The sequence below is a fragment of the Manihot esculenta genome, chromosome 9 (genome assembly GCF_001659605.2).
Source record: "Manihot esculenta cultivar AM560-2 chromosome 9, M.esculenta_v8, whole genome shotgun sequence".
Lineage (NCBI taxonomy): Eukaryota > Viridiplantae > Streptophyta > Magnoliopsida > Malpighiales > Euphorbiaceae > Manihot > Manihot esculenta.
In genome coordinates, this window is record NC_035169.2 from 6,862,172 (window position 1) to 6,933,415 (window position 71,244).

General features: G+C 33.7%; 6 protein-coding genes across 12 annotated transcripts; all 6 read left to right on the forward strand.

Annotated features, from left to right (window-relative positions):
* The first annotated feature begins 24,355 nt into the window (after nt 1-24,355).
* LOC110622269 lies at nt 24,356-32,168 on the forward strand. Of its 2 annotated transcripts, none has more exons than XM_021766732.2 (6): nt 24,356-24,640; nt 28,137-28,229; nt 29,945-30,074; nt 30,600-30,882; nt 30,979-31,033; nt 31,818-32,168. In XM_021766732.2, exons 1-6 carry the CDS (start codon nt 24,521-24,523, stop codon nt 31,893-31,895), a joined length of 759 nt encoding a protein of 252 aa, XP_021622424.1. In that variant the 5' UTR covers nt 24,356-24,520; the 3' UTR covers nt 31,896-32,168. The 2 variants fall into 2 exon arrangements, with proteins under 2 accessions (XP_021622424.1, XP_021622423.1); XM_021766731.2 differs by having other exon boundaries at nt 24,357-24,640; nt 30,597-30,882.
* Nucleotides 32,169-33,496: 1,328 nt separating this feature from the next.
* Nucleotides 33,497-38,046, forward strand: LOC110623804 (metal tolerance protein C2). Of its 3 annotated transcripts, none has more exons than XM_021768833.2 (10): nt 33,497-34,257; nt 34,409-34,517; nt 34,657-34,696; nt 35,540-35,616; nt 35,795-35,883; nt 36,150-36,219; nt 36,735-36,773; nt 36,890-37,051; nt 37,424-37,513; nt 37,767-38,046. In XM_021768833.2, exons 1-10 carry the CDS (start codon nt 33,813-33,815, stop codon nt 37,768-37,770), a joined length of 1,125 nt encoding a protein of 374 aa, XP_021624525.1. In that variant the 5' UTR covers nt 33,497-33,812; the 3' UTR covers nt 37,771-38,046. The 3 variants fall into 3 exon arrangements, with proteins under 3 accessions (XP_021624525.1, XP_021624524.1, XP_021624523.1); XM_021768832.2 differs by having other exon boundaries at nt 33,501-34,257; nt 36,150-36,215; nt 36,740-36,773; nt 36,890-37,040; XM_021768831.2 differs by having other exon boundaries at nt 33,505-34,257; nt 36,890-37,040.
* A 3,727-nt stretch (nt 38,047-41,773) lies between these two features.
* On the forward strand, nt 41,774-44,200 carry LOC110622417 (probable L-type lectin-domain containing receptor kinase S.5). The gene has a single exon (XM_021766910.2). The coding sequence runs from the start codon at nt 41,994-41,996 to the stop codon at nt 43,938-43,940; it is 1,947 nt and encodes a 648-aa protein (XP_021622602.1). The 5' UTR covers nt 41,774-41,993; the 3' UTR covers nt 43,941-44,200.
* An 8,543-nt stretch (nt 44,201-52,743) lies between these two features.
* Nucleotides 52,744-54,579, forward strand: LOC110622722. The gene is made up of 2 exons (XM_043960523.1): nt 52,744-54,061; nt 54,239-54,579. Exons 1-2 carry the CDS (start codon nt 52,865-52,867, stop codon nt 54,311-54,313), a joined length of 1,272 nt encoding a protein of 423 aa, XP_043816458.1. The 5' UTR covers nt 52,744-52,864; the 3' UTR covers nt 54,314-54,579.
* Nucleotides 54,580-60,977: 6,398 nt separating this feature from the next.
* On the forward strand, nt 60,978-62,381 carry LOC110622303 (ribosomal protein S10, mitochondrial). Its single transcript, XM_021766771.2, has 2 exons — nt 60,978-61,148; nt 61,722-62,381. Exons 1-2 carry the CDS (start codon nt 61,114-61,116, stop codon nt 62,107-62,109), a joined length of 423 nt encoding a protein of 140 aa, XP_021622463.1. The 5' UTR covers nt 60,978-61,113; the 3' UTR covers nt 62,110-62,381.
* A 4,729-nt stretch (nt 62,382-67,110) lies between these two features.
* LOC110622723 lies at nt 67,111-69,376 on the forward strand. 4 transcript variants are annotated; one of them, XM_043959582.1, is made up of 4 exons: nt 67,111-67,619; nt 67,826-67,893; nt 68,311-68,378; nt 68,476-69,376. In XM_043959582.1, the coding sequence occupies exons 1-4, from the start codon at nt 67,359-67,361 to the stop codon at nt 69,129-69,131; spliced, it is 1,053 nt and encodes a 350-aa protein (XP_043815517.1). In that variant the 5' UTR covers nt 67,111-67,358; the 3' UTR covers nt 69,132-69,376. The 4 variants fall into 4 exon arrangements, with proteins under 4 accessions (XP_043815517.1, XP_043815516.1, XP_021623017.2 ...); XM_043959581.1 differs by having other exon boundaries at nt 67,112-67,619; nt 68,473-69,376; XM_021767325.2 differs by having other exon boundaries at nt 67,113-67,619; nt 67,838-67,893; nt 68,473-69,376.
* The last annotated feature ends 1,868 nt before the right edge of the window (nt 69,377-71,244 follow it).

The window sequence follows — 71,244 nt, forward strand, 5'->3', positions numbered from 1 at the left end:
AATTCTTCATTAATTATTTTTGTTAATTTTTTAAAAAATTTTCTTTTAATATTTGAATCTTGTACTTGTTCTATTTGTTCTAAAATTTGATTATATTCTGTTAGAACATTTATTTTGTTGTTACAATTGCATATATTTCCCTTGCAACTATGGTCACTGTCTGTACTAATAATTGTGCCTGAAGAATCTTCACTATTGTAATCATCATCTAGTTCTGAACTGGATAAATTAATTTGATCTATTTTACTTATTAATTGATCTATATTTTCTATTTTTAATTCTAGTCCTAGTTCATGAATTTTCTTTCTTGCTGGGCATTCTCTAGAATAATGTCCTTTTTGTTTACATAAATAACAAGTTATTCTTTATTTATTATTTATTTTCTTGAAATTGTTCTTTCTATTATTATAATTATTTCTTTTAAATTGTCTTCTTTTATCTATAAATTTATAATTCTTATTATATATTTTCCGTTGGTAATTGGCTTTTTTATAAATTTTCTCTGGATCAAAAATTTTATATTTTCTTTGTTTAGGTTTCTTTGTTGTTTTAAAGCCAAATTGCTCACACCAATTTCCTAATTCTTTTCTGGATTGTTTATTTTCTAACTTTAATTTATTTTGTAGTTTCATGTCTCTACATAATCTAATTCCTGTTAAATTTACACATGTTATTAAGTCACCGTATGTTAAATCATCATAAGATATATGTCCATATTTTTGTTCAATAGTTTCTTTTACTTTGGTAGAAAATAATCTTGGTAGACCAGTTAAAAATTTCTCTTTCCAATGGTAAGCATTTGGATCAGCTAAGACATAAACTCTTTTTAAGAAATTATCTTTGTACCATCTGAAATTTTCTAATTTTCTACATTTTAAATTTTGTAAAATTTCACTATTTTCTTTCAGTATAAAGATCTAAATCTCCAATGAAATGAAATATAATATTATAAACTAAATATGCTAATGTAAAAGATTGTGGTTGTCCTGTGGATGGATCAATAACTAATTCTCCTGTAGTACTATCAATTCTTCTAGCAGACAATATACTTTCTTTTATTTCATTGCTAAGTAATTTGTCCCACCAGGTTCTTAATTCTCCTGTAAATCCTAATATTATATTCTCCGCTGCTTCCTTTTCAGTTATTCCTACTCTTTGTTTATATATGTTTCCTACTATTACCATTTCTTTTGTAATTTGTATAATTTCTACTTCTGACCTATCATCTATATTCCATTCATATATATTTTTTGCATTGTATTGTCTTTGTTTTCTATCTAAGATTTTTAAATCATCTGGTTGCTTATTATATTGTCTTTCTATATTATTTAAAGGAATGATACTTTCTTGGTCAGAATCAGAATCTGATGCTTCTAAAGGATTTTCTATGGTTTCTTCTTCTGAAGAAGAAGTCTCATTGTATTCAGTTAAAATGGTAATTTTTCCCTTATCTTTTTTGGTATTTTCTTCTTTAGTAGTTTGCTGTAAAGATTCTTCTATCTTAATACCTCCTGAGGTACTGGTTTTTGAAGAATTGTTTTGGTCATTAATTATTTTTTTTAATAATTTTGACATATCACTTAATTCTATTTTTGGATTGATATTGACTATATCTATGGGGTTTTGTGAAGGTGGTATCATTTTGGTAAAAAGTTTGTTTAATGTCTTTTTAGTAGGATCTATTGCATATGGTTTTGCACTAGTATACGTCTGAGATGTATAAGTCGTATTTGTTTTTTCTATAGTAGGGGATGGTGCTTTTAGTATTTCTATATGATCTATGTCTGTTATAGCTTCATAATTTTTCTCTATTTTTTCTTCCATTCTATCTAATTGTTTTTCTAATAAATGTAAGGTTACGTTAGTCCAATTGTTTTGTAAACATATATCTCTTGTTTCATTATTTTGTATATTCTGTGTATGTATGATTGGTTGTATACCATTGTATATATGATCCTTTTTAAAAAATGTTTTTTCCATTGGTGGTTTTTCTGATTCATAATACTGATCACTTGGTTGTCCTATATCATTTATCTTGTTCCATTTATGAATTTTCTTTTCTAAAACATTTAATTTATCTTCATTAAAATACTTTGGGAAAATTACTTTGTAGTCCCTGAGGTTTAACGTAATTAACACTTCTGTCCCTCTATTTTGGCGACCCAACACCTAAGTCCCTCACTTTCTTTTCTGTCCAAATTCGTAGTCCTTCCGTCCAAAATAGCCGTTTGGGACACGTGAATTGACAAAATTAACCCTCTTCTTCTTCTTCTTCTTCTTCTTCCTACCCAGCAACTTTTTCTTCTTCTTCTTCTTCTTCTTCTTCTTCTTCTTCTTCTTCTTCTTTCTTCTTCTTCTTCTTCTTCTTCTTCTTTCTTCTTCTTCTTCTTCTTTCTTCTTCTTCTTCTTCTTCTTCATCTTCTTCTTCTTCTTCTTCTTCCTATCCAGCAACTTTTTCTTCTTCTTCTTCTTACCCAGCAACTTCTTCTTCTTCTTCTTCTTCTTCCTCTTCTTCTTCTTCTTCCTCTTCTTCCTCTTCTTCTTCCTTTTCTTCCTCTTCTTCTTCTTCTTCCTCTTCTTCCTCTTCTTCTTCTTCTTCTTCTGGAATTTTACATTGAAAGAAGGGTATTTTTGGAAAAAATCATCACATCTCACTTTTGACTCTTTGACCAAACGGTTTAAATGGACGGAAGGACTACGAATTTGGACGGAAGAGAAAGTGAGGGACTTAAGTGTTAGGTCGCCAAAATAGAGGGACAGAAGTGTTAATTACGTTAAACCTCAGGGACTAAAAAGTAATTTTCCCAAATACTTTAAATATGTGAAGAATGGTATATTTGTTTCTACCTGTTCTAAAAATTTAAAATATTTTTTCTTAATTAAACTCTGTTCTTTTCTGGAATAAGTTTATAAAAATATATCCATTTTCCCCCGGTTTTGATCTGAGATATAATCATTTTGAATTTGGTCTTTATCTATTGTAAAATTATGTACTAAAGTATTTATAGTAAAATCGCTATCTTCATATGGTTGGCTAAACTGTCCTTGTCTAAAAATTTCTTCCTGTATTTTTATACCTTTTGTTGTATCTTATGGATCTTTATTTATATTTATTCATAATATCTTAATGTAAATGTTTTTAATATGATCATATATATTCTAAGCGAAATATATCAATGATTTTATATTTTATGTATATTTTTTAAATTTTATTTATTTTATAAAAATATTTTTGATATTTTTAATATTTAAAATATTTAAAAATTTTAATTAATATAAAAATATTTTTTTATTAAAAAAATTAAGTTATTCATACACTTTAAGATTTTATTAAAATCTTTTTATATAAATTTTTTAATATAATTTATTTTTTAAATTAAAATTAAATAATAAAAAATAAATTATTTTATTAAAAATATTTTTCATAATACAAAATATTTTTTAAATATAAATTATTTTCTATAAATAAATAAAATTTTATTTATATTATTAAAATATTTCATGTACCTTACATGATAATTTTTAAAAGATTTATTTAATAAAAAAAATCAAAATGTTTATCTTTTTTATATTTATATTCTAACATTCGAATATTAAATAATAAAATCAATTTTTCACGTTTATTTCAACTTTAGGTATTTATTATAATTAATTTTGATAAAAAAATTTTTAATTCACGTATTATATTATATAGAATTATTTTTTAAAAAATCTATTAAATAAAAAATTTTAAATATTGACTATAATTTATATTTATATCCAAAAATTTTAAATTTTAAATAATAAAACTTTTTTTTATTTGGTTTTAAGAGAACTAAATTGAATTTAAAAAGTTATCAATAAATTATAATATAATCTCTAAAATTTTATTTGACTAATAAAATAGTCCTTCGAATAAATATTTTTATTTTATCGATACTTTTCTTTAATATTATTATTTACTTTTTAATTTCATTATTTACTTTTCATTCTTATTTATATATAGTTTAATAAAAAATTTAAAATATAAAAAATTTATAATATAAAGTATACGATATTTAATTTTATTTAATATTATTAATATAAAATATAGTTTTTTATTGAATTAATTTTTTATATGTGAAAAATATGTATTTCATTTTATTTAATATCATTAATATAAAATATAATTTTTTATATGTTAAAAATATGTATATGAATATAAACTGCCGGACTTCACCACTTCAGGATGAGGTTAGACCGATAAGGTGTATTGGCCCAAAATCCATTAAACTTCTACGACAGATCCGTCCATCGCCTTCAGCCCTGATTTGGACACGCGAAGCGGACCGGGTCACTCACAAATCCAGGTCTAGTAGGAGAAAGGACAGCAGGCCAGTCACTTTGGAGCTCTGCCTCATGCGCGCTAAGAAAATTAAATGGTCGTTTGGCATGGAGAGATCGTCTGACAATTTTGTACGTACAGACCTGCATAACATAACAAAGACAGATTGTATTATAACAGATAGGTTGTTAGGCATCACTAACAGACAAAAAAGAATTAATAAAAGGAGATGATGACCCTCCTTTCCGGACAAGCTTACACAACTACTGTAAACATATTTTCTGAATATCAGAATATCATTAATATTTTAATATATAATATTTTCTAAAATTAAAAATATTTTAATCTATAATATTTATATGTGATGTTTTATATTGAGAAAATTTTATTTACAATAAATGTTTGTTTCATATTACATAGGATAAACGTAAAATAAATACACTTTCAATATAAAATTTAAATTAAAATATTATATATTTATTAATATAAAATTTTAGAGATTATATTATAATTTGCTATTAATTTTTTCAGATTTAATTTAATTTTCTTAATTATAATCTTGACAAATTAAAAAAAATTAATTTTATTATTCAAAATTTAAAATTTTGAATATAAATATTAATTAAAATAAAAGTTTGAATTTTTTATCTAATAAGTTTTTTAAGGAATAATCCTACCAAACATAACATGTGAAATAAAATTTTTTTATCAAAATTGATTAAGATAAATAGTTAAAATTGAAGTAAATGTGAAAAAAAATTGATTTTATTATTTAAAATTTTAAGGTTATAATATAAATATGAAAAATAGAAAACGATTTCTATACTTTTTAAAAACTAAACACTAAAGTTTTTTCTCAATTTCTATATGCACCAATTTAAGTAACTTATACTCATTCACATTAGCGAGTCATAGCAACTTAAACTTTAGAATATACCATTTGTTTGAAATTAAAAAAAAAATCATAAAATTTAAATTTTTTCTATTAATTTTTTATTTGAAATAGTAAAATTTATTTATATTTTTAACTTATAAAATTTTATTTTTAAATAAAATAAAATTATACATTATTTTATAAAAATTTATTATTTTTTTTTATGGAAGAATATTAGATTTCAAGAGTTACATCCAAAAGAAGTAATCCTCCATATTTAGTCTAAAATATATCTCTTGATAAAAATATATTTTTAATAAAATTAAATTAGTGGTTGGTTCCAATTTCCAATAAAACCAAATCAGTTGAGCAAAGTATATGAGATTTTTAAGTCTTATGCTTCTTTAGAATCCTTTTCAAATCTACTATTGAAACATATTATCACTTACCTTTATTCCAAAAATCACTCTGTACTAATTTAGCATTTTATTTTATTTTTGATTTTTAATTTAGAATTTTATTTTTAAATATTTCATTTGAAATACCTTTAATATTGTCGAAATTAAATTGATGATGTATCGAAATAGAACTGTGTTGTGACTAGGGCTGAGCGTAAATCGGTTTAAACCGAAAAACCGAACCGAACCGATCGATTTCGGTTTAATGGTTCGGTTAATCAAAAAGTTCGGTTCGGTTCGGTTAATATTTTTCAACTTATTTGGTTTTCGGTTCGGTTCGGTTTAAATATATTAAATAACCGAAAAACCGAAAAATTGATTTTTAATATATTTTTATTATTTAAAACACTGATTTGATTTATATTTTTAAATTTTATATAGATTTATATGAATTTTTTAAATATTATCCTTATATATTCAGACAATTTTTATTGATAAATTTATGTGAAATATTTATTGAATTATTTTACTGAAATTAGAAGAAAAAAATTTAAAAAAATACAGATTTCGGTTTGAATCGAATCAAACCGAACCGAACCGATTTTTATCGGTTCGATTCTGTTCGATTATATTTTTATAATCAGTTTTTTAATTTTTAATATTTTTACAATTCGATTTTCGATTTTTTCGATTCGGTTTGATTCGAAACCAAACCGACCGATTGCACATCCCTGATTGTGACTGATTCGATGAAACTTTACTGTTATTAGTTCACTTGCAAAATAGAAATGTGAAGTGGTTGACCTTACAACAATTACTCTAATATTAAAAAAAATAAATTGAAGAGAAGTATAAATATAATAGGGAAATTTACTTTTTAGTCCCTGAGGTTTAACGTAATTAACACTTCTGTCCCTCTATTTTGGCGACCCAACACTTAAGTCCCTCACTTTCTCTTCCGTCCAAATTCGTAGTCCTTCCGTCCATTTAAACCGTTTGGTCAAAGAGTCAAAAGTGAGAGGTGATAATTTTTTCCAGAAATACCCTTCTCTTAATGTGAAATTCCTTTTTTTTTTTTCTCTTTCATGCTTTCTCTCTCCAGTTGCAGAAGAAGAAGAAGAAGAAGAAGAAGAAGAAGAAGAAGAAGAAGAAGAAGAAGAAGAAGAAGAAGAAGAAGAAGAAAGAAGAAGAAGAAGCTGCTGCAGAAAGAGTAGGAAGAAGAAGAAGAAGAAGAAGAAGAAGAAAGAAGAAGAAGAAGAAGAAGAAGAAGAAGAAAAAGAAGAAGAAGAAGAAGCTGCTGTAGAAAGAGTAGGAAGAAGAAGAAGAAGAAGAAGAAGAAAGAAGAAGAAGAAGAAGGAAGAAGAAAGAAGAAGAAGGAAGAAGAAAGAAGAAGAAGAAGAAGGAAGAAGAAAGAAGAAGAAGAAGAAGAAAGAAGAAGAAGAAGTTACAGAAAAAGGAGGAAGAAGAAGAAGAAGAAGGTTAATTTTGTCAATTCACGTGTCCCAAACGGCTATTTTGGACGGAAGGACTACGAAGTTGGACAGAAAAGAAAGTGAGGGACTTAAGTGTTGGGTCGCCAAAATAGAGGGACAGAAGTGTTAATTACGTTAAACCTCAGGGACTACAAAGTAATTTTTCTAATATAATATTTAGAATTCAAGAATAATAACGTGAGAGAATTTTATATTTTATATTTTTTATATTTTAAGGATTTTATTAAAATTTTTATATAAAATTTATTAATATATTTTATTTTTTAAATTAAAATTAAATAAGAGTAAAAAAATTATTTTGTTGAAAAATATTTCTCATGAAAAATACTTCTTAAATATAAATTATTTTTTGCAAATAAATAAAATTTTAAAAGAACTTTTTTTTATTAAACATAATTCAATTTTCTATTAGACAAAAATATAGAAAATATCAAAACATTATATTGAAAAATATTATCAAGCAAATGAATGCTAAATAATTAAGTTTTATAAAATGTATGAGCCAAATGAGATAAATTCAAAATAATGCTGTACTTTTAAATATGGAATGTACCGTTAAAATGTAAACTGGTTTTCAAATTTATCAATATTCTGGAAATATAAGACGTGTTTGTTTGGTTCAGTGACAACTTTTAAAATAAATATAATTGTATTCACAAGTTTAGTCTTGCTGATAAATACATTTAATAAATTTGAGAGATATATTTAAAAAGTTAATAAAATATTATTTTTTTAAATATGTATAAAAAAGTAAAATAGATAATAATTATAAAATAAAAAAAATATATATTTTTAAAAATATAAAATTAATTAATTAGTTTTGCTAATATATTTTGTTGTGTTTAGTGTTTGAATTATTAACTTCAAATCCTATCGGTGCTCTTCAACTGTTATTTGATTTTTTTTTTTATCAAAATTTGAATTAAAAATTTTATATTTTTTTATTAAATTAAAATTAACTCGGTTATTTTTACCACGTGAAAAAATTATAGTTAATTTAGATAAATAAATATAATGTGTAAAAAAAATTAATGGATGAGATGGTCTAACGATAATTAAATTATTAAAAGATATATAATATTATTAAAAGATTTTATTTTCTTAGTTCACAAACAATATTATTATTTTTTTTAATCTTAACAAACAATATTAATTTACTGCTACGTTAATTTCAACTTTGCATTTTAACGTTCTAACTTTATTTTGGCATTTATATTTTTTATAATTTGATGACCGCTGGATTTCTTCACCACAGTCCTGGGCCTCGGTCACAGCTAAAAGCCCCTCAAGCGGAGGCCCACACACCTGATACACAAGATAAGCCTGGCCCGTTCAACCCTCAAGGCCGGGCTCCCTCCAGCTCCTCCACTCAGGCCGGCCCGGCCCGCGCCAAGCAAGCTTTCTCCTCTTGGGCCCAGCGTCCGGCCCAACTCTCTGCCCAGCCCGGCATGCAGATTCCCATTCAGACAGCCTGGCTGATCCGCTTGAACGTACGCACAGGGAGAATCAGAGGCCGTTACGCATGGAGCAGGCGGCTGATACCCTCGTACGCCCGAATCTGTATGTCAGAGACGCGTGTCCCAATCATGGAGAGGCCTTTACACGTCACCAGTAAGCAAGGAAAAAAAAGGATATAAGGGGAGCCCCCTCCCCAGAAAAACTAAGTTTTGGATAATTTCTAAGATTGTATTACTAAGCATTGCCTTTCAATACAAAACCTTTGTAAAACCCTATTTTATTGAATCTCAGATCATCAATTGGCGCCGTCTGTGGGAAACGAAGAAGATCTTTTCATCACCGGAGTTTCCACTATTCAAAACCCACTGAGATCCACGATGGCAAACCACCAGGAAAGTAACCTTAACATTCCAAATGACCTGAGCTCTGTCCAGGAAGGGCAGCAGTTCTCCTTTTCTAGCCCTACAACGATGAATAACCAAACGCCTGTTCCCCTTAATCCCTCGCCAAGTTTGGCAGGGAATACTCCCGCTATGACCCTGTCTAACCAGGATATTCAAACCATGGCTCTTCAGTTACAGAGCACCGCCCACTGGTTAGGGCAAATAATGCAGCAGAGGGGCCTAAGCACCCCAGTGAATGCACTCCCAGTGGTGGAGGAACCCAGAACCAATGAGCCCCGACCTACCCCTGACCGCCTCCAAACAAACAGCCATGGTGCCGAGGAAGAGGAAGAACCACAGGCCCGAATCCATGCGAGGAGGGCGAGAGAGATGATAGAAAATGAGGAGGCGGATAACTGTTCCGCTGAAACAACCAAAGAGACGGGAACGGAGGCAGAGGAGGAGGAATGCAGCTCGGGAGACGAGAAGATGACTCAAAAGTTGAAAAAGTTGAAAGAACAGCTCTTAGCCGAGCTAGGTAAGAAAGACCAGAGCCTAACCTCCTTGCCTACTTCTTCTCCTTTCTCAAAGGTGGTGCATCAAGAGACTGTCCCCAAGAAGTTCATGATGCCGTCAACGGCAGCCTATGACGGAGCTGGCAACCCGAGGGAGCACGTCATGAACTATAAGACGTTCATGGAGTTGCAAACTCTATCAGATGCCTTAATGTGTAAGGTGTTCCCAACAACGCTCTCGGGACCAGCACGAGCATGGTTCAATAGTCTGGAGGCCAGAAGTATTAAAAGCTTCGGAGATCTTGCCACCCGCTTCATTAGTCGGTTCATAGCCGGGGTACCAGCAGATAGGAAGACGAGCTATCTGGAAACAGTGAGGCAGAAAGCGGGAGAATCACTCAGAGAATATGTCGCCCGTTTCAACACGGAGGCCTTGCAGATCCCCGAGCTCGACGAAGGGAGAGCGGTAGAGGCCATGCAAAAGGGGACCACCTCTGCCGAGTTCTTTGGCTCCTTGAGCAGGAAGCCCCCGACCTCATTGGCCGAGTTGATGAAGAGGGCGGAGAAGTACATAAGGCAGGATGATGCCTTGGTAACAAGTAGATTTGCCAAAGGGATGGCAGCAAAAGAAAAAGCTCCGGAGGAGAGAAGGCCCGAGCGACACGAGAAGAAACATGGGAAGAGGCCCGAGCCGTATAAGCAGAGCTGGGAGAGAAGGGATCGAAGGCCTCCTCCCCCTCCACGAGTTCTTGAACCAAGAACGCTCCCTCCTTGGGTTCCTGAAAAGCCAACTCCCCTCAACGCCTCCAGAGCCGAAGTGCTCATGGCTGTCCAGGATAAGGAGTTTCTCCAGTGGCCAAAACCCCTGAGGTCAGAGGCAGACCAAAGGAACCCTGACAAGTACTGTCAGTATCACCGGACACATGGCCATGATACAAACAACTGTTTTCAGTTGATTGCAGAGATTGAGAGGTTGATAAAAAGGGGGCATCTCAAAATTTTGTGAAGAAATCGGAGGGACAGAGACCTCAGACCGGTCCGGCAACTCAGATGCCAAGGAGAACAGGAGCCGGGCCAGTGAATGATGGATCTAGTGGGACCATCAACATGATTGTTGGAGGAACAGGAGGACGAATGAGCCGTCGAGGTAAGAAAAGAAACCGGGAAGGGGAGACCAGCAATGGTGAAGTCATGCAGATCATGGAACATTCTCCCATGACCATCGCTTTCTCCCCAGAAGATGCACAGGGCATTCAGATGCCCCATGATGACGCGCTAGTCATTGAGGCTGTCATTAATAATTTTCGGGTGAAGAAGGTTCTGATAGATGATGGGAGTAAAGTTAACTTACTGCCATACCGGGTTTTCCAGCAGATGGGGATTCCAGAAGAACAGCTGGTTCGAGACCAGTCACCAATTAAAGGAATCGGAGGTGCGCCGGTACTTGTTGAGGGAAAGGTGAAGCTGGCTGTCACCTTGGGAGAAGCGCCTAGAGCTCGCACTCATCACGAGGTATTTGTGGTAGTCAAACTCCCATTATGTTACAATGTGATTTTGGGGAGGCCGGCGCTGTTCGATTTTGAAGCTGTCACTAGCATCCGATATTTGGCACTCAAGTTCCCAACAGAAGAAGGAGTGGGAATAGTCCGGGGCAGCCAGGAGGAGGCTAGAGCAGTATATTTGGCCACAGTGTCAGAACCAAACCCGGCCGGAGAAGCGCTTGACTCGGAGGTTTTGGAGGTCAGGGATGAGACAAAAGAAGCTCGGACAGAGCCAGTGGGAGAACTGGAGACCTTCTCCTTGTCAGAAGCAGAGGCAAGCAAAGTCTTTAGTCTCAATGCCGGCCTCACCAAAGAACAGAAGGTTGAAGTAATGACCCTGATCTGAAGTCACGCGCCGACCTTCGCATGGAAGCCCTCAGATATGCCGGGAATTGACCCTAAGGTGATGATGCACAAACTAAATGTCCTTCCCGAGGCCAAGCCAGTGAAGCAGAAGAAGAGAGTAATGGGAAGAGAGAAGCAGCAGGCCACCCGGGAAGAAGTGCAGAAGTTAGAAGAGGCAGGCTTCATTAGGGAGGTTATGTACCCACAGTGGTTGGCAAATCCTGTGTTAGTCAAAAAAGCCAATGGCAAGTACAGGATGTGCATAGATTTTACCGACCTAAACAAGGCCTGTCCTAAAGATTGTTACCCCCTCCCCGATATTAATAAAATGGTCGACTCAACGGCCGGCTTTGATTACATGTCTTCTTTGGATGCTATGTCTGGTTATCACCAAATCCCAATGGAGAGGTCGGATGAGGAAAAGACCTCGTTTATAACCGAAGATGGGACTTATTGCTATAGAGCCATGCCCTTTGGATTGAGAAATGCCGGGGCAACTTACCAAAGGTTGATGAATAAAATCTTTAAAAACCAGATTGGCAGGAATGTAGAAGTGTACGTGGATGATATGGTGGTCAAGAGTTCAACTTTCCAACAACACATAGCAGATTTGAGGGAGGTATTCGGGGTGTTGGATCAATACAGAATGAAATTGAATCCAGCAAAATGTGCCTTCTTCATCAGGGGAGGAAAGTTCTTGGGGTACATGGTGAGTGGAAAAGGCATCGAGCCCAATCCATAAAAGGTAGAAGCCATACTGAATATGCCGGAGCCGACCTGCGTAAGGGATGTCCAGAGATTAATCGGGCGAGTAGTGGCTCTCAATCGATTCATGTCGAGGTCGGCGGAAAAGTGCTTGCCATTCTTCAAGAAGCTAAGGAAGGTGCCGAACTTTGAATGGACAGAAGACTGTCAAAAAGCCTTCACAGAACTTAAGAAGTATCTCAGCTCACCCCACGTGCTTAGCAGCCCTATAAAAGGAGAAGAACTTCTGATATACTTGGCGGCCTCAGAACAAGCAGTCAGCGCAGTGTTAGTAAGAGTGAAAGAAGGGGAGCAGAAACCTGTTTTCTACGTCAGCAAAGTACTTAGAGATGCTGAGGTCAGATACTCGAACATTGAGAAGATAGCCTATGCCTTGTTGCTAGCAGTTCGGAAGTTCAAAGTTTATCTGGAAGGTCATCAAGGAGTCGTGATGACAGATCAACCCTTGAAGAAGATTCTACGCAGGCTGGAAACTTCAGGGCGAATGTTGGCATGGTCTGTGGAAATCAGCCCTTACTGTCTAGAGTACCGACCTCGGACGGCTATAAAATCTCAAGCGCTGGCTGACTTCATAGGAGAGTGCGCATTCAACAAGGAAAAGGAGGGATCATTCTTAGAGATACCAAGAAAGGAAGGAGAAGAAGAGCCTTTCCAAGAATTTAGCTGGAAGCTGTATGTAGATGGAGCATCAGGCTCTGAGGGCAGTGGCACCGGGATAATGCTTAAAGGTCCGGAGGGCTTTAAAGTATGTTATGCCTTACGGCTAGAGTTTAAGGCCTCGAACAATATGGCCGAATATGAAGCCTTGGTGAATGAAATGTTGGTAGCTCTGGAAGTAGGAGTAACCGACCTCGAGGTGAACAGTGACTCTCAGCTGGTGATCAACCAGGTAACAGGAGTATATCAGGCCAGAGACCCCATCATGCAGAGCTATCTTGATAAAGTAAAAGCCTTGGAAGCCGAACTCACGAGTTGAGGAGTTATTATCAGATTTCAGAGGATACCTCGAGATGAAAACGAGGAGGCAGACCTGCTCAGTCGGTTGTCCAAAAAAGAGCTAGAGCAGCTCCCCGATGAAGTATATATACAGCATGTCCATACACCTGCTTTCAAAAAGACAAGCACAGTACTGCAGGTGGAACAGAGCCCGACGTGGATGACTCCTTATCTAAAATACTTGGAAAAGGGCGAGCTTCCCGAAGATAAAGATGAAGCCAGGAAGATAGTAGCTTGGGCAGCTAACTACCAGGTAATAAGGGGAACCTTGTACAGAAAAGGGAAGTCCAGCCCATGGCTCCGATGTGTGAGCCCGGAAGAAGCTATAAAGGTAATGGAAGAGATACATAGAGGCCTGTGTGGAGCACACGAGGGAGCAGGGACATTGGCCAACAAAATATTCAGGCAAGGATATTATTGGCCTACTGTTAAAAAAGAAGCAGAAGAGTTTGTCCGAAGGTGTGACGTATGCCAGAGATTCGCTAATGCCATTAGAACCCCTGCCACTCCTCAGGCAAGCATATCCAGTCCATGGCCTTTCTCTCAATGGGGAATTGACATCCTGGGACCTTTCCCCAAGACTACGGGGCAAAGGAAATTTGTAGTGGTAGCTGTGGAGTACTTCTCAAAATGGCTAGAGGCAGAAGCAATAGCCACCATCACAGCTCGCAAGATGATAGATTTCATGTGGGGGCATATCATCTGCAGATTTGGCATACCTAGAGTGCTTATCTCAGACAATGGTAGGCAGTTTGACTGCAACACCTTCAAAGCCTTCACGACGAACATGGGCATATGGCATAAGTTTTCATCTGTAGCTCACCCTCAGACTAACGGTCAAACTGAAGTCACTAACAGAGCTATCCTCCAAGGGTTAAAGAAACGGTTGGATGGCGCAAAGGAGAGTTGGGCAGAAGAACTCAATAGTATCCTATGGGCACTTCGGACCACTCCCAGAGCGCCCACTAAAGAAACGCCGTTTGCACTTGCGTATGGCACAGAGGCTGTAGTTCCAGTTGAGTTGCAGATCCCTACTCATCGGGTCCAGTTCGTTAGTGAGAATACTAATGAAGACAAGTTAAGAAACAACCTAGATGCTCTTGAAGAAATCAGAGAAGAAGCCCAAGTCCAAACTGCCGCTTATCAACAGCGAGCAGCGAGATATTACAATCAAAAGGTTAGAGAAAGAAGCTTGAAGGTAGGCGACCTGGCCTTAAGAAACCTAGAAGCTACGGGAAAAAGAGCAGCCGCGGGCAAATTAGCACCGACCTGGGAAGGTCCTTTCAAGGTGACAAAAGTGGTCAAACCAGGGGTATACCGAATAGAAGATATGCAAGGAAACCCTGAGCCCCACGCTTGGAACATCCAACACCTAAAGAGGTATTTCCCTTGAAATATTTGTGAAGAAAAACATTGTATTCTTACAAATACGAGTAAATAAATTTGTTTACACCATGTGATTATCTTTATGAATAATATTCTTTAATGAGAAAGGAAGAACAGGGCTCGGAACAAAGAAGACCGGGATCCCCAAGATCTCCCGGATAAACAAAAAGACCGGGATCCCCAAGATCTCCCGGGTAAATAAAAAAGATCGGGATCCCCTAGATCTCCCGGATAAACAAAAAGACCGGGATCCCCAAGATCTCCCGGGTAAATAAAAAGACCGAGATCCCCAAGATCTCCCGGATAAACAAAAAGACCGGGATCCCCAAGATCTCCCGGATAAACAAAAAAGACCGGGATCCCCAAGATCTCCCGGATAAACAAAAAAGACCGGGATCCCCAAGATCTCCCGGGTAAATAAAAAGACCGGGATCCCCAAGATCTCCCGGATAAACAAAAAGACCGGGATCCCCAAGATCTTCCGAATAAACAAAAAGACCGGGATCCCCAAGATCTCCCGGGAAAACAAAAAGAGACCGGGACCCCCAAGATCTCCCGGGTAAACAAAGAAGACCGGGATCCCTAAGATCTCCCGGGGAAACAAAAAAGACCGGGATCCCAAAGATCTCCCGGGTAAACAAAAAGACCAGGAGCCCTTAGAGCTCCCGGGAAAATAAAACAAGAACGGAAGGTGAAGGCCCTAAGAGCTTCCCAAAAATTTTCCCATGCAGGGACAACTTATAACATACCGTTCCGACTTCATAAAAGAACGAAGAGCTTGTAGCCACTAGTAAAAATCAAGTTCCGATCTCATAAAGAGGTTCGGGGCACAATAACTAAGGAGCGCCGACCTCAAAACAGATGCTAATCCAAAGCGAGAAGCTCGGAGCTACCGTTGAAAACAGGTTCCGACCTCCTGAAACATTTCGGGGCACGGTAGCTAAGAAATGCTGACCTTGAAATAGATGCTAGTGCTAAAAAGCTTGAGGCCGAGCTCCCAGCTCAGATAGACATATTTTCCAAAGCTCAAAGATAAAAAGGCTAAAGGAAAGGCCGAGCTCACTACATAGAAAGACTCATGAACGAACAAACCTTCAGAAGGATGAAGGAGAAAAAGGCTATACTTAAAGCCCGAGTCAGTTTGACTGGGATAAAACATCCAAATTCACAATCATGAAGAAAAGGCTAAAAGCAAAAAGCGGAAATGATAGTTGCCATAAAAAGGTACGAGATTTGATCTCTCAGACTATTGGCTAAGAGCTAAGCTTACAACTTAAGGTCAATTCAGAGCTTATGAATGAAAATACAAATTCCAAGACATATGGAAAACCAGAGTAGTTTGCGAAAAAGAAAAACTAATGTTTCATTAAAACAATTATTACAATTTATTCCTCTGGCGAGGTAGGAGGATAAATAGTCCTTAAAGGACTTACATCAGTAACACCTTCGCCTACATTATCTCTATTTACAGCCGTATTTGAAGGAAGCTCGGGGTCCTTCGGATCAGAGCTCTCAACATTAACAGCAGGAGCAACCTCTGACTCAAGGTGGAGGTCTTCCTCCTCAGAATCAGAGTCATCTTCCTCCGACCCGAGGACTATCACGTCCTCCCCTAGCTCGGATTCCCCTGTGGGAGATCTAGCATCCCTTGTAACACGGCAATCTCCCCGGGGCATGGGAAAATCATCCTCCCCATATAATACAGGCTCGCCGTCTGAGTCCACTTCCAGTTTGCGAAGCTCGGCCAAAGGAGTATCAGGAGCCTGTCTGGCTTCTCTCAAACCGCGATTATAGCCGCTCACATACATGCGGAAGGCTTTCTTCATAGTAGCCCATCTCAGTTCATTAGAAGCCTTATATTCCTTGAGGTGTGCTTCGCAGGCCTCAGCTATAAATTCCTTAAACTCAGGAGAGTCTTTGTAGTCCTGGAGATGAGCCTCACAGGCCCGCTCAATTTTCCCCTTCAGCTCCTCAGACTCCTGATACTCAGCAATACATTGCTCGCGCACTAGCCGAGCCTTATCTTCAGCGTGCTTTACTACCTTAAGAAGGGCTGAACACTTGCGCTCCAAGGTCCTGACTTCGTGATTAAGCTGTTGATGGCGAAGGTGGGACTCTTCAGCCGATGAAGTCAGGTCTCTGATGCGGTCAGAGCTTGTGCCCAACTCCTGCTCAAGGACCTGCACCCGAGCTAGGGCCATCTCTCTCTGAGCTTTTGCCTCCTCCAGATGAATCTGAAGTCCTTCAAGATCAGCCTTTAAGGCATCAAATTGGCGCTGGACCTCAGCTTTTTGGCTAACGGCTTCATCTCTCTCTTGAAAGGCCTCTGTCATAGAGGACAGCTGCTTTAAAACTTCCTCGCAGCGAACCTCCAAGGTAGCTGCCCTCTCATCAGACACTTTGAGGACCTCACGAGTCCGAGACAGCTCTGCTTCTAAGGACGAGGTATGTTTTGCTGTCTCAACTGCTTTCTCCTCAGCCTTTTTTAAAGCTTCCAGTGCAGAGTGCAACTCCACCTGGAGGGACTGGATCTGCTCCCGAGCAGCTACCAGATTGCCCCTCGCATCACTGGTTGCAGATATGTTCTCCTCCAGACGCGCCTCTTCAATCCGGCGGTCTACAGACTCTCGGAGGGAGTGATCACGAACTTCCACCTCCATAAAGAGGCCCGTCACCTAGTACGGAAGAACAACTGTCAAAGAAAAGAAACAAAGCAAGTTGAAAAGAAGAAGAAAAGTAACTTACCATCAGAAGCATCTCCCTGATCGAGGATCCGAGCTCCTCACGAGAGCGAGAACGGAAGGATGCTTGCTCCGTGGTAGAACTGGCCAATAGGCCGGTCAGGGCAAGAAAGCGTGGGTCAGAGGCCTCTGTGACTCCACCAAACATTCGCTCCTTGAGAAGGTCGGCGACTCGGAGGTAATATCTGGTACATTCAAAAAGTTGTCAGAAGAAGACAATGGAGGCTCGGAAGCAACACTTTTCCCTTTCCCAATGGGAGGAAGAGCTGGAGAAGATCCCGAAGCAGCCCTGGACTTCTTCCGAGCAGGAGAGGGGGCAGATGTTCTAGGAGGGGCTGGGCGCTTGTCCCCAGTCTTCGGTGGAATGCCCTCAGAACCCTCAGGCTCAGTCCTCACAGGGGCAGGGGCATCTTGAGAAGGAACCTCTGAAACTGGGCCCTCCACAAGGACAATCTCCAGCCCTGTCCCAGGGGCCTCCTGATCTTTAGTCACGGGGGATTTAGACTTTCCCCCTGATACCCTTTTAGGAGAGTGGGCAGTACCCTGCTCTACTTGTTCAACACCTTGGGTCTGCCCCACAATAACTAAGGGAGCTTCCCTCACGACCTCCGAGGAAGCTGGAGCAGACCTGGACCCCTCAGCCGGCCTAAGAGTTGAGCTCGGCCCACTACGGCTAGACGGCTTGGAGCTGCGGGAGCTCGGCTTTGAAGCTCGAGAAGAAGCTTTAGTGGGAGGTCGGCTAATCTCCTTAGGGGGAGCAGCTTGAACCACCTCCATAGCAATCTCCGTTACTGACCGACCAGATCCAAAGGCATCAAAAATCGCATGCATATGGTCCCGAGATAGGATAAAGTTCTTGGGAAACTGGATTTTGTCCATTTTGACTTCAGAAGCTGCAAAAACACAAAATTATGAAGGGTCAGCATACCTCCTGATATTACAAACAAAGAAAGAACAGAATAGCCAAACAAAGCATTATACCAGTGTCCTTGATATCCCTAAGATTGGACACAAACATACACTTCTCGACGTCATACTTCCTCTCAACGGAAGTCAGTCGAAGCAGCCCAACTTGCTCAACAAAACTCAACTGGGGCAGCTCGTTGCAACCCGGAAAGATCTCTCCCCAACTTAGATCCACTTCCTACGTTCGGGCGGACCCTAATTTCAGTTCTGCCACAAGGAAATTTTCTACCCATCCCTTTATAGAGTCTTTATACCCCGTGAAAAGAGACAACCCCTTGCGGGGAGAAAAGTAATAGAAGTTTTGAGACGCCTTAACCAGGCGGAAAAAAGTAACAAACAGACAGGCTGTGGGTGTAAAGCCCCAACCCAGGCAGATAGCCTCAAAACAGGACATGAACAAAATGGAGTTTGGAGATAACATTCGAGGAGTTACCCCGAAGTATTCGAAGACCTCAGTAAAGAAAGGGGTGAAAGGAAAAGGTAAACCAAACTCTCTCTGTTTCAAGAAAAACACTATACGACGACCCTCCTGGGGATCCACCAAACCAGGAGGGGCAGGATGAGGAAGAACTATTATCTCATTTGGAAGGGGCGCTCGAATCAGATACAGAGGAGCATCTAAGAGCCTCCGAGGAATGTATTTAGTTATGTTGGAAGGATTGATATGCGACTCAATATCAAAAACATTAGGAAGTATTGAAACTGCCATGGAAGAACAAAGAAACGTACCTGAGAAAGCAATGGGGTAAAAAAGCAGAAGAAGTTGCAGGAAAACAGAGAGCAGGAGAAGGCTAAGTTCTTCAAGAGACAGAAGTAATTCGAAATGAAAGGCAATAATGAGACAGAACGTGGATCTGAACAGTTTTGTCTTGGAGCGGCGCAATCATTAATTACTCTCGAAGTTTACCCTCTCAACGGTTAGGTAATAACCGGCGAGAAGGTAAAGGGGCAAAAGGAAAAAGGATGATCGCTGGGCCTCTCCACACCCGTCAAGGGCCAGGTCCACAATGACAGCCCATCACTCGAAAGCCCATTTGCCATCCACATAATGCAAGCCCAACTCGTCAGTAAGAGCAACTTAGCCTACAAAGATTTACCAAGGAAACAGAGGGGCAAGTCATGAAAAAGACTGAAAAATACAAGCAGATGGGAGCATGATTAAGGTCAGCTTATCATTCAAAAAATTATAAGTTTTCCACTTACTGTTATTAAACAGGGGCTACGAGATCGGAAAAAGGGACAAGGGCACCTTGGAGTCACACAGGGCTGAGAGCTCAGAGCTCAACTCATGAATTAAAGACAGAGCCCACAGGTCGGCGCTCCAGAAAAAGTATACTGAGACCGGGCTCACAGTTCGGACAGTCAAGCTCGGAGAACATAACTTGAGAGCTCAGCCGGCTAAGGAGGCTCAAAGACCGAGTAGAGACCGAACTCAAAGGTCGGTATTCTAGCTCGAAAAAAGTAGAGCTCACAGATCGGTCAGTCCAGTTCGGAAGCGAAGCTTAAGAGCTCAATTGACTTTAAGAGATTTAAAGATCAGCACATCAACTAAAGACAGGTCGGTTAACTCAGCTCGGAAAACGTAAACCGACCTCCCAGTGGGCTAGGTCCGGAGTTCGGCTCATCAACCAGAAGCAAGAATTCAACGAGTACGGCCAATTCAGATCGGAAAAAATGAAGCAAAATTTATTTGGCTAAGGCTATGAAGAAAAACAGTACCAGTACTTCATCTATGACAAAGAGAAAGAACAAGCTCAGATACGAACGAAAAACAAGAACTTCATTAAAAGAAAAGTACATTACAGCTCGTTACAAAGGTCCACACTACGGAATAAAAGACAATCCTTAAAGGATTTACATATCCGGATACTTTATCATCTACGTTTACATCACTATCGTCTACTCTACTATTTTAGTCTTCAGTTCGGAAGAACTCTCGCAGTTCAATATGTGAGTTTGGCAGAAAAGCCAAAGTGGGAGTTCGGTAGAAAGACCAGGATCTGTCTCGCTATTATAGGGGAACTGAACAAGTTGATCCACATAAGCATTTCTTACTGTTCCTCTATAGGTTGGCATCCTGGTTGCCCAAGTGTGATTCACGATACATACGGGCAGGATATAATATCCGAGCTTGTCCGAATGTACCGCGAAAACACAGGGCTCCTGGTTACAACTTCAGACAGGTAGCCGAGCATACATTCGAAGACATCGCCAGAAGCGTGACTGAGTGCAGCATATCTCAGTCCCGCATAATACTGGTACTTCACATCAAAGGATACAATAATACTGGTACTCCACATCAAAGGCAAAACTAGAGCAAACCCCTCAACAGCCCAGAACCTCTTTAGAGTCCGGACAACGAGCAAAGGAGGAGGTCGGCCAGACGACCCAGGTAAAGTAACTTCAGCAACTTGCCAAACGGTCTCACCCCCTGACCGCCCTACCAGAAGGACCTCCAAAACAATGTTCAGACTTCTTAGAGGTAACCTCAACTCTTTAAAAATTTCGAACTGACTAATTTTTATCTCAGGTACTGCAAAAAATTTCAAAACAGAAACAAGTCAGAAACAGTTCTCTAATCAAGATTAAAGCAAACCTCTGAGGTAACAAAGCAATACAAATTCAAATTCACCTCCAGTTGTCTGAAAAAGGCGTCAAATGGATCCTCCGCAGATGAAACAGGACAGCCTCACCGGAAGAAGGAAACAGACAGAAAATCGGAACGGAAGAACCCCTCACTCCAACAGAGGATTTGAGAACGAAGAAAAGCTGGCGTTGATATATACCCGGAAAGTTTGAGGTCCTAGCACCAGATAGAGTTATTTTAGACTCTAAGCTAGCAGTATCAGATGTTTATGGGAAAGGAAAGAAAGGACATGTCCAGATAATGATGACAGGAAAGCAAAGGTAGCAGAGAACACGAAGAACAGAGAAAAGCTAGAAAGGGGAAAAGACAGATAAGATTCAAAAGCTGCGCAACGACGGAAAGATGAAAGGATGTTATGAAGGCATCTGAACACGAACAGACGCGGTCATAATGGTTCTTGATATTCACCCCCTCGGCAGTTGAAGCAATAACTGCCGAGAAGGTGAAGGGGCAATTGATGACCGCTGGATTTCTTCACCACAGTCCTGGGCCTCGGTCACAGCTAAAAGCCCCTCAAGCGGAGGCCCACACACCTGATACACAAGATAAGCCTGGCCCGTTCAACCCTTAAGGCCGGGCTCCCTCCAGCTCCTCCACTCAGGCCGGCCCGGCCCGCGCCAAGCAAGCTTTCTCCTCTTGGGCCCAGCGTCCGGCCCAACTCTCTGCCCAGCCCGGCATGCAGATTCCCATTCAGACAGCCTGGCTGATCCGCTTGAACGTACGCACAGGGAGAATCAGAGGCCGTTACGCATGGAGCAGGCGGCTGATACCCTCGTACGCCCGAATCTGTATGTCAGAGACGCGTGTCCCAATCATGGAGAGGCCTTTACACGTCACCAGTAAGCAAGGAAAAAAAAGGATACAAGGGGAGCCCCCTCCCCAGAAAAACTAAGTTTTAGATAATTTCTAAGATTGTATTACTAAGCATTGTCTTTCAATACAAAACCTTTGTAAAACCCTATTTTATTGGATCTCAGATCATCATAATTAATATTAAAATTCTCGGTTATTTCAAAAAAAAAATATTTTTTATATTTTTTAATATTTAAAACACTTAAAATATTTATTAAATATAAAATATTTTTCTAATAAAAAATTAAATCATTTTAAAAAAATAATTACTTTTTTATAATACAAAATATTTTCTCATTAAAAAGAAAGTCATTTTTTTAAATAATTTAATTTTTATTAAAAAATATTTCTTATTAATTATTTTTTCTTGAACATTCTAAATTATAATGTAGAAAATATTTCCTATTGCTTTACCATTAACAAATGAATCCTTTTGCTTTGAGTTTTGGTTATGAGTAGTCTTTGTGGATTTTGTGATTTTGGTTTTTGTTTGCTGGTTGTGTTGTACTCTGTTAGTGGATCTGTGGATCTGTGGCTCTTGTGCCTGAGCTCGTTTGTTTCATTACAGTATGCTTCATAACTATTAAAGACCAAAATGCAGTGGGTTGATCCTTCTTCTTGATGATCGACGACAGTGAGTTGGAGCTTTAGTTGCCTAGTTTGCATGTTGTGCTTTCGGTGTTGATAGTGAATTGGCAGTGGAGTCAGTTCGGTTTAGGTGTTGACCGGGTTTTCAATGCTGACCGGGTGTGGTGATGTTGGGTTGGATTTTCCTTTAGGTTGGATTTCTGTTCACTTGGACTTTGTGTTTGTTATGTAGATTGGGCTTCAACTTCTTGTAACTTACTGGGCATTTTAATACAATGCTAGATTTGCATGGTTAAAGTGGAAATTAATTTTATTATATTAATTTTTAAAGTGGAAATTAATTTTATTATATTAATTTTTAAATATTAACTTTGATTAATTCATACCAAAATTAGTGTAATTTTTTTAAAAACATTGAAGTGTAACAGATAAAAATAGAAAAATTTGAATTTTTAAATTGTTAATATTAAATTTTAATAGGCTTAACACACTTTTCATGGTGAAAAGAATATTGAAATATAATAAGAAGGTCCAATAAAATTCTAATATCATATTAAATTTAGATTGAATCTAACTCACTTATTTTTTTTTAATAAAACTCACTTACTCACTTTAAAAATTACTTTAAGAGGAGTAGTGTACGTAATTTTTTCAAAAATATATTATTTAGTATTTGATAAGTTATTCAATTTTAAAAAATATATTAAAATATTTAAAGTAAAATTTATTAATTTTAATTATTAAATATTATAAAAAATTAAAATGTTGTCTATATAAAAAAATAATTAATAGATCAATTAATAAAATTTTCAAATCATAATAATTAAATAATAAAATATATTAAAGATAATTAATAGATCTTTTAAAAATTCAGTGATATTTTAATATCACTTATATTTAAAATCGAACACTTATAATAATCTGTTGATTCAAAATTAGAGATTAATTCATCCAGATTTTTATTAGTACTGTTTAAAAATAAAATAAATATTTTAAATATTTAAAATATTATAAACATTTAAATCTCTTTTAATGTAAGTAAAATATTTTATATTAGCTAAATTATATTTTAAATTTTAAGTTTTTGCATAATAAACTGTATAGTTATTATATTTTTAAAATTAAAATTTTAAATTCTTTTATATTTAATTCGTTTAAAATCACATTATTCTATTTATTATAAATATTAATTTAGAATTAATGGAAAATCAAATTTATGAAGGTATAAATTTCTTTTTAAAATAATATTTTAAAGAGTTTTTAATAAATGAAAACTGAATAAAAAAGTGTTAAAATTTAGTTGAATGTGATAATTTAAATAAAAATTAATAAAAATTTAAATATTATTTTAAATAAAAAATAAACAGTTAAAATATTTAAATTTTAATAAATAAAAAATAAATAAAAATCTAATTTTTTTAATATTTTAATTTAAAAAACTGTAAACACATTTTCATGTTTATACTTTTAATAATAAAAATTAAATAGAAGGACCGGAATTTAAATAAATTAATTATACAGAAATTTTAAAAATATAGAAATAAATATATTAATTATGTTAAAATTGATCAATTAAATATAATTATTTAATTAAAAAATTTAAAAAATTAATTATAATTAAAAAATATAAATTTTTTTTTATTTATTTTATAAATTAAATTAAAAAATAAAAATGAAAGTATTTTTTAAATAAACCTAATTAAATTTTTATATTTTTAATCGAGCATTAAATATGTTCGATTTACTTTTGTTTTTTATTAAATAATTCTCAAATTATATTCGCTAAATAAGTTCTGATATGATAAATATTTTTTTTAAAAATAAAATTTCATTTTTATAACTTTAAAAATTATTTATTTTTATTTTTATAATTTTCAAAATTATTTACCATTTTCTTTTTTTATAAAAATATTAGATTTTTAATATTTTAAATTAAAAAATGAAATTATATTAAATAAGGATTTATCCTTAAAGTTAAGGTTTATTTAATAAAAAAATTGAATTAATTTTGTTTAAAAATTTAATAAAAGTGCATGATTGGACTTATTTTCAAATACTTTTATTCTAACGGTAAATGCAAAATATTTATCTCCACCGCTCATGCTTTTACTCTGCCTCCAAAAATTGAATGGTCGAGACGAGTGAGTCATCGAGTTGACTCGCCAATATTACGTTAACTGGTTTAGGGCCGTTCTCTGAAACCGAGACGGCGACGTTCACATTCTTTCTCTTTCTCTTCTCCATCTGCAAGCATATTAGAATTGCAGAGATGAATAGCGGTACGAAAGCAGCCATTTTTATTCCTCAAAGAAATTGTTTTCAGCTGCGGGCTTCTCTCTTTCATTCTACTCCTTTCCTTGAACGCAAAAGACGCAATTTTTGGGATTGTGTAAGTCTCTCTATTCCTTCTCTGCATACACAACACACGAATTTAACTAATCTCAAATTATTGGTTTCCTCATATGGGTTTGTTCTATTATAATCTACTTGTCTTGTTTTCAATGTTTTCGATGATTTGTGTTGTTGATCGCGATTCCTCATTGTAATGTCTTAGGTAGCGAGAAAAGGTTATGATTTTATTCTTTTTTTTTTTTCCCTTTAGAATTTGCCAACAGTATGGTGATTTTGCTTCATGGGCTTTCTAATGAAATGAAATATAAATTAAGCTTTGTATCCTATGTTTTCTTCAACCATTTTTTTTTTTGTATATGTTTAAGCTTTATGAGGAAGACTGGATGAACCAGCTACTTTGCTCCTCTATTCTACTTCATTGGGCAAACGAATGGATTTTCTTATTTACTGTGTGTTGCTTGATCTATTGTCCAAGAGAAAATTTTGTTATTGCTGGTAGTAGATTGAAGTAGTTACACGAAATGCTATTTGCCATTCGCATCTAGTTGGCACGGGCTACATGTTTTCTAAATTGATTCTGTTAGTTTTTTTTTCCCTGCTTTGTGTTTGCTGGAATGTTATGGGTATAAACTCTCTAAGGGTAGAACTTTGTAAATTATGTGTTAGTGCTCATTTTCTTCTGCATTCAAATGGCATCAATTCAAATAAGAGTTTGAATAATTTCTTAACATGAACGATAAACTTCAATTAATTTTGGGCTAGCAGTTTCAGCATCTTAAATAGTTTGTTTGTCTGATTAGGGATGACATGTTTAGCAAATGGTTTTTGCCTAATTTGCCATAACCCCTTTTGGTACTGTGATCTGGGACATGATGGTATGCAATCCGTGTCCCTGGGATTGAAGAACCTTGGAAGAAGACTCCTCCTTCAGTAAAAGAAAAAATAAACACACACAGAGAGAGAGAGAGAGAGAGAGTTCCTAATAGGGAAACTTTCATTTAGTTGGAGAGAGAAATTGAAGAGTTAAAAGGAGGCAAGGGGATCGTAAACTTTATTCTTGCTACCAATTAGTTCAGTCATGTTTCCTTGACTGTGGTCTTATCACCTGCAACCTTCATTTTACATTGTCAAGTGAAGATTTATACAAGTCTTTGAAAACCAACTACATTTCTAATGCCATCTCAAAGCCGTCCCTTTGGTTCCTGACCTCTGTTGTTGGGTTTTGAAGGCTGCCAGTAGTACATTGTTGTTGTTGATCTTAATTGACTAGAGAAGGAAACAAATGGGCTTTTTGGCTCTCTCTCACTTGCGGTTATTCATACAGCAACTGTGTGGGGGGGCTTTTTTTACATTTGAATTAACTGCAATTCAGACCTGTAATATAAATTGAGGAATTACATTGGGGTCTGCTATTGGAGTTTAATTCAAAATTTCAAATATTCAAAATTAGATTTGATATTCAGTTGTTAATTTTTTTTATTATTTTCTAGATTTTAATTATTTAAACAAGTCATAGGATTTTTTTGGATATTTGATTGAGATTTTTAGTTTTTGAATCTTTCTATGTAAAGCCTATTTAAAGGCATATGAATTCGATATTTATGTGTTCAATTTTTTGCTATTTTTGATCTTATTTTCTTTTTTAATACCATGAATCAAATTTTCAATGTGGTATCACAGCCTTAATGATCTTATGGGGTCTGTGAGAAAAAAAAAAAGAAAAATCAAGAGAGCTTATGAGAAACATTACTGGATATATTTGCACCATTTTAAAAGGTTCTATTAGAGAGAGAGAAAAAAAAAGAGCAATTCCATAATGAGAATTGTGCCAAAAATTTCCATGGTTATTGGAGTGAAGTACTCCAAAGTAAGATTTTATTAGAAGTACATCAACAACAAGAAGATTTTTTGAGAGAAGTGTTCGGTAATTGAAAGATGATGAGAGTGGAGAGAAGTGCTTCATAAATTTTAATATCTGGAGAGAAGTGTTCCATAAAATTTGAATTTTGTGGAAATTTTGAATTAAGGGAGAATGTTGGAGTTTAATTCAAAATTTCAAATATTAAAAGTTAGATTTGATATTCAGTTATTAATTTTTTAATATTTTCTAGATTTTAATTATTTAAATAAGTGATAGGATTTTTTGGGATATTGTATATTTGATTGAGATTTTTAGTTTTTGAATCTTGCTACGTGAAGCCTATTTAAAGACATCTGAATTCAATATTTATGTATTCAGTTTTGTGCTATTTCCAATCTTATTTTTCTTCTTATTACCATGAATCAGATTTTCAACACCTGCAAATTCTTAAACTATGTAAAGTTTGTAGAAATTAAAAATCTTATTCCAATCAGCCTTCAGATTTATATTGTGTTATTCCAATTACATTTTCTATTAAGATGAAAAAGATTGACGAAATGCTTTTGGGTGAAATATTTCAATGACAAGAAGTTGGCAATCTAAATAAGTGTAATACCATACCATGATCCAAACTACGGTACCAACTAAGTCTACCCCTTGCATCCCACTTTCTATGGCATGTGACATCCAGTCACTGTGCCATGACCTGGATAGTATCATGTTCTAGCTAAGTAACTAAGTAGGGTTAGTATTTGTTCATTAAATTACACTTAGTTGATAAGTGAATGAATGGGAAAAGACATGGTAATTGACAAACATTCTGTGAAGCTAGGTGGCAAAACTATTGAGTTGTGTTTATGCAGCAAGTTATTGGGATAGGTATACCTGAGTAGCATGCAGACTTAATTTGACTTGGTATTTTTCAGAACTTATATTTTGAATAAGGATACTTGGACATGGATGTGATAGTTTGACACTACAAATCAATGAGAATCTGCAAAACTTTTTGGAAATGAGCCTTGACATGTATCTGCATTCTTCACTCCACACTTGATTTGAGAATGTTGGAAGGCATTGCTTTTCATACTAGTTTAGAGTCTTAGGTTTATACTATCATAACTATGCTCCTAATTCCTTCCCACTTTGGAGCAAAACCAATGAATAAGATCTCTCAACAAATGGTACGGACAGGAGATCAGCTAGATGTATTCTTTTTACTATTATAGTGTTATTGTGCTTAGAAGATAAGGAAATTCATAGGTTAACTAAAACTGATGGATAAGTTCGGTGTTGTTGGTTTTCACATTGAGGTCGCAACATGTCATCATTAATCTAATTGTTAAAGGCGCTTCATAGATGTTTTGAGCAGCAATAGAATTATTAAGTTGCCAAAGTCTTACGCTTTCTTTGACTGACTCTTACTTTTTTCCCTTTTCTACTCAGCTTCCTGTTCTGTATTTGTTTTTTCTGTTGCTTTTTTTTCTTGTAGTTTTACCACCCTTATTGCAATTTTTTCACAGATCTACCCAGGCACATCCTTTTCATTTAAAATCTGCTCAATATTTCCTTTGCACTATTATATGTCTTGCTTAAGTACATTTCTTTCTTTTCCTCTTCTCACATAATGTCAAATCGCCGTATTCTTTTGCTGATTTAAATTTTTTGCTTGTAGAGATCTAATGGTTATTCCCGGAGGTCAAGGAAGCTGCAAGGAAAGCAAACATTACTCCATAATGTCAGTGCTTATGCAGACTACTTATTCAAGGTCTGCATTTTAATAACATTGTTGCTATTGTTTGTCTTTTAACCATCTGCTCAACTGTTAAATTTATTGTTTCTCTTCATAGTCCATGCATTCCCCTTCCACCCAACACACACACACACACGCACACTAGCACGTTAATATAAATTACGTTAGACAGGTGGCACTCAAGAAACTTTCGCTAGTAATCTATGGAAAAAAATGAAAAATTTTATTCTATTGTTTATGTTTGTGGTATTCACTTTATAACAACAACAAATTTTGCAGAAGTTTGTTGATGGAAGAAAGATGGCAAGTGTAAATAATGTTCATTACAGACTTTTGAGGCTTGTTGAATTAGATGCATGATGCATCTGGTTTCCTTTTTTCTTTGTCTTAGTCCTACACCTTGAATTACCAACAGTGGTGTAATAGGTCATAATATTTGGCCGTTGGCCCTTTCTAAGATGGAAAATAATTGGGATTGGCTTCTTCTATTTGAATCTTATCAAATATCAATAGTTGATAAGTGGAAAAAGAAGAGGAAAGGAACAAAGTATAACTCGTATTATTCCATGATCTTCATTATTTTATTGAGCTGTCTCACTTTTTTAGTATCTAAACCTAGTAAGTCCAATTTTCACGACACTGAGTTTTCTGTTTTAAAGGGCTCTTTTGGTTAGCGTTAAGGTCACTAGTACAAATTAACAAGACAAAGCGATAAACAAGAGGAAAGGGTTAAGGGGTTGGTGGCGTAAGGTGATCCATGATCCCTGAATAGAGAGGCTATGCAGCCGTTGTGAACGGAGGACGTATGAGTGGTTTAAAGTTATGAAGAGGGCGTTTTGGTTACAGATCTTGTACAAATGGCATGAAGACATGAGGGGAACTTGGTTTTAATACACAGGAATTTAGGGATGGTGATAGTCATCACAATTGTCACAAATAACATAGGTGTGGGACTGTGTCTACAACAATGGCCAGTAACAAAAGAAGAGGAAGTAGAGGGAAGAGAAGAGGAAAGAGGGGGTGGGATTGTCAGGAGGAGGGTGAGAGAACCCTGTTATGGAATGATAAAGGCAGAGGAGAAATCAAATCCTCAAATTTCCCCAAAACTCTCTCTTAAGCTGTAAATTTTATGGGCCTTCTTTTGAGCATTTATTTTGGGTAGCAGCAGACTCAGCACTGAACTCATTAGCACACTAACAAGGATTTGTGTCATTCTTGATTGCCAGTTTTGACTGAAGGCAGTCACGGGCCTCGTGGCAATGTTGTTTTTTGGTATTGTCTCACCTTGATCAGCTTTTGAATTGGAACCTTAGAAGCAGATGATCTGCCAAGATCCATTTTTAAGGTCACCGAAGCAAGTCTTTGATTCCTTTTTTTGTTTTGCACTTTACTTGAAGATTTGTTCTATTTGAGCATAATTTATGAAATTAATTATCTTCTCTGCTGATCTCTTTGTTTTTTATGCATAACAAATAGGAAATTGTTTCTTTTTTGCTGTGATCATTTTGTTACATTGTACACCATGAGTAAATTGTCATGGTTATCAGTAAGCCTTTTTCATGTTGATACTTCTTGGCCTATGTATAATTACCATTAGTTTTTCAGCCCTGAAATTTTGATTCTGGGAATTTGTGTTGCTGTGTATTTATGTTTTTTATATTTTCAACTGTAAGTATTTCTGGCCATTGGATTTCTTGAGTTGCTGCAATCATTAATTTCTGACTTTTCAGAGCTGGAGAGATGATTTTGATGAAGATGAGACACCTTCTAGCAGAAGCAGCTCATGGTTCAGAAAGCAATACTCTAAGGGATCTAGACGGAACTGGACTCGCAATCAGGGAACCCAACGGGCTGGTAGAAGTAAGAAAAGTTAAAGTCCTTGCACATATAAGATGTCTATCCTGCCAACTGAAATATCTGTTAACACTTCCCCACAAATGCGTCCATAACAATATTCCATGGTTACGGGATTGTTAAATAGCCACTAGGGAATCTATTATGCTGAATTTGTTCTGGAATTTGCATGTTGGTCGGCAGAAAGCATTACACATCAGAAAAGTGCTATTTTCTTCAGTGTAGATCTCTTAATCCCAGAAAAATTTTTGGTTCAGTTGTTCAGCAATACCATCTTAAATTGTTATTTGCATAAAACATGATTGTTTGGCATGTAGTTTTCAAAGTTGACACCTACATATCTTAATTTCTTACTAAATTGTATGGAAAGAATCTTGTTTATGTATCAAATGAAATGAAAAATTTTGTTATGTTTGCTTTTAGTCTCAAATTAGGCCAATATTATATAGCATGTTTAGGCTTATACTCATCCTTTTCAACTCTCTGGAGTTGAAGTAAAATTTTATATAGTTTTTAACTTTTATTCAGAAGGCTTCCAGTTTTGTGAAGACGACATAGACGTGGAGACCATCTTCCGATCAGCATTTGGTGGAAATCCATACTTCTACTGGTCTTTCATAAATGAAGAGAATCTTCAAGGGAGAAGTTCATCTGGTTACTCTAATTACTATGGAAGGAACTGGAGATACCGGATGGAATATGATTATGATTCTTCCCCAGAACTGGATGGTTTGGAGTCAGAGTTGGCTTCAGATAGGCTTGCCCTTGGGCTGAGTGCTTCTGGTCCTCTTAAACTCGAAGATGTTAAAAGCGCGTGAGTTTTTAATACTCAATTCTTAAAATTGTAACTTATTGACAACTATTGGCAATTGAAAGGCACTTGCATTGTACTATGATTTTCTGCTTTCAGATATCGCGAATGTGCACTGAAATGGCATCCAGATCGTCACCAGGGCTCTTCTAAGGTACTAACTTTGTCCCACCATTTACTGGAAATTGGCCATTTTTAGCTTCTATTCGCTTAAACAGCTTGAAGAAAAGAGTTATAGGTACTTCCATGAAGGTTGTGCAATTTTTTGAGCTTTAATAGTTTAGATATATGTTTTGAAGCAAAATTTATTCATATGGGTAAATCTCTTACATTTAACAAGGCTAATGTGACAATTTTTATAAATTCAGGTGTTAAATAGGTCACAATTCTAATTCAGCTGTTCAATAAGTTAATTTTAATTAGGGAAAATTACTTTGTAGTCCCTGAGGTTTAACGTAATTAACACTTCTGTCCCTCTATTTTGGCGACCCAACACTTAAGTCCCTCACTTTCTTTTCTGTCCAATTTCGTAGTCCTTCCGTCCAAAATAGCCGTTTGGGACACGTAAATTGACAAAATTAACCCTCCTCTTCTTCTTCTTCTTCGTCTTCTTCGTCTTCTTCCTCTTCTTCCTCTTCTTCCTCTTCTTCGTCTTCTTCCTCTTCTTCTTCTTCTTCTTCTTCCTCTTCCTCATCTCACCTTTGACTCTTTGACCAAACGGTTTAAATGGACGGAAGGACTACGAAAAGTAAATTTCCCACTTTTCCCTTTTAATTAATATATGGGTGTAAGGATATGTTGGGCTATTTTCTCTGGGTATTATGCATACTGCTTTAGTTTTATCTCATTTCCTTGTAGATTAGATGTTATCATTGCTTGACTGAAACAGAGCAGATTAACTAAAATAAACAGAGGAATTAATCACTGTTGTTGAACAGGCAATTGCAGAGGAAAAGTTCAAGCATTGCAGTGCAGCATATCAATCGTTACGCGATAAGCTAGCTGCTGCTGCTTAGTCTGCATGTGAGTTGAAGCTGCAGCTCCTTTGGTGATGCCAGTAGATGTAATGTACTCATCAATGTATTATTGAATTTTATAGCTGACAAGTTTCAGGAGATGGTGCTGGAATTATAGCATTTCTGAATTCCACCCACAAAAGTGTAGAATGCAATAACCATCATCCATCAGATGGAAAGATAAAGATAGGATGCCATTTTTGTAGCATTAAATTATATTTTAACATATTTATTCAAAATTTTCTATGTTACAAATTGAGATTAGATTTTGAACTTATGAATCCCACTGTTTGTCTGTTGATGATCCTTCTCCCTCATTATCGTCAGCAAGACGTGATTTATAATTCAGAGTTGGAGGGGTTAAGAATTGTGTCAGCGGAGACGTGATTCTCAACCTTAATTTTTTTGTTTTCTTTTAAAAATTGTCAGTTCCGTCGTGATTTATAATCTTAACTAATTTTTTTAAAAAATTAAATACTATAAAGCTATATTTAAATAAATAAAATTTAAATTAATCTATATATAAAATAATTTTTTTTTAAAAGTAAAATTACAGATGGTGTTGATAAAATTTCATCAAATAAAAAAAAATATCATTCCAAACAGGAGAGACGGTTATAATAAATTCTCATAGTTAAAGTATGAGAGATAAAATAGTATTATGGCGAATTCATTTAACAAAAATATCAGTTCTAGAGTCTAATAAATATTTACGATCATTCAAAATCAAACTCCTATATAAGATAATTTGATAAAGATATTCCTACTCCTTCTTTCTCATCTCTTGAGTATAAATCATTAAAATCTTTCGAACAAAACTATAAAAGAAGGTTTTTATAAAAAAAAGTTTCAACTAGAGATAAAGCTCGAATAAGGTTTCAAAATTGACGTCGTCGTTGCGATTTCAGAAACCCATAATAACTAGTAAACCTGCATTAACATTACCTTTCGAAACAAGTGAATCAATAAAATTTGAAAAAAAAGCTAACTACAGAAACAGACTCATGACTCTTTCACATTAACAAAATGTTTCTTTCCAATTCTTATCTATTGATTGAGAAAAATCATCAAAATGTAAAAAATATGAAAAAATTTCATACGAGAACTAAGAATTTTTATTTTCATCAAAAATAAAATATTGGTTTTGTAATTATAAATCAAAATTTTTAATACATTAACTGTTTAATAATTGCTGTCATAAATCTGTCAAAAAGATTTTTATATTTTAAAAATTAATTGATTTATATGTGAGAATTATCTCACCATACATAAATTATAAGTAACGATCAGAATATATTTGAAATTTTTAATAAAGATAATAATATATTTTTTTATCGATAGTCAATTCACATGTCGAAGGAAAAAAAGAAATTAGTATCGTATTCACAAAGGAATATAAAACGATAATAAATACGTATAACATCAATGTAAAAAAATTTTAAAGTAAAATTTAAGCTAGGTATTAAAACTATTGATGAAGTTGCAATTTTCTCGTACGTCCGTGATCCTGTTCATGCCCCGTTGATCTTGTAGGTCCCAACAAAGTACGATATTTTCCAGGAAAGTGGAATCCTCACCGTTCGATTCGATTTACCGAATTCTGATGAATAAACCAACTCTTGCTCGTTTACTTGGACTTTTCAGTCCTTGCACACCGGAGAGTTTTTCAATTCCATTTACTTCTCCGATTCCTTCATTTTTCAAATCACTTTCCTAAGCGAAATTGTTTTCCCACATTCTCTTCTCCCTAAATTTTCTTTCTTTCTCGTTTTCCAAGTTCGGAATCTCAATCAGACTATGTCTCATGTCTGATCATTGCAATTCTTGCGCTTGATTTCGAATCGACCTTCAAATTTTAGGGTTTTAGATCTTAAATCGGGATCTGTGACTTCAGTTCCGATTTCCTGGTTTTCACTAATGGAGAAGACCAATTCGTTTAAGTATCAGACGCAAGAAACCAATTCGCAGCATCCATGGACTGGAGATTTTGGATTCGGTGCAAATGATCGTAGGTACACTTATTGGCGGCAGTCTTCATTTCATCAGCAATCTGGAGAGCCACACACTCCGATTTCTGTTATTTCGGATGATACGGCAAGGCCTCTGCTTTCGCGCACTGTTTCGAGTATAGACGTCCCGCCGGAGATTTTCTCCGACGACTACGAAAGGGAAAGCACTTACGAGGAGGCAAAAGACTCCATGAAAGAGAAGAAGACATTATCAGTTTTGTATTCGGTGATATCGATATTTAGAGTTGCAAGGTCCGGGAATAGGCAAATGAAGAGGCTTTTTATGATGATTTCGCTCAATGTTGCGTATTCTACTGCGGAATTGGGAATTGGGCTCTTCACGGGGCGTGTTGGTAAGGATGTTTGATCGCTACTTGCCTTTTATTAGTATGCTGAAATTCAGGGGCTATTATTATTGTTTAGTTTTTGGGTTGGGAAACCAGTTAGTTTGTTTCATAGCGTGTTAATGATTTCGGCATTCTTTTGGTATTGTTGTTATTGCAGGTTTGGTATCTGATGCATTTCATCTGACATTTGGTTGTGGTCTCTTAACGTTTTCTTTATTTGCCATGGCTGCTTCTCGGGGAAAGCCTGATCGTGTGTACACTTACGGGTGAGCCTTGAATCTGTTCCCCTAGTGTAGCCTTACTTTAGAGCATCACTGCTGTCATGATACGGATTCATAATTTTGATTTTATTTTCTTTATTTTAGTCTTTTGAATTTATTTTAATTGTTAAACTCTTCTTACCAGGTACAAAAGGCTTGAAGTTTTGGCTGCTTTCACTAATGCTGTAAGAATTTGACAATTCCTATTCTCTTCCTCTAACACACACACACACACACACACACAGCTTCCATCAAACTTAGATTGAAGTCATAGATTAATACTATCTTGATGGTTCTGTTTTCTTTTTCGGTGCTGGTAGTATTATGGTTGTTCAACGTGTTCAATTGACATTCCACAGGGGCATTAAGGGTTTTTATGGTTGATTGTATATTTAGGAGAAATTATTCCATTCAACTGTTGCATGTAGAATTGATATATTTTGATTATTGGTTATGATAGAATCCATATAGAACTACTATGAGCAATGGTTATAACAAACCTTGTACATGCAATGATTGCATTGTGAAATTTCTCATATTTTAGGGCCTAGGCTCCTTTCATGGGAAAGCTTTAATAATGTTAATTGGAAACTTCTGGATGACTTTCGAATGATTATATCTGGTATGGCCACAATCAAATCCCTGAATAAATTATGGTTCCAAAATTTTTCTGGATTATAGAGATATGTAAACTATATTTAGGCCCATAGCTAGATTTATTGTTAACTTAAGTCGGACAAGCCACTTGGATATTTGATCAACGTTCTAAGAGAAGTACTGTATCTTTGAATAAGAAAGGGGATATGGGTTTGCTTACAGTTGCTATTAGTTGCGACTTTTACCAGTGTGGTTGTTTCTTTCTGGTAAAAAAGGCACTCAATGAATTTGAGAATCACATGTACTCTTGTTTTCCATATATTCTCATTCTAGTTCTTCTAGCCATTGTTCATTTAAAGTTTTCATGACCATATCTAATGTCATTTTTGAGCTAACATCTGGGTATTGCCTTTTGCTACATGTGTAGGCAGCTGTTTCTTTTGTTCATGTCTTTTTCATTAGCAGTGGAGGCACTTCATGCATTCATACAAGAAGAATCTGAGCACAAGTAAGTTGGTCATGCAGACTGGATACTAGCATATATTTCTTTATAGTTTAACTCATTCCTTCAAATGAAATAACATATAATTAGTAATTATGTAATGGAGGCATAGTTATCATGAAATTTATGGCTCTTTTATATAAAAATAATTTGTTTTTTTGATAACTTTTGCTGCTTCTTGTAGGCATTATTTGATTGTTTCAGCAGTTACAAATTTATTCGTAAATCTTATTGGTGTTTGGTACTTCAGGAACTATGCTCGTGTTAATCTTGGTAAGTCTTCTATTCCAGCTTAATGTGTGTCTGGAAAATCTTCATCGTAATGTTTAAGAAAAATATAAAAGGCAAACATATGTAAATGTCTATCTAAATTTGTCCTTTTGTTGATTATAAGGACTGACAAACTCTAACTGCAGCGATATACCCACTTCATTTTGATTAGGATTAATATGTTATATTAAATTGATTTTCACTGTTTATGTTAGTCTTCAAGGGTTCTTCCATTAGGACTTATTCTAAACATGCATGTTTTGTTGCAGTCTACAGAAAAGCAGAAGATATGAATTACCACTCAGTTTGCTTGCATGTCCTTGCTGATTCCATTCGTAGGTTTGCTCTCTATCACACTCTCTATGCTATTGGCATTCTGACATTAATACTTTCCTTTGCACTTGCCTATTTTTTTTTCTTGGATTAACTTCACCTACTTTTATTTAACATATCATCAACTTCAACGTGATCACAATAGTTGTATCAGTTGATTACTATCTTAGTATTTGATTCAATTAAGTTACTGTTGCTGGATTTTGGTAAAATTTCAACTAATTTTTTACATGATAACCATGTAAACTTTCTTCAACCTATTTCTATAGGATAGAGAGCAATAAAAATATTCATCACATAAAACTTGGCTAAATTTCTGTAAAAATTTAGTAATAGTAACCTTTTTGAAATTTATTAAAAAATAATAATAATAAAGCTGGATTATTTTTTTTAATGTAAATTAGGATTTGGTTATCATATTGATATTTAGTGAATTAACCTTGAAATGTGAATTTTCGTTTAAGTGTTTGTTGTCTTCTTTATTATAAATGTTAAGCTGGTATTCTCTTATTGTTTCTCAGTGCAGGTTTGATATTGGCATCCTGGTTTCTGTCCCTCGGGTATATTGCTTCATCTTTCATTTTCAACTGCAGTTCTGTAACGCCTCTGGGTCTTTCTCATTCTCACTACTTGCTGCCCTGGTCGTTTTGTTTGTAAATTGTCCCTTGAATTGCAGGGTTGAGAATGCTGAAGTCTTATGTTTGGGACTAGTTTCAGTTGCAGTTTTTATGCTTGTCATGCCACTCTTTAAATCTACTGCTGGCGTCTTACTTCAAATGGCTCCACCTAGCATTCATTCTTCAGCATTGAACAAATGCCTAAGACAGGTGAGATGCAAGTAAGGTTTTTGCTAACAAACCTGCTTTTTGGGTGCATTATCAATTTACCTCATTTAAGTGAAGAAAAATTTTATATTATGTTTTCAATTTGCGAAATCAAACTGGTTTCGAAAGATTCAAACTTGTTTCATTGCTCTGGGTTCTCTTCCTCAATGTATTTTTTCTGTCAGTCTCTCTACAAGTTTTTTCACTCTTCAATTTCTTCTTGTAATGTAACAGTTTTGCCAGTAAATGCTAAAGAAAATGATGTATAATGGAGCAATCATTTTCTATCCTCTCCATCTTTTCAGAACCTACATGAGATTCTATATGTGATTAAATTAATATTCGCCCCCCTCCCCTCCTCTTCTCTTGAAAATTTTTGGGTTTAGGTTACTGCTCGTGAAGATGTTAGTGAAGTGTCTCAAGCTCGTTTCTGGGAATTGGTGCCTGGTCATGTTGTTGGTTCACTTTCAGTTCAGGTACCTCCACAAAAAATTTGCTTATTTTCTCCCTCTGCTTTGAATTGCATGGCATACTGTTTTTTCGTGATGGACTATTTATGTCCCTTATTTCTGTAATTGTAAATAGTATTACGTTTAATATAAGCTTAACCTTATATAGAACTGAACCCAACAGCTCTTATTTAAAACATTTGCATTAAGATCCATGTAGAAATAACTAATGCATGCATATAATTGAATTAACTTCCGATTGGTGGATGGAAATTTGCAGGTGAAGAAAGGGATGGATGATCGACCAACATTGCAGTTTTTGCATGGTTTATATCATGATTTGGGCATACAGGATCTTACAGTGCAGACTAATTATGATGATTAAGGCCCCCCATTTTTGTATGAGTCGCTAAGAACAAGCTTTAGATTGATTGAAATCCATCATTTGGAATTTTTTATTTTTATTTTTTTAAAATCTTCCATTAGAAAGAGGGCTATTACCGATATTTTAACTCTGTTCTAATTCAATAATCATGATTCGATTTGAATTTTCCGAAGAATTTTGGAATTTTTTATTTCAAATAAGAAAATTAATAGAAAATAAGAATTAAAGGATGCATGAGAAGACAAAAACAAAAGGCAGATTCATACAACTATAAGGGAGGAAGAGTTTGAAAATATTGAGTTTGTAAGATTCAACTAGCTTTTTCTTTTACTTTCTAATTTAACTTAAATGTCTAACAATTCCACTTCTAAATTAAATGAAATTAGTTTTCATAATCTATGCAAAAAATAGTTTTATTTCTTTAATTTTGCATTGCACTCTGCATAGTTTTTTATTCTTCTTACTTTATTGTTCATGATCAGTAGAGCACTTTAAGTAACTCTCAAAATTTCGCCTTAAATACTGCTATGCTTGAATAATTAGATTTGAAATTAGTTTTAGCTTTTAACATAGATTTTTAATAAATTGTGAATTTTAAATTGCATAATCTTAATTATTTGAGTGGACTTTTAAATGTGATGATTTCCATGTTTATAAAAGATTAATATATATTCATAATTTACTCAATTTATAAAATATATATCAAATTCAAATTTAATATTTCAAATTCTCTCATTCAAATATCATATACACTTTTTTGAAATTTAGGAACATACCCTACTCTATTGAAACTTTTACTTAAAGGAATAATTACAAAAAACTATTTTATAGTTTACCACATTTTTAAATAAAATTCTACACTTTAATTTATAATAAAAAAAAATCATATATTTTCATTCAAAAAAAATTTAACCAACTCTTTCAAGATTTTTTTTTTGTAGTAAATCATTTATTAAAAAAAATAAATTTAATAATAAAGCAAGAAAAGAAATAATAGTAACAATGGTCATCTATCATACCCACAATGATCGGCTATATTATTGCTATCTATAATTGAAAAGGAATTCTATTAAAATCAAGAAATATAAACTTACCTGCCATCTATACCAAAATAAATAAAATTTTCCAAAAAAATCTGCTAAGACCTCGTAGGGATAAGAGCAAAGTGATGCTTTTCCTTTAACACTATCTTTTAATTAAAATTTTATATTTTTAATTAAAATTAATCCCTATATTTTTATAGATCGATTCTAAATATCAATAAGTCCTTATATTTATGAATTAATCTATTTATTTATTAAATTTTAATATTTTATATGTGAAAAATAATAAAATAAAAAAAGATAAAAAAATTTAACATCTCTTGTTGTCCGCTTAATAAAAATAATCATTAAAAAAAAAGTTAGACGCATTGTGTCAAGATTTTAATTTAATTTAATTTTTTTATTAATTTATTTTAAATATAATATATAAATTTAATAAACCTGTGAGATTAGTTTGAAAAAAATTATAAATATTTATTTATAAATAATTATGATATCTAGAGATCGATTTGTAAAAATATAAGAATGTATATAATTAAAGGATTATTTTATTATAAAACAAAACTTTATAGCTAAATTTATAAATATTTGAATTAAATTATATTTTTTATAAAATTTTAAGAATTAAAATATAATTTATTCTAATTAAAAATTATTTTTAATTAATTTTTACTCTAATTAAAAATTTATTCTATATTATACATTAATGATCCCTATGACCAGTCGTTCTCGGAGAATTCAAATCAAATGACTTTGAATTCACTCGCAAGTTGGAATAGGATTAGAGTAGGAAATTAAAAAGAAAAAAAATGGAGCATTTAAAATCAACTTTACATTTAAATTTAGGGATATTGAATAAAAAAATTCAAACATTTATAATAATTTATATTTATATTTAATATTTTAAATTTTAAATAATATATTATTTATATGTGATATTTTATATAACATGAATTATTTGTAATAAATATTTATTCAGTATAATATATTTAATATTACATATAATAAATATAAGAAATATTTAACTGTAATATAAAATTTTAATTAAAAGATTATATATTTTATTAATGATATAAGGAGTATATGTAATTTATCATTAATTTTTTTCAAATTCAATTTAATTCTCTTGAGCATAATTGTGTCAAATTTAAAAAATATTTGTATTTACTATTCAAAATTTAAAATATTGAATATAAATATAAATTATCGTAAAATTTTTTTTATTTAATATCCCTTAAATTTAAATAAATCTTATTCTAATAAAATATTTCGATTATTAATAAGATATATTTTTTTATAAATTTAAAATTTTTTTATCCAATTACCCCTAAATTTAAATAAATCTTATTCCAATAAAATATTTTTTTATTAACAAGATATATATATATATAAATTTCGAATGCTAAAATTAGTAATTCTTGAATTTTTTTCCTTAATTTGTCGATGTGGGATGGATACCACAATCTGCATGTAGTGTTTTCTCTATTTTTTTTCTTTGTTTTTTAGGCAAGTTTTATGATTTGACTTTAAATTCGGGAATGTTTACGGTGTGCTAGGGATTTAAAACTTTAGGTATCAAAATGTAATTTTTAGAGATCATAGGGAGAATTTATAGTACTGAGTTATAGTAATTTAGAGATTATAAAGGTTGTTTGTAATTTGTCTTTATTTATTAATTTTAGAGTACGTATTAATTCAGACATATTGATATCTATAAACTCTTTTAGGGACGTTGTCGTCGGCAGTGGCGGAGCCAGGAGCTTCCCTTTGGTAGCGCACCGGCTGCGCCGCTGCGGCACCTTCATCCCCTTCAAAACATTTTTCGGTCGCCGGTACGGCACGTGCCCCTTGCCATACCCTCCCTCCGCCCCTGGTCGTTGGTGTCCTGGCAGGATCATATGTTTCATTTCCCATGAACCCTATATGATATTTACAAGCATGCATGCATTGGGGTGGGTCATACACCCGGCCAACAATATCAAATACCACTCTACAACAACAACAAGAACAAGGAGATGCAAGCTTTCCTCCCTTGTGACCATTTCTCACACCCACCAAAAGAGAATTTATCCAGTGTACTAATTATATGCATAGTAAATACATTGTAATTATTAATCATGATGAATCTATATAAAGCTGATTATTATCAATGATAATGATGATCATACCTGATTATATTCTAAAATTTCAACCAAGAAATCCACCTACCAAGGCTCCTTTCTTCGCTTCTTCTGGAGGACTAGAAGTCCTTTGAAAATAAATGTCCCTACGCAGAATATATACATCGTGTAAAAAATAAGGAAGACTTTGATTCTTTCAAATTCATGAGAGTAATGTTTGAAGATAAGAACAATGTGTTATTTTAGAATAAAATAAAATTCTTCACTTCTTGTTGATTAGTCTAATTCCTTATTATCATTCTAAACATGTTGGGTATCAATTTGCATCTAGGAAGTTTCCTTGCAGATACTGCCTGGACCAAAAGTGCAAATTCAAACGAAAATTAGAATTCTTTTTAATATTCATTTTTATTTATACGTATATAATTTTATCGATTCAAATAATTTTTAAAATCACTAAAATCACTAAAATGAAAATAAGTGCACAATGATTTATTGGTTAATAAAAAATACTATTTTAATAATAAGTACCTAGTAGTTTTTCTTTTTTTTTTTTAAAAAAAAAATTGAAGAATGTCCTGTTGTGTCAATAGATATTAAAAGCTTTCTTATATTGACCAAGAATTTTTAAAAATTAAATATGAGAGAGAGGCAGGATATCACATAATAGTCAACTAGAATATATTTGCATTCATCACTGTAGCCGGCCCGTTATAAAAAATGCAACATCAAGCCTTCAATTTCAAAAGTCAGAAAAGAGAACAAAGTAAAAGATTTAGGAAAATGCATGGAACTTACTCCCTATAGTCCCATTCCACAAGTCATCAACCTTACCCAGCTTATTTTAAATTTTGGCCATCTGCAAACTTTGGAATCTCACCTTCTCCTTCATAGTTTCAGAAAATTGCAGAAGAAAATCCTACCAAAAACCGTAGATTATTTCCAAGTTCTTGAAAGATATGCTCTTCTGTGTTGCTGCCAAGTTCTTAGCAGTAGCAATCCTTCTTGGGTTTCGTCTTGCTCGAGTTGATTGCTTGAATTTTAACTTTACAGAATTCAACCCATCATCAAGAGACCAACTCATTCTGAGTGGTAATTCAAATTTGTTTTGGGGAGCCATCCAAGTTACACCAGATGCTGATGGAGCCCCTAAAACTAACAAATCAGGCCGCACAATCTACGGAAAGCCATTCAGACTCTGGAAGAAGAAAGGCTTCAACTCATCTTTTAATACCACCTTCGTGCTCAATATTCAAAATCAGACATACCCAGGAGGAGAAGGCGTGGCCTTTATATTAACAGGATCGTCCGACGTCGACATTAACGCCGACGGACAGTGGCTTGGTATAGTAGAGCCGCAGATGAACAATTCCGCTCAAGCTCAGACAGTGGGGATAGAGTTTGACACTAGGAAAAGCTACGAAGAAGATCTTGATGACAACCATGTCGGCTTGGATATAAACACTGTCTACTCTCGCGTACAATTCTCATTAACTAATCTTGGTGTTAATCTTTCCAGTGGTACGAACATTAGCGTACGTGTCCGATACGATGGTGAACTAAAAAATCTGACCGTCTTCCTCGAGGACATGAAGATTCCAGTGTTCTCTGCGATCATCGATCTCTCACTCTATCTTCCAGAGAAAGTTTACGTGGGATTTTCAGGCTCAACAAGCAATTACACTCAGCTCAACTGCGTGAGATCATGGGCGTTCAACAGTAATGATAAAGATGACAAGAATCTTTTCTGGGTTTGGATTGTGGTTCCAGTCCTAGGATTGGCCTTGCTGGTTGGTGTCGCCTTCTCTGTTTACTGGAAGAAGAAAATAGACAGAGAGAAAATAGAGGATTCTTATCCCAGCATAGAAGAATTAATCCAAGGCTCCTCCACTGCTCCCCGGAAGTTCAAACTGAAACATCTTCGGAAAGCAACCGGCAACTTCAGCCACAAGAACAAGCTTGGCAAAGGCGGCTTTGGAACTGTCTACAAAGGGCTCATGGGAGACAAGCTGGTCGCTGTCAAGAAAGTTTCCAAGAAATCAACTCAAGGCAAGACAGAATTCATAGCAGAAGTCACCACAATTGGCAAGCTTCATCACAGAAATCTCGTCAAGTTAATCGGATGGTGCTATGAAAGACGCGAATTCATCCTTGTTTACGAGTACTTGCCTAATGGAAGCCTAGACAGATTCATTTTCTGTGATGACAAGTCCAGCATGGAGGAATCTACGATAAGCTGGGAGACAAGGCTCAGCGTAGTAACTGGCTCAGCACAGGCGTTGGATTATCTGCACAACGGCTGCGAGGAGAGGATACTTCACCGAGACATCAAATCCAGCAACATAATGTTAGATTCTGAGTTCAATCCCAAGCTGGGTGATTTTGGACTTGCTCGTACCATTAAACTCAGTGATCAAACTCATCACTCGACGAAAGAACTTGCAGGAACACCAGGCTATATGGCTCCAGAGAGTATTCTCACAGGAAGATTTACAATTGAAACAGATGTTTATGCCTTCGGGATCCTTGTCCTGGAAGTTGCCTGTGGAAGGAAACCTGGGAGTCAAAATCATCAGGATGATTATAGCTGCAACATCGTGAATTGGGTATGGGACCTCCATAGAAAAGGAAGGATAATCAACGCCGCAGATCCCAGATTGAATGGAGACTTTGCAACAGAAGATATGGAGCGAGTCCTTATTCTGGGATTGGCATGTTGCCACCCGAATCCACACAAGAGGCCGTCGATGAAAATTGTTTTGCAGGTTCTGAAAGGGGAAGCAACAGCGCCATCAGTGCCCAGTGAAAGGCCTGTTTTTATGTGGCCCCCGTTGCCTCCATCTTTCAAAGAGCTCGATATCTCTCTTGGCCAACTCGCTCCATTTTCAGAACTCAGTGCAAGATAAAAGCAAGCAACATAATTTAATCAGAATGGTGTTCTTCTCCATTCATGCCGGTTTTAGTTAGCAGATCATGGACACTCTGTAAGGAATTAGCAATAAGGTCCTTGTAGTCTAGCCACAAATTAAAATATTTGATTTTTATTTTTCCTTTTCTCCCTGTGAGAATGTCACCTGATCACAGGTTCAGTGGCATTTCTTGTTGGAGAAGATCTATATGTTTTCTTTCTTTATATTTTCTCTGTAAATATCATGATCATCTTTCCAACTTGAGATTATTGAATGTACATCTCCTACAATACAGAAATTTTCAAGAAAATAGATAAAATTACCAATTAACTTGAAAAATCCATTTGTTTAAAAAAAATATATTTTATAAAAAAATATTTTTCAAAATTTTTTTCATGGTTTGGGACATTTAAAAAATTAATCAATAAAAAATATTTTTCTAATTAAATAAAAAATTAAATCATTTAAGAAAAATAATTTTTTAAAATAAAATTGCTAATGACGTTTTGGGAGTAGCAGCTTGGATCATATTGCATATGTCATTGTGATATACTGATAGATAGATGTTAGAAAGAAAAATATTAATTAGTTATATTAATTGTGTATGGACTTGGAATATACTAATAAAGAATGTAGCTATCAATCCTGTCACATCCAATTCTTCAATTTCAAGGGATGAATTCGTCACTTAGTTTCATATTCAATGGAAAAAAAGAGAGATAATCTTATTATCCATGCCAATTTGAACTAGTATTATCAATGACCAAGCTTATAAACATTTAAAAATTTAAGTAATTATGCATTTAATTAAAATATTTATAAATAATTGATAAATTATTAATATATTTAATAATAAATAGTTAATAATTATATTTATTATTAAAATTTATAAAAAGATATTACAAAAACATGAGATTATAAAATTATAATTTATAAGTTTAATTTTTATAAGTGTCAAAATAAAATTTTATTTATGATGTGGTTGAAATGAAACTGTGTTGCGATTAGTTATTCTGTAAGAAAGAAAACGGAAGGTGGTTGGCGCCTATGACAGCTATTTCGACTCTCAAGTTAGTAAACTGAACAAAAAAATAAATGTAAAAATTTGCTTAAAACTCAAGAATAGTTATATAAAAATTCCTATTTTGATCACTGCAATCATTAATTTTTATACTGTAAAAAGATAAAGTTAATTATCGTATGCTAATTGATAGGAATTTATGGTTATAGACTAATTGATAGGAATCTACTGAATTGTCTCACTAATGATAACTTTATGCGAAGATTTATACTATTTCGGAGAGGACGAATTTTGATAAAGAACCGGGTGTATAGGTATTTTTTTTTACAGGTAGAACTTTTACAGGTAGGAATGCATATCAGTTTATCAAACCTTTACTGCATGACCATGTCTTATAGTAACAGTAACAGCTCATGACTTATTTTATACAATTGTTGTATTATATTAGTTTACCCTCAACTTTTTTTTTAAAAAAAATTTATAAATTGAATTCAAATGCTTAAATAAACAAATCTAACTTATTTTTAAAATTTACAAGTTAGTTTCATCGATTTATAAGTCGAGACAAACATTTCGTATCGAATTAGAAATTAAATCAATTGTAATTTTTATTATAATTGTTATATATATCTAATAATTAAATTTTATTAAAAAATATATAATAATTGATGACTATAATATAATATTATTATATGTAGTAGTAATTGTACTAAAGTTGTTATTTGCCATCTTCACCTTTTTAAATTTGTATTCAAAACATAGAGATTTCATGCACCAAAATTATTAAATCCATCTAGTCAAAATGTATTTGTTCAAAATAATGAAAATGACATTAATGTTACTTGCCCCAAAATTAATGTTAATGGAGATGAATATCAATGAAAGTGAAGAAATTTTCAAATCTGCCTACTTAAGATGGATGAGTTTTTCATCATTTGGTCTCGTTCAATCGATTTGATTTAAAATTAAATCAATTAAAATTTAAAAATTTATAAAAATTAAACTAAATTAAATTATTTTTTTTTAAAATTAAATCAGTTTAATTCAATTTAATTAGATGAATTGAGTTTTTTAGTCCACTTTTAATTTTAGAATTTGCTTTTAATGTTCTCAAGTTTCATTAAAGTCTTTCAACCTTATTTTGTTTTTTCTAATAATAACTATTAAATAATATAAACAGAAAAAATAATAAATTTTAAATTGAAAATTATAACACTTAAAAAAACTTTAAAAGTTCATTTAGCTATTCATATAAAATTACCCAAAAGAAATTATTCAGGTAAATTCGATTTTACCAAATTTTTTCTTACCAATATATACGTAAGATCCTCCAACACGTTGTCCGCTACTACCCACTAAATAGATTATCAATATATGATGAAAATCTGTGATAAGGATTCTATTCTCTCGTTTCTCCTCTCCTAAATATCTAAAGACAAAAAATAATTATTTTCTGAAACTAGTCCTAAATTAAAACCCAAGCATATAATGCTCGAATCCCTTTGTTTCTACTTTCAAATTTGCAGTAGTAATTGTATTTAAAGTTCTTGTTTGTCCATCTTCACCTTTTCAAATTTGCAACAAACAAAAAAAAAATGCATATTTATGTTTCATCATTAGAATTTAGAATTCAAAACATAGTGATGTCGTGCACCAAAATTGTTAAATTTCTTCCAGTCAAAATGTATTTGTTGAGATTAATAATCAAATTGACATTTGACTAAAATTAATGTAAAAGCCAATAAATAAATAATTAAAAATTAAAAATTCAATCGAGATCGAATTGAGATTTAATTTATATTATTTTAATTGCAAAAAATTTAATAGAGTATGGAGTGGTTCAAATGGTGGAAGTGACCAGAGTGACCCCTTGTAATGCAGGATTCATCCATGCCTCCAAGATTGTTTAATTCACAATGATTTTCATATGTTCTCTTAAATCAAGGTTTTAGTTAAATTGAATCGGACTTTAATTCGATTTTCAGTTAAATTGATTTGACTGGACGATTTCGTCTAGCTTTAACAAACATAATTAATGGAGATGGAAATCAACGGAAGTGAAGCAAATTTCAAAAATCAATCCATTTATATGGATAATATATATATATGGAAAATACTTACTTAGCATACACGTGGAATTCATCCATATGTGTTTTGATCTACCATTTAGACTATTGAATGCTTCCTCTATGAACTAGCTGCTGAGAAACTTCAAATTGTAAAGGCTCAACCTAATAGAGAAGCATATCTCTAACACACTAGAAATGGCCGTCAAATAAATAAGCATGTCCTCCAGGAACGGTATTAGTCATTGTACTATTGGATGGCCACAACTATCTCACATGCAACAAATCTATAACCATTGCTCTTAAAAGCCAAGGATTAGCTTGATTTTATAAATGAAAAATGTGAAATATTTGATACTGATTCAGTTTCGTATGAAAAATGGCTGAATGAAAGCAGATAGCATGGTAACCTCCTGGATCCTTCACTCTCTCTCAAAAGAATAGGCAGAAGTATTTCTCTATGTTATCTCTGCAAAGGTGTAACGACCCGGAAACCGGACCGCTACCGGCTCTAGGATTCAGATCGACTTAAGGTCGCCGGAATCCGTAGCAAACCTAACATACATCCTGTATATCAGATAAAATCTCATACATGATCATACTTTTGCATAAAAATTTTAAACTTTTCATATACCAAACTTGACCTGTGCATGCACCAAAACTGTAAACATAAAACCCCTTACTGGAGCTTACTGAAGAGAGAAAACTCACCCATTTTCGAACAGGGGGCCTTTTATAGGTGGCTGGCCAGACCACCTTCGGGGGTCAAAAGTGCCTCAGCCACTCCACCATGTTCGGCGGTCGAACCTGGGTTTCTCCTCCAAAACATTTTTTTTTAAAACTCAATTTTCTTTCTTCATTAAAACCATAAAAACATATAAAACATTTTAGAGAACCTCTATTTTACCCTTCTAGAAGGCTTCGACATCCGAGAAATTCTGGATTCCAACGGAGATTTCGCCGGAAGGTAGGAATTCTGATGGCGGGGTCTAGCTGGGTATTACAAAAGAAGCTGTGGGAGTAGATCAAAGAGAGATTCGGTGAAGCAAATGGGCCCACTACTCTACCAGCTAAGGAAAGATATAAGTAGTTTCACCCAATCAAATATGTCTATCATGGTCTACTTTACAAAATTAAAAAAAAAAAACTATAGGATGAATTGGCTTATTTAAGGCCATTACTATCATGCAATTGTGGTTCTGCTAAAACCATGACTAATTTTGATAATGATGATAAGCTAATTCAGTTCCTAATGAGATTGAGTGAGAGTTACGAGCATTTTAGAACTAGATCCTGCTTTAGGATCCTCTGTCAAACATAAATAAGGCTTATGCAATGGTTTTTAGAGTAAAAAAAAAAAAAAGGATTCACACAATATTAATGATAACTTTAATGCTACTATAGCAATTAGCACGTAAAGAAATCTTAATGAATCTGTAAGTGAAAAGTTTCTTACTAAGAAAGAAAATTTAATAGAAGAGATGAAAGAAAATTTGATTTGTGGGGTCCTTACTCTACCCTAATATATCTAGTGCTAAATATTTTATCACCGTATTGGATGGTTTTTCTAAAGTTACTTGGACTTTTCTAATTCATAATAAAATGGATGTTTTTAAAGTTTTACAAAAATTTTGTGCTTTAATTCAAACTCAATTTTCAAAAGTTATTAAAATTATTAAAACAGATAATGGAAATGAATTTGTGAATGAATTTGTGAATTAATACCGTAAAAAAAAAAATCAAAACAAAGGCATCATTCACCAAAGAACATACCCATATACATCTCAACAGAATGGTATATATAAAAGAAAACATAAACATCTTCTCCAAGTAGTTAGGACTATAATGATACATTCAAATTTACTTGAAAAATTTTGGTGAGAATCAACTCCAGCATACTTATAGCATTCTAGACTTGGACACACTTTCACAAAAAAAATTATCCCACATTTTCAATATTCATATAGACTCACAATAGTATCCTTGTGAGATTTTTCCCTTCGCTAAACAATAGAGATTGATGTTTTTTAAAAATGAAATTAATACTATTGAGTGTTTTCAATTAGTCCATATTGATTTGTGGGGTGGGTCTTTATTCTATCCTAGCATATCTAGTGCTAAATATTTTCTCATTCTAGTGGATAATTTTTTCCAGAGCTACCTGAACTTTTCTAATTCATAATAAAATAAATGTTTTTAAAGTTTTACAAAAATTTTGTGCATTAATTCAAACTCAATTTTTAAAAGTTATTAAAACTGTTAGAATATATAATGGAACTGAATTTGTAAATCAATACTGTAAAGAATTTTTTTCAAAACAAAGACATCATTTACCAAAGAACATACTCATATACATCTCAACAAAATGGTATAGCTAAGAGAAAACATAAACATCTTCTCCAAGTAGTTAGGACTCTAATGATGCATTCAAATTTACCTAAAAAATTTTGGAGAGAATCAATTCTGACTACCACATGCATAATCAATCAAACTTCCAGCTCAGTCCTAAATTGGCACTCATCTCATGAAATTTTGTATAGCAAAACCTCTAATTATAATTTCTTAAAGATGTTTAGGTGTTTATACTATGCTATAAATATAAAATAACACAAAGATAAATTTGATCAAAGGGCTTTTAAAAGCATATTCATTAGCTATGCACCAGGTTTTAAAGTTTATAAGCTATTTGACTTGCATAACAATCAGAGTTTTATTTCAAGAGATGTGATATTTCATGAAAGAGTTTTTCCTTTCAAAGAGTCTTCATCATCTCTACCACTTCCCATTATAGAATTATTTTCAAATTCAACACTACCTTAACCCATCCCAATTCAAAATTCACCTGACATATGCCTACTGAACAAGAATTATCAGTCATGCCTATCTCAGATAAGAATTCACCTAATATCCAGATTACTAGGTTACCTAGTAACTCAACTCCAGAAACGAAAATAATTCCTCTTAGAAGGAGTACCAAAGTATTAACAAAACCAAGTTGCTTATCTGATTTGTTGCTTCAGCACAAGATAATGTTGATATTTGTTGTCACACAGATCCCATGTCTTTCATAATTAAGTTGTCTATGTCTATTTCTTTTAAATCATTTACACTAACTTTATGGCAAATGTGTTATTGTCTAAGGTTCCAAAATCATTCTCACAAGCAAAGGAAGACAGTAGATGGATTCAAACCATGCAAAATGAATTAGATGCCCTTAAATCCAATCATACCTAGACATTAACATAGTTACCAAAAGGAAAAGAGACAGTAGGTTCTAAATAGGTGTATAGGGTTAAAACATAAGCTTGATGGCATCGTAGAGAGGTTTAAAGTAAGATTAGTTGCCAAGGGATTCATACAAATCCCCAGACATTGATTTTCATGAAGTGTTTTCTTCTGTGGCAAAATTAGTTACAGTGAGAATTTTTTTAGTTGCAGTTACTATCTTTGCATGGCCCATACATTAAATTGATATCAATAATGCCTATTTGCATGGGCATATTGATGAAGAAATATACATGATACCTCCATCAGGTTACACTAAAGCAAAAGAAAACTAAGTTTGCAAGTTGCAGAAAAGTTGATATAGGCTAAAACAGGCTGATCGACAATGGAACAAGGAGTTCAGCCTAACCTTGGAATCCTATGGCTTTAAATAGTGACATTTTGATCACTATTTGTTTACTAAAGGCACATAAACATACTTTCTAATCCTTATTATTTATTGTGGATGATGTTTTAATTTCAGGAACTTTTGAAGCTCACATTCAAGAAGTAAAAAAATTTCTTCACAACAAATTTACAATCAAGGACATGGGCCATGTTCATTATTTTTTAGGAATTGAAGTTTCTATATCTAACATCAGAACTTTTCTTAGTCAAAGAAAATACATATACGACACTTTACTTGATGCATGTCTTGTAGAAGCAAAGCCTGCACCTATACTATTTTCGAAGGGTCGAAAATTATCCACTTCTGAAGGAACTCTTCCCCATGACCTAGAGAAGTACGGACGGCTTATTGGTCGTCTGTTATTTCTAGGGTTAACTCGTGCAGATATAACATAGGCTACTCAATAGTTTAGCCAACACATAAAGACTATCAGAACAAGCCATTGGAAGGCAGCTATAATAGTTTTAAAATATTTGAAGAGCACCTGTAATCAAGACATCTTCTTTTCGGCCGCTAATGACTTCAATATTCAAGCTTTCTGTGAAGCCGAGTAGGTTGCATTTCTACCACCCAAAAATCCCTCACCAATTTTTTGTGTTTTCCTTTACTCGTCTCTTATTTCCTAGAAAATGAAGAAACAAGCTACAGGTAGTTGATTTACGGTAGAGGCCGTATACAAAAGAATAGCCTCATCCATATGCGAACTCCAGTTATATTCTCAAAGAATTCAAAATTTCTTTTCCCTTACCTACCTTGCTTCACTACGACAATCGAGCCACTCAGGACATCGCCACCAACCCTGTCTTTCGGGAATGAACAAAACATTTAAATAGACTGCCACATCGTCTGTGAATAGGTCAAACAAGGGTTTATTCTGCCATTGCATGTCCCCTCAAAATATCAGATCGTCGATATCTTCACTAAAGCTCTCATCGCTCTCTATTTTCACTCTTTACTCACTAAGATGAGTCTTCCCTCTCATCTTGTGGGGAGATGTGAAAAACTATATCACAACAGAAAACGATATCGTTTAAACAAAGCAAAAACGGTGCAGTTTCAATTGAAGCAGAGCGACACTTTCATTAAGTTATTTTTTTTCTTCTGTTTTTTCCTTTTCTCTCTCATGCTCATCTCTTTATCTTTTTTATTATTCAAGTTGTATATCAGTGTTTTCTAAAAATACTATTCCAATATAATCTAAGGTTAGATATATGATGTCTTAATAAAAAAATCACTGATTACACGAAAATTCTTCTGTCAGTGCTGAAGTTTAACAAATACCTACCAACAAAATAAAAATATGAGACTGACCTAAATTAAAACCCAAGCATAGAATGCTCGAATCCCTTCGTTTTGACTTTCAAATTTGCATTTTCCTTTTGGCATGACCTGAGGCAATGTCTAGGTAGTTTCTTCTGAACGCAACTAATTATCATAAGAAGATTGCTATAAAAAAAAAGGAAAAAGTAAAAAAGTAAAAGAAAAGATAATGATTGATGTAAATTGATGTTGGATAAAGAGATTAAACTAATATAATTTGAATACAATTTGCTGATGATGACAACTCAAAGTTCTTTATGGGTAACTTCAGTTGTGCGTTATCAAGGCTGTAATACTTGGTATAATTTGACAAAATTATACTAATTTAGTTCTTTTTACCTCCTTGGAAAATCATCAGAAATAACCATTCGAATGGTAGATTTTTTACACGAATTAAGATGGTAGGAAAATATTAAATTATAATAAAAATAAAAATAAAAAAAATTTATTATCCCTCAATTAAAATATTTATATACAAATGATGTGAAACTAATTAATACTAATAATAGATAAAGAGAAAGAAAATATTTTTTGAATTATTAAAATTATAAAGCGATTTCTTTATTGAACGATTTTTCCAAGTAGTGGGTATGTGCCGGCTTTCTGTTTCTGAATTTCTTAAGCTCAGTTCTGTCTTCATTCTATTTCGTCCCTTTCAAATTCAGCTCTGTTTTATTATTAAGTATTCTAATACGGCAAAGAATTTCAATGACTATTTCTTGGAGAAGCTACGAGCGGATACTTCAAGAAAAAGACAGTCTTTCTAAAACATTCAATATAACACTGCAATAAACAATGAACTTCTGCAAGGTGACACACAGGTTTAACCATTTCAGACAAGATGGAACTAGCAGAGAACCATGCATTCAACCATTTCAGCCATCGCCATCCTCTGGAAAATTCCACAACCTCAGCTTCCACGATAGACAACACAACCTGCTACGGCTGCAATCTCAGAATATTGTCCGGCAAGGACCAGTACAATTGTAAAGCTTGCTCCTTTTCCTTACATCGGATATGTTCTAACATGCCCAGAAAAACTCGTCACCCTGCTCATCCAGATCACTATTTAACCCTCTTGATTTCGCCTCCATCTTCTAATACCACCTTTAAGTGTAAGGCTTGTGGACATCTTATCTCAGGATTCTACTACAACTGTGCTGAATGTGGCATTTACTATCATATCTTATGCTCAGCGCTGCCTCTCTCGATTGCAATCTCTTCCCATCCTCACACGCTCAAGATAAAATTCTCGCCGCCATACGTTTTCTACTGTGATCTATGTGATAAACCAAGTCATGTAGGGTGGCTTTACAGGTGTCGGTTCTGTGAGTTTGATGCTCATATTTCTTGTGCCATCTCCCAACGAAGATCTCAACCTGTGCCCTTGCCTAACACTTTAACAAGGCAGATTATATACTCTTCAGCGTCCATAATGGAGACCAGTCGACTGATAGATTATGGAATTGAGAGTGATGAACTGATGCAATTAGTAGTGCAGGGAGTTGCAAGAGGCAATGATGTTGCAGTGGCAGGATGGGATGAGAGATTGCGAAGCCCACAAGAGAAGCTTGAGATTGGAAGATTTCAGTTGAATCAAACAGAAACACAAATGTCTAGAACTGGTACAAGTAATAAAGATCCATCAGGCTCAGTTTCTGAAGACCTGACAATCCCAAGTTACCAGTTCAGTGACCAATGCTTTTCAATAGATTTGCAGAAATCTTGTTCAAGTGTAGACCTTAGAAGCCAGACCAGGAAGGAAGCTAGTCATCAAGATGCTAAAGTTGTTCCTGAAGTTGAAACAAGGATTAGCAGTGATAAAATGACAATGCTTAATAGTAAGAATTCAGGTAACAAACCAGTTTTCAATCCCCTTTACAAGGCTCCAGAAGATTGGCTAAACGAAGCATCATTGCTTGAAGGTTCCAATCGTTATGATGGGATGAAATTAGGACAAAAAGAAGAAAATGGAAAAACAAATGGATATGGAGGCAGCAGGCCGCCAGCTGGGATTAAAGAAGATGGTGTTAAATCAGTAAGTTCCATCCATGATCACTTTCTTTTTTGACAATAATGATATTATTAAAACAATATTAAAGTGATTCTACTAGGAAAATCTACCAACAGCTTAAAAGTAAGGTTTTTTTTATTCTACTAATGCATATAGAATATGAAAGAGTAAGCATCAATCTAGTGCATTTGGTGTTTTCAGGGCAGCTGGAGTTGCTTACGTTGGTGGACCAGACATGAGAAATGTTCTAAAAGCTTCAAGAATGGAGGCCTGTGAAAACTGCTGCTAATTTATGGTTGAAGCTTAGATTAGGGAACTATCACAAAGTAATTTTACAATTGATTTTTGTTGTACGAATTCTGAGAAATTCAATGTCAAAGCCTGTGGAAAAAATGGGTGAAATTTTGTGCTATAAAGAAATAATTTTTAAAATAATTTTTTTGGATTAGTTGGCAGAAAACAAGAGGAAATAAAATATTTACGTCTCTAGTTGGAGATGTTTGCATGGCTAATATAATTTTCATAAAGTAGCCTTTTGCAATTAAAATAATTGTGTAAATGAGATATTAAATATGTATATAATTTTCAAGTGAAAATATTTTCTTGCAAGTTATTTTCAATATTTTTTTATATTTTAAATACTCAAAAAAATTATCACTAAAAAATATTTTTTGTTGAAAATAATTCTCTGTTATAATTGTAAATAAATAAGTGATCAAGTCTTATCATTTTTTGTATAGCATGATTCTAGGACATAATTGAGAGCACAATTAAAAATTTAATTGTTCATATTATGTACTATATAAACTCTGCAACCTACTGCACAAAGAGTAAGAAAATAAAATAGTTTTCTTTCTATAATTTCAAGGCTTCTTCCAATAATTTCAAGATAGTATCAGAGCAGGTTTCGGTCTAAAAATCTAGCCGTCCTGCAATCATCCTTTGCCAGATACCTTTTCCGACCTTCCCTCACCAAACCAGCTTACCTGATACCTTTCCCGACTCTTTCCTCACCAAAACAACAATGGCCGACCTCCCCAGCCCGGCTGACCAATCCCAAGCAATCATTGATCCAATAGCCGACCTGTCACAAAAACTCTTCCAGTTAATTCAGAATAGCCAAAATGAAAATCAGAAATCAACAAACCAATTTACTCTTGATTCAGTGCAGCCATCGTCCGACATAAAATTGAATGACTCCAATTATGTTGTCTGGGCAAAAATGATGGAGATGTTTATCACAGGGCGAGGGAAATCAAACCATCTGACTAGGATCCCTCCCCCTCCAACAGAAACAGACCCCACAATTTACCTGTGGCAAACTAATGACAGCATTGTTCGAGGATGGCTAATCCAGACGGTGGAGCAAAAGCTCCGTCCAAATTTATTGCAACACAAGACAAGCAAAGGGCTCTAGGATGCCCTCAAGATCAGATTCAATGCAGGTAGCAACAAGCTTATTATTTACGAGTTACAGTCTAAAGCATACAAATTAACACAATAAGGAAACACTCTGGAGGATTTATACAACGATCTTCAAGCTATCTGGGCCAAGATCGATGAAAGACAACTGACCAAAATCGAAGGAGACAACAATATCCTTATCCGAAACCAGGAAATCCAGGAGGAATGTCTTTACTGTTTCTAGCTGGAGTACAGTCGGACCTCTACCCAGTCCGTCGATAAATTCTCAACGAGGAGCCATTGCCGACCTTGGACAATGCCTACTCTCGACTCCGAGGTGAGAAGTTGCGTTGTGCCATCCACCTTCCTCTTCCATCACCAACGACAGTAGGTTCCGACCTCATGGGTGTCGGTCTATTGGCTAAAAACTAGTCAGACACAAACAAGTCATCACTCCGGGATGACAAATCGGGCTTAAAATGCACCCAATGCGGCGGATCTCGATACACTCGGGACGGATGCTTTAAGATCATAGGGTATCCGGAATGCTGGGAGGAAAACAAGACCCGTAAGAAGAAAGGAAGGGGACAAGGCGTAGGGAACATAGCCGCGGATGCTTTAGATAAGTTTGTTTGTAATCTCAAAACTGAATCGTTAGCCCTTAATTCTATCGGTCATGCTAACAAGTTACAGAATACTAGTGGGTGGATATTTGATTCAGGAACTACAGACACTATGACCAATGATTCTTCATATTTTGTTTTGTCAGCCCCACCCTCAAAATCCAACATTCTAAACGCTACCGGTGGCTCCTTCCCAGTCATCGGTGGTGGTACCATTTCTATAACCCCCACTTTAAATGTCTCGAAATGCCTCTATGTACCTTCCTTATCTTGCAAATTACTCTCTGTCAGTCAGATCACCAAACAGTTAAATTGCAAAGTACTCATGTCTCCTCATTTTTGTGTTTTGCATGATATTCATACGGGTATGGTACTGGGTCGTGGTACTGAGAAATATGGACTGTACTATGTGGAGGAGGTCTCAAGTACTGGGTAAGCTCATTTAGCTCAAGGGTCCTCAACCCGACAGTTATGGCTCTGGCACCGGCGTTTCGGCCATCCCTCAAGTGAATATCTTCGTACTTTGTTTCCTGAGTTTAAATTCATTGATATCCCAGTTTGTTCTTCATGTGTGCTTGCTAAAAGTCATAAGAGCACTTATCATATATCCACAAATAAATCTGATACTCCCTTCTCAATAATACACTCTAATGTATGAGGGCCTGCCCCATAAACTATCTCACCTGATTATAGATACTTTGTGACTTTTATTGATGATTGCACTCGTATTACTTGGATTTACCTGTTAAAACAAAAATACGAAGTGGCTGAGAAATTCTGTGATTTTTTCTGCATGATTAAAACCCAATTTCACAGGACCATTCAAGTCCTCTGATCTGACAATGGGGGGGAATTTGTCAATAATCATCTCCAAACCTTTTTCTGGGACAATGGGATCTTTCACCAAACTACTTGTCCTTATACACCACAACAAAATGAAGTTGCTGAAAGAAAAAAATTGGCATATCCTTGAGACTGCCCGAGCCCTATTGTTTGAAGGCCGAGTTCCTCCTAAGTTTTGGTCTGAAGTAGTTGCCACTTTCATTTACCTCATCAATCGATTCCCATCTTGTGTCCTTAATTTCCAAGTGATTGCTGGCTAAGAGCATCTGCCACCACATTAGGTTTACCCAGATGATACTGGATTTTGCAATCATAATCACTAAGCAGTTCTATTCATCTCCTCTACCTCAAGTTTAACTCTTTCTGACTCAAGATGTATTGTAAATTCTTATGATCCGTAAAGATCTCACATTTTACCCCGTATAGGTAATGCCTCCACATCTTGAGTACAAAGATCACGATTGCCATCCATTACATACCTTGTATTCTCATCACACCATCCCTTTCCATCTCAACCTTCCACCTAAAATCTTTGGCTGCACAGTTTATGTTCACATTCCTAAAACACACCGCACTAAACTTGATCCGTGTGCTCTTAAATGTGTTTTCTTTGATTATGGTGTCCATAAAAAGGACTATCGGTGTTTTGACCCAACCTCTAAACGGCTCTTCACCACCATGGATTGCACCTTTCTAGAAGAGGAATATTTTTTCCCCTCGCTAACTAGCAGTGAGGGGGAGACAACAGCAGAATCACCACCACTGCCAGATTGGCTTAGTCAGGGGGAGCCAAAACTTGATCATTTTTCTCTTTCTGAGTCTACACCAGAACTTGGAGACACTGACTATCTAGTACAGTCCTCAGCCTCAACGTCACAACCAGAACCTAACACCGTAGAATATCCTAAGGAACACACAACTAAGGTATGTGAACTTTCCCCTGTTTCTAATAACCTTACCACTGAACTCATTTCCCTTGAGTTTCCTGAAATAGGCCACTATGTTCTACCCCCTCGGAATAACAGAGGAATCCCACCCAGGAGATATGATCCAAAATTTGAGGCAGCCAAATCTAGATACCCTATGGCAAATGTTACCAGAGGAGAAAGACTATCACCTCAGTTGGTCAACCTACAGAAAAATATTTGCTCAGAATGGATACCAAAGAATGCCATAGAGGCCCAGAAGGACAAGAGATGTATTGAGGCAATGGAGACCGAGATGGATGCCCCGGAGAAAAATAAAACTTGGAAAAAATGCTGGCTACCCAAGGGAAATCGACCAGTAGGATGCAAATGGGTGTTTACCATAAAATATAAGTCAGACGAAACGATGGACAGATATAAAGCTAGACTTGTAGCAAAAGGATACACTCGGATCTATGGAGTTGATTATTCTGAAACATTTTCTCCAGTAGCAAAAATTGATACAATACGAGTCCTATTTTCTCTAGCTGCAAACCTAGACTGGCCACTTCACTAATTTGATATGAAAAATGCTTTCTTGCATGGTGATCTGGAAGAGGAAGTATACATGGATGCTCCACCAGGGTTCACGAGTGGATATAGAAGGGGAGAAGTGTATCAATTAAGGTGAGCCTTGTATGGGTTGAAACAATCACCCAGAACATGGTTTGGGAGATTTACTCAAGCAATGAAAAAATATGGATATCGGCAGAGTAACTCCGATCACACCCTGTTCTTGAAGAGGCAAGGAAGGAAGATCACGTGTTTGATTACATACGTGGATAACATGATTATAACAGGAGACAATGTAGACGAAATCAAACAACTAAGGGACAACTTATTCTAAGAATTTGAGATGAACGACCTGGGGATGTTAAAATATTTTCTTGGAATCGAAGTTCTCAGGTCAGACTAAGGAATTTTGATATCACAGAGAAAGTACATTCTTGATCTGTTAACTGAAACAGGAATGATAGATTGCAAACTAGTCAATACTCCAGTAATGGTCAATCACCAGTTGAGCAAGGACTCAAAAGAAGGACCCGCAGACAGGGGGAGGTACCACAGACTGGTAGGAAAGCTGATTTATTTATCACACACCAGACCAGACGTGACATATGCTATGAGTGTAGTAAATCAGTTCATGCACGATCCAAAACAAGACCATATGGAGGCAACATTGAGAATCGTTCGATATCTGAAGGGAACAGTTGGGATGGGCATGTTGTTCAAGAAGAATGGTCATTTCAGTATCAGTGGATATACGGACGCAAATTGGGCAGGAGATCTTTCCGATAGACGATCTACTTCAGGATACTTTACCTTTGTCGGAGGAAATTTGGTAACATGGAAAAGTAAGAAATAAAAGGTGGTGGCACTGTCAAGTGCTGAAGCATAATTCAGGGGAATAGCAAAAGGACTTGCAGAAATTTTATGGATCAGAAAGTTGATGTTTGAGCTTGGATTCCCATTGAAGGACGCAGCTGAACTACGTTGTGACAACAAGGCGGCAATCAGCATTTCCGAAAATTCGGTTCAGCATGATCGAACAAAACATGTTGAAATAGACCGACATTTCATCAAGGAAAAGTTGGAGAGTGGTCTGATATCTTTACCGTTTGTTCGATCAGAGGATCAGTGGGCGGACATCCTAACCAAAGCAGTAGCTGGACGAATATTCCATGATGTCTTGGGCAAGTTGGGCATGCTAGATCCACATAAACCAACTTGAGGGAGAGTGTTGGAAAGAATTCTCTGTCATAGTTGTAAATAAATCAGTGATTAACCCTTACCATTTTTAACATAGCATGATTCTAGGACATAATTGAGAGTACAATCAAAGGCTTAATTATTCATATTATGTATTATATAAACTCTGTAACCTACTACACAAAGTGTAAGAAAATAAAATAGTTTTCTTTCTATAATTTCAAGATTTCTTCCTATAATTTCAAGATTTTTTAATTCAAAAGATAATTAAAATATTTAATTTTAAGGAAAGATGCTTATCTTTTAAAATTATATCTTTGTTTTTTGATAATTTATATAACATAAATTTTATTAAAAATTTTTATTTTTTAATATTATGAATAAATAATAAAAAATAAATTATTTTATTAAAATATATTTATTAAGACCTTAACGGTGGATTGATTCAATTCGAGTCCATGAAATGCAAATCTAATTAATTTAATAAAAATAATAAAAAAATAATTTTAATTGAATATAAATTTAATTAAAAATTAACTAATTAATGTGAAATAAATTAGGTATTTTTTCTATGTGGTATATTGTAAGAAAATGTAGTCAATTATACAATATTTTAAAAATTCGACCGGTGTCAATTAATTGATGGAAGATTTTATCGGCTAATTGATCAGATTGTATAATTACAGGCATAACAAAAATCTGCTGAATTCTATCCGCTAATAGTAATATTATGTAAAACTCAATCTCTGCCAGAATAGATTTTGATGAATAACCAGGTGTTATGTTATTCGAATCTTCCTTTTTAGGAGCAAGACTATATATTAATTTATTATACTTTTGTCACGTATTATTGTCTTATGGTATAACTTATAACTCATTATCACAATCGATAAATTCAAATTAAATTTGACTAAAATCGCCCCACTATTAGGTTAGACTAATCTCAAATTGACCGGCCAACAATTGGATTATTTTTGAATTACACTAGTATTTAGTCGGACCAAAAAGAATAAGCGAGGATCAACTTTGAAATTATTAACATAAACATATATTTATAAATAATTATAACATTTTAAAAATTAATTTACATATATATGAATATTTTGCGAGTATCAAAAAATTCTAATGATAATAAAGCAATTAATTTATATCTTCAATAACTTGTACTTTAAAATTTTAATTATAACTCGATGGGATTTGTTAATAAAATAAAATTTAATACTAATATTGTTTTCACGTTGAAAATAACATTAAAAGATTATTTCGGTAATTTGTAAAAATTCTTAAAATATTAGGGGCTTATATGTGGATTTTAAAAATACAGAAATTAAATTATAAATTTTACTATAGTTTAAGGATTAAATTGTACTTTACCTATATACTGCGATCTTCTATCGTTAATAACCCTAGCCGCCGTCCACCGCATTGCTCTCAACCGAGGGAAACTGTCCACTCCTCCTACATTGTTTACTCCTTTTACTCTCGTCTTCGTTTCATTCAAGTCTCTCTTCACCAAAACAAGCCATTCACCATGTTGGCTCTTCGTCGAGCTTCCAATCCTCTCAAGTAAAGTCCTAATCTTTGTCTTTCTCTATCTACGTATCTTACTTCCCCTGTTTACAAATTTAGTTTTTAGCATCTAATTTTTTGTGGGTTTCTTGGATTGATCTTGATTTGATTACTAAAAAGTAACTATTAATCTTTATCTGTAAATTCAGTGATGTTGAATTAGGATTTTTTTTTTTTCATATTGAGATTTTCTGTTAGCAGAAAAGCTTAAATATTATAATTCTTGTATCTTCAATCTGCAACAATTAGTTGGTGTTCAGTAAATTACTGTAATAGTTCTTGCTCCGTTTACTTTATTTTGGTTCAGATTTTATGAAAAAGAAAAAGAGGTGGACAGAATTGCAACAAGGTCTTAATTCATTTTGAAACACAAGGGAATTTGCAAATGTGAGCTTAATTGCTTCTTCATCACCTGTAGCCAAATTATAATTATGAGTTTCTGATAACATCCTGTAGGAAGTTGTGAACTTTGTCTATGAACATTTGCTGTAGCAGAAATTGATCCGTTTGCTCTATGAAACCTTTGCTTTTTTGGCTTAACTTGTGGTTTGCTTCTATTGTATGGTTCAGGGTATTTTCTAATTATCTAGAAGCCAATTCTGGAAGTATTTGTTCAGAGTTCTCTCTGGTGGGGAGAAGCATTTCTTCACAAGCTAGTGCAAAAAGTGGTGAATCAGAAAATGCCTATTTTTCTCTTCCAGGTTCGTCAAAGATTGGATTGCCTGAATCACGAGTCTTGTATACTGTGTTAAGATCACCCCATATTGATAAGAAGTCCAGAGAACAATTTTTCATGGAAATTAAGAAAACATTTATGGTCATGAAAACAGAATCAAATGAATTGCGCAAGAAGTTGTTTTGGTTAAAACGCCAACGTTTATTTGGAGCTCAATATGAAATCATACTTTCTTGCAAGACCACTTTGGACAAGGGAAAACTCCAAAAATTACTACAATGAACTAGAATGGTGTTGTTCTTGAAAAGTGGATGGTATAAGGAAAAAAGATATGGGTCAGGTTGAGATCTCTCTGGCCAAGCTCTAAATCTTCATGAACATCAGGGCCCTGCATCTGATTTGATAAAATGCTCTTTTCTGTGTTATCAGTTGTTTGTGTTTCTTTTCAACCAAATTTTCCATTTAACTTGGTAGATGGTTAGCTGTTCATGTGACTATTTATCTTAATTATCCATTGCAATAATTTGATAAAGGATTCTAAATTGGATGTCAAATTGTTCTTTCTTACACCTTCTTCTCCCTCAGTTTGCATTCATTCCTGTATTTGCCATGAGTCTCTTTTGTGTATAAGACCCGCTAGTTTATATCTGCACCACAGAAAAGCTTGAGTCACAGATAACATGCACATTGCACAACCATGTTTCAGAGTCTTTGCCTTGAAGTCCGTATAGCCAAACAAAAAAAAAACAAATCTACATAACCCCTTGGGGATGGGAAATGAGAGATTCACATACAAATACGGATATAAAGCTCATACCATCAGTGATGGACCTAGGGTTCTGAGGCGGGGGCGGGGGGCGGGGGCCCGTCGCCTCTGAAAGTCTAATTTTTAAATATGAGTGTATTTTCTCATACGTTTTGGCCCCTCATTCTAAAAGAAAATTTAGAAAGTTTGATTTTTTTTTTTGTCGTTAGTCTAACTAAATAAAAATTTAAAGAGTTTAAATTTAAAAAACAAAAATTATATATTTACTAAAATTTAATTTTAGTTAATTTAGAATTATTGTATTGAATTTAAATTATTACAGAAGAAAACAAATTTGAATATGGTAAAATTTATTACAATTAGTATACGTTAAAGATATTTAAAAAATAATAAATTTAATAAATATGATACTTGTAATGTAAGAATTAATAACAAACTGAAAGAAGTTACAAGTTATGTCGTCCCTTGCATCAAATCAAACATGGATGAAAAATAAATTCAAAGATTTAGAATTGATTTGTATCCATTTTTTAAAATTTTGAATTAAATTATAAAATAATAAAAAATTATAGATTTTTTTATCAATAACTTTTATATAGGTTTTACAATGGTGTAATAAAAATAAGTGACATGGCGCATGGTCTAAAATTTATAATTTTGGATAATTTTATTAATTTTTAAAATTTTGAATTAAATTAAAAATAGTAAAAAAAATTTGCATTTTTAAGTAAATTGGTCAAACAAAATACATTAATAAAAGGAAAAACACTTAAAGAAATGTATTAGTTTCATTCCCATTTGGAAATAAGATTCACAAATCACAACTTTGTAAATGACTCTAGGACCCATGACTAATAAAATTTTAACAAAATGTTTATAAAAAAAAAAAATAACAAAACTTTAATAGGAATATGCTTTAGGGATTAGTTTTTTCTGAAAAAAAAAAAAAAAACAGCTAAATTTTGGAATCTAAATTGTAAGCTCTAAACTACTATATCAGAACAAAAAAGAAAATTAAATCATATCTGCTCAAATCGATTTAATTTGATTTTATTAATTTTGTATATATTATTATACTCTATTCTTTATTTTTATTAAGAAATTATTTTAATTTTTAACACATAGTTTAAGATTAAAAAAATATATATAAAACATGATAAAACTCACATATTAATATAAAATTTTAAATTTTTATTTGTATGGGTGTACAATCAATTTGTGTACTACAGTGGGTAGGAAAATTTTTTGAATTCTAAATTTTTCTTTGTTGAGTGTACAAACACTATAGATTAAGTAAATGAAAATACAGTGAAACTATGAAGTTAACCGTGTATAATGTACTGAATCTCATCATATCCTGATTTTTAAAGATGTTTTCGGATTACACAATTATTTTTTATTCTTTAATTTTAAAGAGGTGACATGAGATGATATAAATATTTTTTCCCTAAATTAAAAGTCTCGAGTTCAAATTATGAATATAAAATATATTCTAAACTTAGAGAGAGAGTGTTTTGCTCTTATTAATATGTTTACACAATGTGAATCCGAATAAAATTAAATCACGAGAAAATAACAAAAAACTAAAGAGTCAATTGGAACCACATAAAAAAGCAAATGGTGTGTCGAAGTGATGAGCCGTATTCAGTTAAAATAAAAAAAAAATCGATTGAACTAAATTAATTCAGAAATTCAGCTTGGTTTTTTATTTTTTTCAATTCGGTTCGGTTTTTATTTTAAAATTTTTTTGTTATTTCGGTTTAGTTCGATTTTGACCAGAAAAAAATTAAAAAAAATGAACTGATTAGTAATAATAATATATTATTTTTGATAATATAAAAAAATTAGACCATAATTAATATTAAAATATTTTAATTAAATTTTAAAATATTAAAAATAAAGTATAAAAAGTAAAAAATAAAAAGTTTATTAAAAAAATTTAACTTCACATTAAAGAGATAAAAAAATACGTGTAATTAGTGGAGTTCAAATATTAACTTAACTTAAAAAGGCATTATTTTGGGTGTCAAATTAATAGCAAAAGCTATTAATTTTTTTTTTTTCATAATTGGATCTCAATATTTTATCAAAATTAACTACTTAATTTTATTATTTTAAAATATATTTAAAAAACATTATATATTTTATAAAAAAATTATTATTTAATTTCTATATTATAAAAAATTTATTAATTAATCTATCGATTTTGAAAAAATTAGTTAGAATATCTTTTAGATTTCAAAAATATACTAATTATTTTAATATTATCCATTAAGTGATTTAATATAAGAAAACTAAGTGATTGATTATTCAATTTTATAAAAATTATAATAATTAATTTTTTATATTAAAAATATTTTAAAAATTTTATAATATTTAATAAGTAAAATTGATAAAGAAATTAATTAATATATTTTTTTAAAATTTTGAGAAACATTATAATTTTTTTAAAATTAAAAAATTAATTAATAAATTTCACTATGTCATAACAATCATTTTTTTATAAAATCAACTTTTTTAAATTTTTCAAAGAAAATGCTAATAAACTTTTTTTAGAATTTAATATTTATGTTGTTCAATCTTTGTAATTTTAAGTATATATACTATCTTATCTTTATGACTTTAATTATTTATACTATTTGGTTTATTTGATAAGATTAAAATAAATTAACTAAAATTTTTTATATAATATAATAAAAATATTAAAGATTCTAATTTTATAAAATAGTACATGTTAATGTTTTAATTGAATTTTAACAAAATATACAGCACTAATAATAATGTATCAAAATAAAATTTCCAGCAATTAGTTATTGCAATTATAAATAGTTATTAGGGATATTTATTATTTAGTCATATTTTTATTATTAATAAATTAATTTTTATATTTTTAAAAGTCTATTAAAAAGTTCTGTAGTTCTTTTTATCCATCGATGAAATAGTCATTCTGTCATATTTTCTATTAAAAATAAATAAAGAATAAAAAAGAAAATTTTTAAAAATTAATTTTGCCTTTAAATAAAATTTTTTATTTAATTCTTAAATATTACTATTATTAACAAGTTAGTCTCTATATTTTTAAAAATTTATTAAAATATTATTAATTTTTCATATTAATTAAAATATTCTTATTATTTTTTTTATTAACAAAATGGTCACTCATTTTCCTTTTTAAAAAAGACGTAGAAGATAATGATAATGATAAAGAAAAAAAATCACTTTCTTCTTGTTTTTTAAAGAAAAATAAAATAAAAAAAATCAAGAAAAAAAAATTGATAAAATAAAGAGAATAATTTAGTTTTTTATTATATTTTTGATGTTAGAAATAGATAAAAAATTATTTTATTGATGTAAAAAAATAAAAATATTTTAATAAGTTTTTAAATATAGGGTATTTATTAATAATAGTAATATTTAAAAATTAAATTATAAATTTTTTTATTTGTTATTGGTATTATTAAGTAGAATAAATAATAGGAAAATAAAGAAAAAGAGTTGGGATTGGGTGGGTGGGAGGAACAGGCGAGAGAAAGAAGACTAGAGAGGTCGTTGTAGAAGATGAGAGTATGGGACCCACATCCTCATCTCAAAAATAAAGAAAGAAGAAAACTACCCACTCCCATCATTTTGTATTCTCTTTCTGCCACCCTGGCACTCCTCCTGCTCCTTTGGTTTATCAGCCACCCACCTATTTTTCAGTAATTACAAAATGCGAATAAATTCACAGGCTCAATCAATTAAAAAATAAATTATATATTAAAATTATAATAAATTTCACTTATAAAATTAAGTTATTATTTTTTTAATTAATTAGAGGTATAATTGTTTTATATATAATTATTTTATATGATAAGAATTTTTCATATGATGAAATGCTGATTACAAATTAAGAAAAAAAATAAATTAATATATATAAATGTAGTTATTTTAGATAGATAAATGCTACGTTGGACAATAATTCTAGAAATAATATTTAATATTTTACTTAAATTAAAATATTAATAATTATAAAAAAATATTTTTATAATATTTAATTAATTAATATTTAAACAATTGTGATTTTTATTTTTCTAACTGAAAATTAAAAATTGAGCGACTGAAATTTAAAATTTTTCATAATTATTCAAACCAACTTACTATTATATTGATTTTTTAAATTATTAACCTGTTATTATAATAATTAAGTTTTATTTAATTAAATGTATTAATTATGTGGTAAATATGTTATTTTTTTATTAAATAAAGAGAAAATTTAAATTTTTTAAAATATTAAAAGAAATATAAATTGAAATAATTTTTATTTTTTTAAAAAAATTTTATTGTCGAAAAAAAAATATGTGATTATAATTTTTTGGAGATATATATGACTTGCAAAGCAATTATAGGTAGAATTAAGGCATTATTCTAAAATTTCTTTCAATTTTACCCACTTTCTCAACGCACGTGCCCTCTTATGTGGCACGTGGGTGCTCACTCAAGGCTCGTCTACTATTCTTATTCCCTTTCCTTTCTGTGGTGCAACAAATAAAAGTTAGAGAGAGAAACTCACTCTTTCAAGGATAAATTTATTTTTTCTTGGTCTTGGTGTTATTATGGTATTGTTTGGTTTTGCACACTTACCTTCTCTCTCTCTTTCTGTCTTTCCGATGAAATCTCAGCTTCGACGATCACTGCCGGCTTCCCTTCTTCTCTTCTAGTTTACTCTACTTCTTTGTTTCTCAGATCAAATCTTGTTCACAGGGGAGAAAAATCTTTTCTTGCACCCATGAGGATTAGAAAAAGACAGGTACCGTTTCCTTTATCTTCTCTTTCTCCTCTACCTCTCTCAGATCCCCACTTCAGCCGCTCTCCGGTGGTGCAACTTCAACTTAACACAAACCCACTTCAGAATCTCCCTCAACAAGATCAAAAACCTGCCTTTTTCGATCCTCAGTCCGTTCATCAACCAAATCAACCGATCGGAGGTGGTAGCAACCCCCAGGCTTGCTCTGATGGCTCAGCAACTCAGGAGGTCAAAGATTTTCAGGTTAGTGAATTAACAGCTCCAAATTATACCCTTTTCTCATGGATGCCCAACGCGTATAGCTATAGTACTGCACTTCTGTTCTCAATGTGACCTAGAGAGACATATTGTTGGATTTTCTTTAATTTGTTGGTTAATTTGCACCCACGAGTTTCATCAATCACGAGTCTGATTGAGTGGATCCTCTATTTGCTGTAATTTTATTGTAGTTTTTCTTGCAGAAAGATAAGAGAGGAGGAGGAGGAGGAGGTGGAGTTGGAAGGAGTGATAATACCAGGTAAGAAAGAAGGCATAAAGTTAAAACCTTTGTTCTTCTCTTCTCTTCTCTCATGAAATCATGTAGTAAAAACAAGAAGAAAAAGGTTAAAGTGGTAGAGACCCATATATTAATTTTACCAGGAAAATACAAATACTGTAAGTGGGAAAATACTGTTTATCTGTTGTTTATCAGCGTTAGCTACAAATCTTACCTTGCTAATCTTAGTAATTTTCTTTTAATTTTTCCTTCAAATTATTTTGGTTAATGAAGAGATGCTCCATGAAGTTACATTTTCTAGCATGGGATGCTGGTCCCCATCTTTAATATTCTCATCTCGCTCTACACTTGCACTGATTCCATTTTCTTGCTTACTCGCATTTTCTTTTCTTGTTGCTGTAAAAATTTGATGAATGTGTGGATAATCTATCTCTTTAGAAGGGGAGATTTCTTGGGTGCTGAATCTGAAACTGTGGTTCATCAACTATCAAATCCGTCTCATCAAGGTAGAGATTGTGTTAGAAAGCCATGAATTCTAAATCCCCATGAAAATACTACCAAGAAACTTAATAATTGTTTGGTTGTTGTATTCTGTTATAGAAGTTGGGAGGTGGTGTGAAGGAGAGAAAGCATTTCCATTGAAGAAGAGGAGAGGAAACTTTGAAAGATCAAAAGAAGAAGAAACAACAGTAATGAAAGACAAGAAAATGAAGACGAAAATGAACAAGAAATGCCTGCAACGAAATGCAAATACAGAAGCAGCAGATAAAGAAGACAAGGAAACCAAAGAGGGAATCAATGGTAAAAAGAGAATTAGAGGTGGTGCACTAATGGAGGGATCGAGGTGCAGTCGTGTGAATGGAAGAGGATGGAGATGTTGCCAACAAACACTTGTGGGCTACTCTCTTTGTGAACATCATCTTGGAAAAGGAAGGCTAAGAAGCATGACCAGCGTCCGCAGCCGAGCCATGGCGAGCTCTTCATCAACTTCAAAGAAAGCCATATCATCCCAGCCATTACCAAGCACCTCATTATCATCAGAAGATAAGGAACAAAAACATCCATTGGCAGACAATAAACTTGATGACGAAGGTGATGACAAAAAGAAGCCATTGATGATCTCAAAGAAGAAGATGAAGCTAGGCATAGTGAAAGCTCGATCAATAAGCAGCTTGTTAGGGGAAGCAAACCATGCAAATATTGCAGTAGCAGAGAAACGTTTGAACACAGAATCTGAATCATTTCATGTTGTAGTTTGAAAGAAAGTGAAGATTTGAGTTGGGATTCTTTATGGAGAACAAATTAATGGATGCTCGTTAAAGTGTTATATATATATATATATATATATATATATATATATATATATATATATATATATATATATATATATATAATTATCTTATTGTTTTAGTGTTTTGTCTAGTGCCCACTTCATGGTCGATGTGGATTTAAATTAAAATATTAATTAAATAAGCTGTTGGAAATTTAATTATTTTGGGTTTAACGAGGAAATATCAAGCTTAATATAATTATACACTTTAATTAATATTTATTAAATTATGAAAATGTAGGGAACCACCCCACAAAAGCAAAGCATATAGTTTGATTTATTTAAAGGTTAAAATTTTAAATTATAAAAAATTACTCTTTATAACGTTAGACAAACTATTGACTATTAAAATAATTCTGATTTGAAGGAGAAAATTTGGCTAACATAATTAAAATTTAGAATATTTTAATAAGTTTATTGAATATAATGATGAATATTTTTTTTAATTCATTCTAAAACGAAAAAATATCTTTTGTCCGTTATATGTATCAATTCTGAAATTCAAAAAATAGGATATATAGTGTATCCTACTCCAGCGACACATGTCCCTATTATTTAGATCCGTATAAGTCCATAATTACGAACGTGTCAGCGTACTCTTCTTTGTCAACCAGCCATTTATTCTCTCAGCGCGAATGTTGACAGGACTATGAGGTGACTAGACTTGCTCTTCTATCTCTTGTGACGTTATCGATTAGGCTATTTTTATGTCTATCGGATTGGGACATGCAATATAAGACTGATTCGCTTGAGAATGCCCTGATAGGCCGGTGATCAATTTGATTAAGTTATTAATACTCTCCTTAATTACAGGTTTGTGCACTGCTAAGTTTCGTCTTTTGAAAGCCAAATGTGACCCTCTTCTAGGGAAGTAGCTAAATTCAAACTATAAACACGTGTAAAAAACGTGATTGTTATTAGTATTTCTCATAATATTATTCGCACGGAGGCGTAAATCGGGTTGAAGCCATGAAGAGTCGAGATAAGTTGACTGTAGTTATTAAAGTCTTACATATAATGGAAATGAACGTGTCGAGACTCGAGAGAAACAAAGGAACTGGGGAAGGGCCCTCATCCTCATCCTCCACCCAAAAAATTAGACGTCCTTTTGCAAGGAGCCACTAGATTTTAGTAGCTAGAAGCTAGGGCCCTTTTCCAAAAGCTCGACATATCAGTCATCGATGCCACATTGGTGGATGATCCGTCTCCACAAGCAGCGGCCAGAGATGTGGGTTGGGTAGGGCTGCTACTGCCTACTAGATCGGCTATGCATGCCAATCCTTTAAGAGTATTGGTGATTATGAAAATATTCCTTTTTCTTTTTCTTTTTTTTTCCTGGTTCGTTATACATGATTTTTTTAGTGATAGAAGTTTTATAACCAGTGGGATCTGCTAAGTTTCGTCTTTTGAAAGCCAAATGTGACCCTCTTCTAGGGAAGTAGCTAAATTCAAACTATAAACACGTGTAAAAAACGTGATTGTTATTAGTATTTCTCATAATATTATTCGCACGGAGGCGTAAATCGGGTTGAAGCCATGAAGAGTCGAGATAAGTTGACTGTAGTTATTAAAGTCTTACATATAATGGAAATGAACGTGTCGAGACTCGAGAGAAACAAAGGAACTGGGGAAGGGCCCTCATCCTCATCCTCCACCCAAAAAATTAGACGTCCTTTTGCAAGGAGCCACTAGATTTTAGTAGCTAGAAGCTAGGGCCCTTTTCCAAAAGCTCGACATATCAGTCATCGATGCCACATTGGTGGATGATCCGTCTCCACAAGCAGCGGCCAGAGATGTGGGTTGGGTAGGGCTGCTACTGCCTACTAGATCGGCTATGCATGCCAATCCTTTAAGAGTATTGGTGATTATGAAAATATTCCTTTTTCTTTTTCTTTTTTTTTCCTGGTTCGTTATACATGATTTTTTTAGTGATAGAAGTTTTATAACCAGTGGGATCACTTCGAGAATGATGGCAAGAAATCAACCCTCTCAAGTTGGAACACCGGGTTTGAATTCCAAACAGTAAGAATACTCCCATACTA

Coding starts and splice junctions, on each gene's coding strand:
- LOC110622303 (XM_021766771.2), top strand. CDS start 61,114: ATGTTGGCTCTTCGTCGAGCTTCCAATCCTCTCAA. Junction 61,149..61,721: donor CGAGCTTCCAATCCTCTCAA/GTAAAGTCCTAA, acceptor TGTATGGTTCAG/GGTATTTTCTAATTATCTAG.
- LOC110623804 (XM_021768831.2), top strand. CDS start 33,813: ATGGAGAAGACCAATTCGTTTAAGTATCAGACGCAAGAAACCAATTCG. Junction 34,518..34,656: donor GATCGTGTGTACACTTACGG/GTGAGCCTTGAA, acceptor TCTTCTTACCAG/GTACAAAAGGCTTGAAGTTT. Junction 34,697..35,539: donor TGGCTGCTTTCACTAATGCT/GTAAGAATTTGA, acceptor ATGTGTAGGCAG/CTGTTTCTTTTGTTCATGTC.
- LOC110622269 (XM_021766731.2), top strand. CDS start 24,521: ATGAATAGCGGTACGAAAGCAGCCATTTTTATTCCTCAAAGAAATTGT. Junction 28,230..29,944: donor ATGCAGACTACTTATTCAAG/GTCTGCATTTTA, acceptor CTGACTTTTCAG/AGCTGGAGAGATGATTTTGA. Junction 31,034..31,817: donor GTCACCAGGGCTCTTCTAAG/GTACTAACTTTG, acceptor GTTGTTGAACAG/GCAATTGCAGAGGAAAAGTT.
- LOC110622723 (XM_043959581.1), top strand. CDS start 67,359: ATGAGGATTAGAAAAAGACAGGTACCGTTTCCTTTATCTTCTCTTTCT. Junction 67,620..67,825: donor AGGAGGTCAAAGATTTTCAG/GTTAGTGAATTA, acceptor ATTTTATTGTAG/TTTTTCTTGCAGAAAGATAA. Junction 67,894..68,310: donor GGAAGGAGTGATAATACCAG/GTAAGAAAGAAG, acceptor CTATCTCTTTAG/AAGGGGAGATTTCTTGGGTG.
- LOC110622417 (XM_021766910.2), top strand. CDS start 41,994: ATGCTCTTCTGTGTTGCTGCCAAGTTCTTAGCAGTAGCAATCCTTCTT.
- LOC110622722 (XM_043960523.1), top strand. CDS start 52,865: ATGGAACTAGCAGAGAACCATGCATTCAACCATTTCAGCCATCGCCAT. Junction 54,062..54,238: donor AAGAAGATGGTGTTAAATCA/GTAAGTTCCATC, acceptor TGGTGTTTTCAG/GGCAGCTGGAGTTGCTTACG.